The 72,089-nt window shown below is 43.8% G+C and overlaps 3 protein-coding genes across 4 annotated transcripts; 1 reads left to right on the forward strand and 2 right to left on the reverse strand.

Moving 5' to 3' along the window:
• Positions 1–17,862: 17,862 nt before the first annotated feature.
• Positions 17,863–21,764, forward strand: LOC136522708 (CASP-like protein 2C3). Of its 2 annotated transcripts, none has more exons than XM_066516520.1 (3): positions 17,863–18,192; positions 18,311–18,491; positions 21,189–21,764. In XM_066516520.1, the coding sequence occupies exons 1-3, from the start codon at positions 18,026–18,028 to the stop codon at positions 21,450–21,452; spliced, it is 612 nt and encodes a 203-aa protein (XP_066372617.1). In that variant the 5' UTR covers positions 17,863–18,025; the 3' UTR covers positions 21,453–21,764. The 2 variants fall into 2 exon arrangements, with proteins under 2 accessions (XP_066372617.1, XP_066372618.1); XM_066516521.1 differs by having other exon boundaries at positions 18,311–18,455.
• A 334-nt stretch (positions 21,765–22,098) lies between these two features.
• Positions 22,099–28,123, reverse strand: LOC136522707 (4-coumarate--CoA ligase 4-like). The gene is made up of 6 exons (XM_066516519.1): positions 27,342–28,123; positions 26,508–26,861; positions 25,634–25,832; positions 22,905–23,118; positions 22,703–22,805; positions 22,099–22,474 (listed from the first exon to the last, which is right to left on the reverse strand). The coding sequence occupies exons 1-6, from the start codon at positions 27,996–27,998 to the stop codon at positions 22,331–22,333; spliced, it is 1,671 nt and encodes a 556-aa protein (XP_066372616.1). The 5' UTR covers positions 27,999–28,123; the 3' UTR covers positions 22,099–22,330.
• Positions 28,124–42,175: 14,052 nt separating this feature from the next.
• LOC136522895 (fasciclin-like arabinogalactan protein 3) lies at positions 42,176–43,237 on the reverse strand. Its single transcript, XM_066516695.1, has one exon. It carries the CDS (start codon positions 43,212–43,214, stop codon positions 42,375–42,377), a length of 840 nt encoding a protein of 279 aa, XP_066372792.1. The 5' UTR covers positions 43,215–43,237; the 3' UTR covers positions 42,176–42,374.
• Between the last annotated feature and the right edge of the window lie 28,852 nt (positions 43,238–72,089).

Raw genomic sequence — 72,089 nt, forward strand, 5'->3', positions numbered from 1 at the left:
GATTCCTGTCCAAGTTCTCAATCTTTAGGTGCATAAGGATGACGTAGACGAACCGATCTTCTTTGGTGTGACCCCTCTCTGCTGACTTCAAAGGCAACCATTGGTAGGCTTTGACCAAAATTTTTATTATCAAGAGTGAAGAATTGGAACATTTTTAGTGTTGAGGGACAACTGATTTTGAGGGACAACTGATTTGTTACCAGTAGGAAAGTTAGTCTTTAGTTAGGTAATGACTATTTGGTAACTATGAAGGCCAGATCTCACAGAACAATGTTGATCAAGGAAATAGCAAACCTGGCCCCACAATGCAAGTGCTACTTCTTCTCCAAATGTGCTATCAAGTCAATTCCATCTTGGACAATCACGCATATAGTACAAGACGTGGTATCGGCTAGGTAGGAGCTAGCGAAAGCATGTCCCTAGTTTTTAGTCAGCATCTTTGTGCCCCAAGGTGCCACTAACACATGTGTTCGGACTCTATTGGATGAAGTGCCGAAGGATATATAGGAATGGTTCCTTGTCAATGTGGAAATGCCCTCCATGTGGAATAATGTTTTGTGCCCTGCGAAAATAGCCCATAAGTCCAATGCTTGTGCATAGTCAAGTTGGTGTCTAGAACGATGGTTGAAGTATTACCAGAGAAGCATGTAAGGAAAACTCTAGCCTCCATCCTTAGCTAGGGAAAGGCTGCTGCTACTATGAGAAAAGTAGAGAGTGCAAAACACACACCTCAACGTGTGAAGCAAAGAAAAGGGAGAACACGAAATCTGTCCAGATTTTGTGGCACTAAACCGGTTATCTTCCAGCTGGCGATTAGCGACTCAAACGAAGTTGAATTGACCCCAAACTTGGTGATCTCATTCTTTGCTTAGGACCCTTCAATGTCCTAAGTTGGTTTGAGTAAAACATCGGATTTGAGAGATACCTTGTCGGCTCGGTTGCTGCCATTTTAGAACACAACAGTCTTGGTAGATGAATTATTTGGATGGTCAAACGGTGTCCGTTTGAGTTGATTTTTGGTGAGTAGTTAGAAGACCCATGGATCTACAAGCCCACCAAATTTTGTGCATATCAGAGTAGTAGTTTGTGAGATATGAATAGAAAACAAAAGGATATAGAATCTGCAATTTCGCTGTGACTGCGATCATCATTTGCGTTAGACGGTTGTGTTTGTCATTCCTGCCAAGAAATTATAACTTGTAGGTGTATCGCTGTTAGACAACCCTCCATGCCCTAGAGAAGACTCCTTGCCCCCATGTTTGTGTCGTACCTTTGTCCTCTCGTATCGATAATAGTTGAGCAGTCAAGATGTTCTACAAGTCAACTTGTGCCGTTGCAAGTCAAAAATAGATTGGAAGGGTGTCAAACCGCAGATTTTTAGATTATGGGTTTTGAGATATTGATTGGCCTTAGAATGGAAGCCTCGACGGCAAATGTAGTAGGAAAGTTGGTTTTGCTACGATGCAAGTCAACCCAACTTGCTGTGCAACTGCACCACGAAGGCAAATTGTACTCAACCTGCTTGGTAGTGAACTAGTCCCTAGTTTTGTGACTACTTGCAACTTTTGTTATCCTCCAAGCCTCGCTAACATCCTTCTACGTCAATGGTTCTCCAATGTTGACATGCCTTTGGTACCATATATATGTTTTTACCCAAGAGGTTGCATCAGATTCCACCTAGAATCACTGTTGCAACTTGGATCCAAAGGCTCTCTAAGGAATGATCATCAAGAATGTTGAGCCGACAGAGTCAGCTACTATGTTTCCCACTCACTCATTAGACTCAGACCATACAATATTGTTATCAAAGAAAGAGCACTGCGCACATGGAACATTATGTAGCTTTCCATCAGTTGACATTTGAGTGATTGCACCGCTACAACCAGTTTGGATATTGGTTAACTAGCTTCTCATACCCTCAAAGGACGTTTACCCGTCTATGATCACATCCTTTATGAGAAGTTGTGCTCAAGCCACTTTAATAGAGAACTGCTTTTCAAACCTTGGGAGCAAATATAGCACCGTTGCAAGGAATATCCGTCAACCGACTGCGGTCTAGTGCAAAGTCCATAAGGTCTGTGCTATATCCACTAGGGAAGTAGATGCTACAAGTATTTAGTCTACATTTGTATTGCTCTTCGTACATCAAGGACGAAGTACGTAGGACATTGCTATCTTGGATTCCTCCCAAAGTAACAATACTTCATGAAGGCCAACGAAGGAAATTCTTCAGACAAAACTTACTACAAAGGACAAGTATCAGAAAGTGTCTTGACCAACTTAGCCTCTCTTATGCTTGAAGCTATGTAGCCTAAAGCTCTGGCTGATATTAGAAACTGGTAGCATGTCTCTCTTCCATTAAAGTCTTTCGTCCTGAATCTCGGGACGCGATTCTTTTAAGGGGGGAGGGCTGTAACACCCCAGGTGTTTGCCACCAGTTAAGCAATGGGTTTGAGCTAAAATAGGGTATATTAAGTGATGATGAAGATGTCAAGGTCAAACCTATAGAAACGAGCCCCAACCTAAACTTGGATATTGCACCTTTGCTCGCCTATAGACCCCTTTTCAAGATATATGCTTGGGTGGTGTGATTGGGATATCTTCATGTGTCTCACATCAATACCCATCTATATTGGAAACTTGAAAAGTTTCATGAAGTTTGGAATCAAAAAATCACATGAAATGATAAGTTATATCCTTGTTGGAATGATTTTTCTAAGTGCTTGAATTGCACTATTAAGTGAATGAGAACATGAGATGTCAACCAAACCTTGCGACCTTGCCAAAATGACTCTAGATGAACTCTACAACAAAAGTCATGAAAGGTTCATGTTGGGCAAATGCCAAGAAAATGCTCCAATGGATCAAAAAGGATGATTTAAGCTTCATCGTGATCCTACTTTGGTCAAAGTAGAACAGTAGGTTCTATACTAGTTTTGAGGTTGGACCTTAAATGAAAGTTGTAGTCCATATCATGTAGAACAAACTTTGTTTTTGGACTAAGAGCTAGATTATCTTGGAAGTAAGTCAAATCAAGGTCACAAGATCAATTTTTCTGCTGATTTCAGCACTTAGAAATATTCTAAGTCTAGAAATTCATCGACATCGGCATTGACGTCTCGCGTTCTCCGAAATTCATTAAGCAACTCAACTTGGTCCAAAGATAAAAGTTGGAGTGTACATGATGGAGATGAGCATGTATAAAGATGGCACTTGTTGGACTTCGTTTTGACCCTCAATTTGGGGCTTTTGTTCATCGCCGTCAATGCGTTGACACTATTAACTTGGAGCCTAATTACCCGCTGATCCAGAGCTCTAATGACTTGGCTCCTTAAATAAGAAATGTAGAGCAGTCCGAGGTGAACAAACTTCGTTTTTGGCCCAAGGTCTGATTTAGCCCGGAAGCGGCCCAAATCGGCTCCCCACGTCGGTCATACCGTCGCCCGCCACATGCTCGGTAGAATGCCCCAAAGGACGCCACGTGTCCGTGGACGTGGCCACCATTGCTGAGCTTCCTTGCCGCGTGCCCTGCCTCCTCTGCCACGCGCCCTGCCTCCCCTGCGCGGTATAGAGCTGGACGCCGAGCTCCCCACTCCCCAGCGCTCTCCCTCACTTGCTCTTCCTCGCTCTGCTCCACGCCGGGACGCGCGTCCGCCATGGCCGGCGGGCCGAGCTCGCTGCCACCGCGTCCTCGCTGCTCCAAGCCCCCATGGCCGCAGCCACGTGCACCACCGCCTTTGCCTCGTCGTGCTGCACCTCGCGCGCACGCTCGCCCAAGCCATCGGTCGCCGTATCACCGTCGCCACTGGAGGACCGCCACCGCCACCGCTGCATGCCGCCGGCATGCGTGGCCAGGGCACCACGGCCTGTCTCTAGGACATCCGCGGCAGCCTTAGGGTGCGCGTGGACCCGCTGGTGCTCCCCCGCCCCTCAGCCACCGACGGCATGGCCTCCTCCGGCCGGAGCAGCGATTCCCCAGTGATCCTCTGTTCCAAATTCACATCAAGGACCTCGCGCGACAATTCGATGAAAGTCAACGGCCTAGCTGCAATGTCATAGACTCATGTGAATAGTGCCGTAAGGACTGGTTTGTAATTATTTTGTAGGAACTTTGGAAATTCATAGTAAATCGTAGAAAATTTGTAAAATAGTAAATGAGGACTTTTTGGAATCCTTGTGAAATTGTCTATGCAGTGGATCTATAATATAGCATGTTTTAGTTTAAATATTTTGCGGTAAAAATAGATTTGTGCAGTAAGATTGTAATGCTAGTTGAATTTGTTATTTTTCATAACTGTAGATCTAGGGCTCCAAATGAAGTGAAATTTTTGTGGCATGCTACTCATGTGATAGTTGATGTGTGGTAAAAATTTCATGAGTATTGGATGAAGTATGAGTGAGTTATTGGTTTATCTTGCTCTCATATGATTTCTTGCTTTAGCAACTTGTCTTTTGCATAGAGGTTGCTATACATATTCAAATGGAGTGAAATTTGTACAATAGACTATTGAGAAGATATATGAGCCACTGTAATTTTTGTAGAAGTTATTGTGCACTTTTGGTATATGTTCATTAAGTCACCTTGTTATCTAAAATAAATTAAGAAATGCATTAAAAGAATTTATTTGATCATGGACACTAGGTTTTCTGGTGTTCTTTAGTCATGTGTGAAATGTTGGTAAAGTTGGTTTTGCCCAATTATGTATTTGCAACATAAGTTAATAATTATTTTCTTGCCGATGTGGTTTATGGACAGATCTGGGAACTTAGCAAAGTTCTTCATGATAATGTGCTTTGTTGTGAAACTTGTTTATACAAAAGTTGTAGATAATTCATGTATCTAGCTTCTATTAAAATTTGGTGTCATTTGGCCAAGTAGTTTAAGAGTTACAGCTGTTTAAAGTTGGGTTTCAGAAATGGCTGTTTTCTGTCAATTGTGGACCAGTTTCTGTAAATGGATATATTTGACTTAGTTAACTTGAGAATCATGCTAAGATGATTAAAGATGAATTGTAGAAAATTTCATAAGCTTTCCATAATGTCTTCTTTCAAGTCATTTGGATTTGTGTAACTCCAGTTATAGCTAAATCTTGTAGCTGCTGTTTGCATGTCCAGAAATTGGCAGATTCCAATTATAGTGCTTGCTTGTATATTGTTAAGTGTGACGTATGCCTTGAATGATGACTGAGTTAGAGCACTTGAGATCTTGGGAAACTTGTGTCATGATTGGTGTTGTCGTCTTCTTTGCCATCTTAGCATGATAGATTGTGTGATGTTTAAGTTAAGCATCACAAAGTACTTAAGTGTGTTAGTGTAAACTATGCTTGTCTTGCTTGCTATTTTGTGATATGTCTCATGGTACTATTCTTCATATTTATGCACTTGCATATTGCATCTCATCTAGGTATGCTAGATGAACCACGTGAAGGACGTGATGTTGGAGCCAAACCTGAAGACGGTGTTTGATGGAAGGACTAAGCAAGTGCTAGAACCGGAGATGTCACCAGGACGGTGCAAGCTAACTGAACTGACTTGTGTCGGATCCCAGGCAAGCCCCGGAGCATTCTAAGTCTCCTACTTTATAAAAGCAATTCTTTCTATATATATGAGTTTATCTATATTGTTGCATTAAGTTGTAGGAGTTGATTGAAACCGTTGATGCATTTATTACTATCCTTGACTACCTTACTACCTTGTTACCTGTTAGGTTAGGATCGAATAACTGCTTAGCCTTGCTTAGACCAGTAGCGATCGGTGATATCCGGTCACCTACATTTATAGGTGGTTACTGGAAGAATTTAGCTATGGAAAGAATGATATCCTGGAATTAACCATGTGTGATGGATAATTGGAGACCGGACGGAAAAGTTGGAGGCAACCAGACAGGGTTCTGGGGTGCTGTTAGTTTCCGTCTGTGTCGATTAAGGACCGTTCGTTGTTGGGCCTTGAGTCATGTTGAACGCATGCCTTACATTTAGCTGGCCGGATAAAGTACCTTCCAACTGCGAAGCTGGGAGATTTTTCGGGCCGAGTAGATTGCTCGCAGCGTACTGTGCCGGAGCAGGTGTGGTAGGACACGGGGGCGAGATGATAAGACCAAAGTGCAGTCGGTCGGCCCCCGAGTACATGTGGTTCCTGGCAAACTCGAGATTCCTGAAAAGTTGACTCGGTGATCAATATCTCACTTTAGCGGGTGAGTGAGGTTTGTGTAAGGAATAAATCACCAGCTGGTTAGGAATCGATTCGAATCGCCATCGCTCCTGGATAGTGAGCACTTGACTCGAGTTACTGCATCGTAGTAATTATTATGGAACAATGATGGTTATCTGGATGGTATGGGATATGCTAAATCTAAATTGGTAACTGGATGTTATTGGTTAATCAAGTGATTGCTATAGTACAGGTGCTTACCTAGATGGATAGGTTATAATAAAGATGATGCAAAGTACTTAAAATGGTTTTTTCATGATAGCTTATGCTTTTCGCAAATAAGTCAGCTAGCCCACTAAAGAAAGCCTTGCATAATCCTTGGTGTCGCTTTATTTTGGTTTAAGACGGGTAAGTCTGGCTGAGTACATTCGAGTACTCAGGGTTTATCCCACCTTGTTGCAGGTGATGTTCTCGACCTGTTGATGATGGTGGCTAACCACTGGTGGGCTCGGTGATTCTATACTTACTTCTCATCTATATGCTTTTGTCGGATGATGTCACTATGCTAGCAATATATTTGGAACTTATATTAATGTAATCATTTGAAAGCTATGTCGTTTTCACTAAGCGGTTTTGAAACCCAAACTTATACTATTATTAGTTAACCCCTTTGTAATATTATTTCCGCTGCAACCCGATGTATGTGATGTGTATTTACTTAATCACGCGATCTTGGTTGTGATGTTGATTTACCGAGGTCTTTCGGGACACTCGGCGGACTACCGGGTTTATATGAGTGAAAGTATGGGTGTGTCAACGTGTTAGCGGGGACAACCATACTTGATCTTATATAAATTGGGCGGTTCTGTCACAACCTACTCCGTCTGGCCATTGGATTGAGGGTGGTAGGCAGAGCTCATGCATAGCTTAGTACCTGCCAAGCGAAACAGCTCCTTCTAGAAAGGGCTGGTGAAGATGCGGTCGCGGTCGAAGATGATGTGGGTTGGCATGCCATGTAAGCGGTAAATATTGTCAAGGAAGATCTGAGCCACTTGTTGAGCGGAGAATGGGTGAAGTAGAGGCACGAAGTGGGCAAATTTGCTGAACTTGTCGACGACGACCATGACGTAGTTAGCTGCACCCTAGCGTGGGAGCCCCTCGATGAAATCCATTAAGATGACTTGCCATGATTCTATAGGTACAAGCAGCGGAGAAAGTAGTCCTGGGTACTTGGCATGATCGAGCTTGGACTACAAGAAGCAACCAGTTGTTTGATGTCAGACTTCATACCCCTCCAAGCTAACAGCTTCCTGATTTGGCCGTAGCTAACAGGGAACCCAGAGTGGACACCGATAGCGCTGGAATGCAATACTTCAAAAATTCTCAGCTGGAGGGTGTTGTTGTCACCCACCCAAATGCGATCTCCAACTTGAATAATACCATTGATTAGAGAGTAAGGTGAGTGGGAATCACAGTTAAGGGACAAATCCTGCAATAGCTTGCGAGAGGTAGGATCAGAACCATATCCAGCAACCACATCTGACAACCATGTCGGGGATGAAGAGATGGCATTGAGTTGTTCTGGAGGCAAAGGGTGCCAGGAGAGAGCATTCGCTGCCAAATTGGAAGCCCCTGGTTTGTAGACAACCTTGAACTGCAACCCCACAAGCTTGGTGTAAAGCTTCATCTGCCATGGAGTCTGCAATCGCTACTCAGTAATATGCATCAGGCTCCATTGGTCAGTGAAAATAGTGAACTTGCCATGTTATAAGTAGGATCTCCAATGGTCCACAGCCAAAAGAATAGCTAAGTATTCTTTCTCGTAAGTAGATAAGCCATGCAAACAAGGGCCAAGCGACTTACTAACAAAGGCCAAGGGGTGACCATCTTGAAGGAGGACTACGCCGATGCCGACGTCACTTGCATCAGTCTGCAACTGGAAAGGCTTGGCAAAATCGGGTAGGGCTAAAACTGGAGCTTCAGTGAGAGCCTGCTTCAGAGTGTCAAAGGCTACAATGTGGTTGGCAATCCAAATAAAAAGCACACCCTTCTTGAGCAGATCAGTCAAGGGCCTACCAAACACAACATAGTGCTTAACGAACTTCCGGTAATAACCTATGAGTCCGAGGAAGCTGCGGAGCTGCTTGACATCAGATGGTTGCGGCCAGGCTTGCACAGCGGCAACCTTTGATGGATCTATAGAAACTCCCTGTGCACTGATGACATGACCCAAGTAGTTGATAGATTGTTGAGCAAAGTGGCATTTGGACAATTTAACCAGCCACTGGTCCTTGGAAAGCAATTAAAAAACTTGTGCCAGGTGCTTAATATGGTCTTCATAAGAGGCATTGTACATGAGTATGTCATCAAAAAACACCAAGGCACACTTGCAAAGGAGTGGATGTAGTGTATTGTTCATAGCACCTTGAAAGGAATTTAGGGTGCCTGTTAACCCGAAGGACATGACTGTGTACTCGAACTGGCCCTAATGTGTTTGGAAGGCAGTCTTGTGTTCTTCCCCAGGAGCAAGGCAGATCTGGTTGAAACTGGCCTGTAGATCCAAATAAGAGAACCAACTGGCCCTAGAGAGTTCATCCAAAAGTTCATCGATGATCGGAATGGGAAACTTGCTCTTCACAGTGAGTGCGTTGAGTTGGCGGTAATCGACGCAAAAGCACCAGCTGTTGTCCTTCTTCTTGACCAAGAGAACTGGAGAAGAGAAGGTGTTGGTACTAGGGCGAATGAAACCAGACTGTAGCATCTCTATCACCTGAGCCTCAATCTCTACCTTCAAGGCCGGCGAGTAGCGATAAGGACGGGCAGAAATAGGCTGAGCCCCTAGAATGTGGGGAATGGAGTGATCACAGGCCCAATGCGGAGGCAGCTCGGTTGGCAACCTGAATAAGTGTTGATACTAAGACAATGACGCTTGAATCTCTAGCAAATCACTGTGCACTGATGAAGTAAATGCATCCCCTTCAGCAGACAAATGATGGAGCTGAACTACTGAACAATCAAGCTACTCCGATAGACTACCTTGTAACACTATAGTGTGGGGACCATAAGGAATTTGAACCCAACATTGAAGCCAATGAACCTTCATGGGTGAGAATGCCTGTAACCAATCCATCCCTAGAATCATGTCATATGTGCCAATGGGAATGAGCTTGAGGGTAGAGTGGAAAATATATCCTTGAATAAACCACTCTGCATATGGAATTTGAGTAGTGCAAGGTACTGATCTGGCATTGGCAACCTTTACAGAAGTTGGAACTGACAACTGCTGGACCCCCTTCAAGGAAGCTGCAAGTTGGTATCCAAAACGAGTAGGTGCTCCCAGAATCTAACAAGATGTTGATACTCTTGCCTTGGAGCATGCCTTGAAATTGCAGAGTTCTAGGGTGGAATGATGGAGAGACAGTAGCAGCAGACATAAGCATGAAGGAGTGATCGGCCGTAACAGGAGTATCTAGCTCTGAACTTTTTGTCTTGGTGAACAACTCTTCGCAAAGATTTCACACATCCTTTAATGCGTGCAATTGGAGAGCCAGAGAGCATTTGTGACCCTGGTGCCATTTCGCCCCACAACACATACAGAGACCATGGGCTTTCTTGTAAGAATGGAGGGACTGCAACTTGTGATCCACTAAAACGTGGCGGAAGTCACGACGACGGTCGTTAGGATGGTGCTTCGGTTCTGGCGACACGGGAGGAGCTGGAAGAGCCAGTCGTTGGGGAGGAGCAAGAAGTGGCAATGGCCCTCGAGGCGCCACCGGCTTTAGGAATGTGGGAGCATCAATACATCGTAACTCCCGTCGACGGGTCGGCTCGATGGCCTCATCCTGCAAAAGGGCAAGCGAACAAGCAGCGTCGAGATTGGAGGGACGCTGAACAAGAACAACAGAGTGGATATTGTCACAGAGGCCATCGATGAAGCGTGTGGTGTAGGAGAGGGTATCTGGGTTAGGTGTGTAGGCTGAGAGCTGCTCAATAAGATCGACAAATTGATCGACATATTCTTGAACCGAAGCGCTTTGCTTAATGTGGAATAGTTGGCAGATGAGAAGTTCGTGTTGATCGCGACAGAAGCGCTCGCGCACCATTGCACAGAAGTCCTGCCAACCAATGTGTTCAAGGCGATGTGCAATGGATTGAATCTAGCGCTTGGCTACACCGGTGAATTGCATCGTAGCAACGCGAACCCACATGGATTGATCAACAAAGTACATATCAAAGTAGGAATGGGCCTAAGTGATCCAAAGTTGGGGGGTGGTACCATCGAATTGGGGGGAATGCATTTTGGGTAATTGGCCGAGGTGGGAGGATTGAGGTGGATTGGGGAAGGATCTAGTGGTGGGGGAGGAAGGTGGGCATCCGCGATGTTGAAGGTAGGGTTGGGAGTGGGAGGAGGATGGGGATATGGGGCGGATTGAGGAGGGGGATCGGGGAATCAACGCATACCATTGATCGGGGTCGGAGCTATGGTTGTGGCCAACCCATAGCCCCTCTCCCGTGTAGTCGATTCGACGCGGTGCCCACTGGGCCAGTCGGTCGGAGTCCCGACAGATGAGCGCGCGGCGACCAACTCCGGCTGCCGCAGGGTGCCCGATGTGGACAGCTCCACTGTAGTGCGACCTCCACTCGACCGAAGATTCTTCACCTCCAAGCGAAGATCATCGATCAGGCCATCCACCTCCGGCAGCCAACTGACGAGATCCTCCACGGCGGTCTCGACGGCGGCTACCCTGTTGTCACGCTCATCATTGATCTCGTGGATGCGAATCAGCTCGAGATCCACCATCCGCTGCTCGAGGTCGGAGACTCGCTCATCGAAGTGCCCCCCCAGTTGTCGGCAACGATGGTGGCGGTGAACTGTGCTGAGGCATACTCCTCCAGCGACTTGATGCGTCAGTCCACAACCTTGTCCTGCTCCTGGAGCTCTGAAGTCGCCTCCTCGAAGCGGCGCTCCCACCGCTCCCATCGACCGCTAGAATCGGTGCGGAGGTCGTCGATCCGCTTGAGGACTTCGTCAAAGAGTGAGCGCACGTTGGGATCCATGACTCCCTTGGCGCGCTGAAGATGGGTGAAGTGGGAGTGTGGCTCCGGCGGATCCAGCCCTTGGAGGCGTCGGATCGGTGGCTCTGGTACCAGTGTCGACGACGCTCGCTGCGGCGGCGGCAGGAAATTCGGGGAAAGGGAAACGAGGTCCGCCGGACAGGCTGACGACCGATAGAGTGATTAGGTTATGTCTTTACAGAGTCATTGGTTGATCCTCTCCCTCTCTTCCTTCCACTCTTCTACTACTCACTGCTGGTAGAGTGGTGTTACAGTAAACATATATAAAGTATTAAATATAGACTAATTACGAAGCTAATTACATAACTTGCGACTAATTTACGAGGCGAATTTTTTAAGCCTAATTAGTCCATGATTTGGTAGAGTGGTGTTACAGTAAACATATGCTAATGACGGATTAATTAGGCTTAAAATCATCTCATAAATTAATCTCTATTTATGTAATTGGTTTTGTAATTAATCTATATTTAATGCTTCTTATTATTTATCTAAACATGTGACATGAATTTATTCGTGCAGCTAGACCGGCCCAGGACATATAGATAGGGCACTGGACAAGACCACTCTGTTCGTATTAACTATTAAGGCCGACGACCATTCCATCACCAGTTCGCCATTAACGCGGGTGATGGTCTGATGGAGATCGGTGGGACGTACGCATTGAATAGCCACTCCGAGCTCCTTCTCCTTCACTTTCTTCAGAGGTTGAAGATGAGAGCAGGCCACGTCGCTCGCCTCGATCGGGATCGTCTTCTTCGGCTGCGAACTGCCTTGCTCGCATCGCATGCACATTTGTACTGCTTCCAGGCTCCGCCTGCCAACCACCCTGCTGCTCTGCTCATCCGACTTTGCGCCGTCACAGAGTGAGGACAGGCAGCGTGTTCAATTCAGTTTGTTCGTGTGCTAGTACCCTACTCCCTCTGTCTATACGAGCGAATGAATTTCTATTAACTTTAGGACACATAAGTAACAAAGATAAAAGACCATGTTGCCACTCGTTAAACTGCTAATTCTTAATAGCTCTTTAGTTATCGAGAAGTCTAATTAAGTAGTATCGTTTAGAGTATCCAACAGTAACACAGGATAGAGAGGTTGTGTTAAATACGACCCCGACTACGAGAGAAATTAATGCAGATCTGTGGACCTTTCACCTCTAGAAATCGATTTTTTGAGACATATTTTAGGCTAGAAATTAATTCTTTCAGGGATAGAGGGAGTAGTATATAAAAATACCACCAGAAACTATACCTATCGGCAACAACAAAGATACAAAATTATTGTTCATAGACAAGGCATTCAATTATAAGCGACAATTATTTTATGAGTGAGATATCAGATAAAGCAAAATGCATAATATATATAAAAAGAGTCGCTATGAGATTTGTGCTAGTGAAACTTTCTTAAGTTTGACTAAATTTATAGCAAATATTAGCAATATTTATATCTCTAAATAAGTTTATTATAAAATATAGTCAACGATCTATCTAATAATACTAATTATGTATAATAAATATTAATATTTTTAATATATTTAGTTAAAATTAAAAGTGTTTGAGTTCTCGTAAAGTGATAATGACATTTTTTATGGGACGGAGAAAGTATGACTTAGTGTGTCCATGGTGGAGAGACGTGCCGGGGAGAAAATGGATGAGAGCCGGGGAGAAAATGGATGGTAGGGCTAAACAAGGAGAGAGAGAGTTCAGGCTTTTAGCCCGGTTGTCTGCTGCTGCGTTCATATGTCCACAAGATAGTATGTTCCTAGCGGTTTGAAGTTTTTCTAGGAAAATTATCCAACTTTGTTTACATGGCACTTTCGTCCGTGAGCAAACAGCGAGAATTCCTAAGGAAAGATAACGATTTTCAAATATTGACCTAGGGAAACATAGTTCTCCTAGGGTTCCTTCAGTTTTTCTAGGGAAAACGATGTAAAAAACTCTAGGGAAATTGGTGAATATTGATAGTGCTTTTGGTTCTTGAAGGTGTATATATACTTTTGGGAGATAGGTAGATAGGGACAAAAATCCCTTTTCTTTTGTCTGTGATATATAGAAACACATGCAACATATTTGTGTCATTCACATGCAACATATTTGTGTCATTCACATGCAACATATTTGTGTCATTCACAAGGATGTGAAAAACAACATTCAACATGTTTGTCCATTGTCATTAGTGAATCGTGACTATGCATAACAGCATGAAAGATGTTCTTTTGATATAAATTAATTCAAGTTCTTATCGTTTTGTGGCAGCTCGCAAGTTAGTAGATAGATTGAGACACATTGAAATGAACTAGATCCAAAGTTCTCGGTGATCAAAACAAATAAGTGAAGCACAAGCGACCTCTTTGCATTTAGTTCTTCATAATCAAGATAAACAAGTTAATCAGAAGCACAAAGAAGATACAAGAACTAGCAACTTCTCTAACTAGTTCTACTAGTAGTCTTTCTTCCCAATCCCTAAAATATTGTTGCATCCCTCAAATTCAAAATTGTGGTGTCAGTGAGACCTACTCCTTTCTTGGAGCCCAATGGCAAGTCGATATATTCATCCTCCCATTAGAAAAAGGGACATCCTTCCCCATTGCACTAAAAAAGAAACCAAAGCAGGCTCACGTCAAAATCCAAAATACTAAACAAAATCTAAGTCTTCCTGACCCACCTTGTGCACGGGACAATAGTAGAGGACTCGGCCTTCACTCCATTGTTGCTTCAATTTGCACCGCACAACCCACCACTTCCCACATTCACCACAGATAATCAATGGGAGACCATCATACCTACCTAGACCTATTACCAACACACTTGAGTCAATGGGCATGGTGTCGACGACGCTCGCTACGGCGGCGCCGGGAAATTCAGGGAAAGGGAAACGAGGTCCGCCGGACAGGCTGATGACCGATAGAGTGATTAGGTTATGTCTTTACAGAGTCATTGGTTGATCCTCTCCCTCTCTTCCTTCCACTCTTCTACTACTCACTGCTGGGCTTGGGCTCACAGATATTACAAATCAATTCTGGGCCGGTCACTCTCTTGTTCTTGGGCCTGATGCAAATACTCCTCTTGGGCTCAATGTTTACCGGGTGCGGCATCGTGACACATGGCCATGGATTTGGAGCACTAGTGGCGACCATAGTCATACTGTTCTTGGGACAATTGGATCGTGGAACATAGTACGCTTCTTAATAAATGTTTTTCCACTATAGAAAACCTGGGACGGGATTGTTCCCACTTTCCTGGAACAGTAATGATGTTCCCAGGACATGGAACATGGTATTGTACCAAGTTCCCGGTGATACTGGCAGCGGCACCCTAAGCAAGAACTAGAGAAGGGGGGGGGGGGGTGCGAGATTGATTTAGGAAGGGGATGAGTTGAGGAGAGGGATGTGTTCTTTTATTTAACACAGGTTAAGTGACTCAATGCAAAATTTTCGGCACCTTAACCGGTTCAATACACAGGGAAGCCACCACCCACCATGAATTTATTCGTCTCTTGAACCGATATGAATTTACAGTACACAATATAAAAAGTCTAACAATCTAAAATTGCACTTTGAAAGTCAATGGGTCTAAGGAGAAAAAAAAAGATGGGGACGGCCCCCATGGAGCAACCATGGGCATCCATTGTGTATTTGCGACATGTGTCTAAGTTTATGCATCTAACGCAGGAGAGATATGTAGTTTTTCTTTATAATTATTTCTCCTAAATTTAAAAAGTAAATCTACGGTGGGTGCGCATGGTTGCTCTACGGAGACCGTCCCACTCAATTTTTTTTCCCGGATCCAAGTGATGCATGCGGATAAGTTAAGAGACATTTGTTGCATTTTGCTCTCTCGGAGTGGTAAATGTGTATTATTCTTTTCACGGTCAGAGCTAAGCCATCGTTTCACTCATTTTCTCCCTTGCCCCAGCCAACTCAACTGCTGACCGTGATTAATACCCCGAGATGCACATGCACGCGCGGCGCAGCCACATGGACACACGACACGACGACACACCTTCGGCCTATCGCGTTTGCGGCAGCGGCGGCAAAGATTGCGGGCTCCATTGTTCGTGTCAGTGCCCAATCGAGCTTCAATACCCTACAGGGACAGTACTAGCTACCTGACTGTTAAGTGCCTTTAATTCCAATGGAAAATGACAGGGTGTTATGGGTTGAAGACTTGAAGTACAGTAATAATTAGCCACCGAGCTCAGTCAACCATTCTGATAGCGTAGCTAACATCAAAGGAGACACTGACCCTGAAATCCTGATCGAGCTAGTGCAAACGTGCAACCATGGCATGAGCTGATCAAGTAGTAGCTGGACCTGGATACACGTACGCAATTGCAGCTACTAGCATGGTCGATTAGCTAGGTCGTGGAAGTGCTTCCTTCTTACTAGCAATAGCATTTTCCGTTGAGGCCAGGGGCATCAATATTCAAGCACCAACCACCAAGAATTTTGACCGCTACCACTTTGCACTAGTACTCCCTCCGTCCTAAAATAGCTATAATTCTCGTTTTTTTGAGAAATAACTTTAACTAATTTTATATAAAAATATATTAATATTTATGTTACACAATTAGTATCATTAGATAGATATTTGAATCTTTTTTTTATAATAAACTTATTTGGAGATTCCAAATGTTACACGTATTTTATATAAATCTAGTCAAACTTAGATCATGAAAACTCAAAACGACAGTTAATTTGGGACAGAGGGAGTACTTACAAAGGATTCCACCTATAAACTTGTTAGGTGGCTCTTTTCAGTAGTCTCCGTGGCTATATGGTAAATGTGTTGCGGTGGCATTTCCTGTATATATTTTTTTATTTATACTCTTCTAATAAAAATTCGCGAGAAATCCACTTCCCCTCTCCCCCTAAGTTTAGCATGTGCCCAGAATCCAGATAACTCCCTAAGACCTTGTTTGGCTGTTGTCGGATTCGCTTTAATCCACATATGTTGGGGTGTATTGAGATAAAATTACACCCCAATACACGTGAATTGATGAGAATCTGAATACATCCAAGCAAGGCCTAAACTAACATTTAGTTTAATTTACTCCCTCCAACTATTTTAGTTGCTCTAGTTACCCTTTAATAGGATTTATTATTTTTATTTCTTCATGTGTAAGTTTAGTTTTAGACCCCATTTGGTAGAGCTCCTACCGGCTTTAGCTTTTCTGACGTATTCAAAGCTCAAACACTATTCATAGGAGCTCTTTTTATCTTTTCTATCTCTTTCTCTCACAAAGCCAGCGGAAGCAGGTGAACCCAGTTTTTTTTAGCTTCACCTGCTCCCAGGAGAGAGGAGAGATAAAAAAAGTCCTGTAAAGGGTGCAAGAACAGTAAATGTGTCGGGGAAGCCGGGGCCAAGAGCTCTACCAAATGTGAACTTAGGGGGTGTTTGGTTTCTACATGTTCTCCTAAAATTCCTGTCACGTCGAATGTTTATACACATGCGTGGAGTATTAAATATAGACTAATTACGAAACTAATTACACAACTGGCGACTAATTTGCGAGACGAATCTTTTAAGCCTAATTAGTCCATGATTTGACGACATGGTACTATAGTAAACATGTGCTAATGACATATTAATTAGGCTTAAAAAATCGTCTCGCAAATTAGCCTCTATTTATGTAATTGGTTTTGTAATTAATCTATATTTAATGCTCTTTATTAGTATCTAAACATTCGATGTGACATAAATTTTAGGAGCGACTAGAAAACCAAACACCCCTTAATATCAAAATTTATGAGGCGACAGACGAAATTGTCACGATATAGAGTACTGTTCTAGGCAGCGTAGTAGCACGCCAACCAATGATCCGGTGAAGTGACGGACAATGTGGACGGCTGCATTCCGCGCCAAAAATACTAGGCAGCGGATTTGGACCTCTCTCCGTCAGCTGTCCGAGAATGAAATGTCCCTGTGCCAATGGCAAAGCACGCGACGACGTGCAGCTGGTTGGAAACGGAACAGTTGCGCTATCCTTGAGGCTACAGCAATACGTTGTGCTCCGGGCAGTTGTGCTGCTGCATGCACTGCGTTGTGCGTTGGAGCGGCTTTGCATTGGTAGCTAGCCTCCGATTCCGATCCGTCTCTTAACACGCTAGCTGCCTGAGTGTCTCCACCGTTGCAACTGATGACTACTGATGATTCCATCCGTTCGTACGTTTGATGAGTGAGAGAGCTGGCACGTTTCCTAGCTAGTACACCACTACACTGCACGTGAAACTCTGTACTGGTACGTGTGGTCGGTTCGAGTGCCCCTCTAGAGCATGGCAGTACTCCATATGACAACGCGACACGGCTAATCCCCCTGCCGTAAAACCGTGTGAAAGCCCCCGAGTACTAGCCGTGTCTTCCTGGGATCCCATATTTCCATCCCATGACTAAACTATCCCTCGGCGGCGTGTCCTTTGGATCCCATCAACTGTGCGACGCCGTCCGGCTCCGGCCGGCCGGGCACCATGCACAGGTTTGTTCGGTAGCCTGGCGCGGTACAAGCACGATGCCCCGGTACGTGTCGTGCAGCGACTCCATGCCGTGGAGCACCCGTGACCCGAGACGGCCGACGCACAAGGCACAAGCCGTGCGCGCGCCTATAAGACCCGGCTGACCCGTGTCGCGTGGTGGAAACGATCGAAACCACTAGGCGCTCGCGCTCGCTCTCGGTCTCGCTCGACTGGTCAGAAGCCCCCGCGCGAGCGAGAGCGAGCGTTCGGTTGGCGGAGAGTTCACGCGCCTCGCGCCTGCAGGGGAATCGATTGTGGCAAGAGCTACTACTACAAGTAGCAGATTAAGCGATGGTGGCCGCGGCGAGGGTGTGGGAGGTGAAGGCGGAGGGCCTCCTGCGGGGCGCGTGCGCGGCGCTGGCCGCGGCGGCCGCGCTGCTGGTGGGGCTCAGCACGCAGACGGAGACGGTGCTGCTCGTCACCAAGAAGGCCACCGTCAAGGACGTCCAGGCACTCTGGTAATTAAGCAGCCTTCCGAAGCTCCGCTTCGTTCTATTCCATTCCATTCCATGCGCACGCACGGGTCGGGTGCTGATGAGTTGTACGTGCGCGTCTTGTGTCTCTGCCCTGCCGCAGGGTGCTGGCGATGGCGGCCGCGGCGGCGGCGGTGTACCACCTGCTGCAGCTACTCAAGTGCTTCTACCTCGGCCGCGTCGGCGGCGCGAGCCCCTGCCGCCGGAGCAGCAGGGCTCTGGCCTGGACATGCCTCCTGCTCGACAAGGTCAGGCGCAACAACTCCCTCCGTCTCCGTGCCCTCGTACGTACAGCCGTACTCCTCTGCGTTCAAAGGAGGAAGGGTTGCATCCCGCCTTTCCTTGGAAGAATCTTCAAGCTTCCGATTGGGGGAAATGTCTTTTTTGCTCACTATCGCAATTAAATTACTACGTAAATAAAACCAATCAAATGAAATCCTGGGAATCATAGTGAAAAACACACACATACGTAGATGAGCCGGAACTGCTGAAATTAGTGGAAACTCAAAGGACTAAGGGGGTGTTTGTTTGCCCCTCCTAAATTTTAGTCGCTGTCCTATCGGATGTTTGGACACATGCATAAAGTATTAAATATAGACTAATTACGAAACTAATTACATAGTTTGCGAGACGAATCTTTTGAGTCTAATTAGTCCATGATTCGACAATAGTTTGCTACAGTAAATATGTGCTAATGACGGATTAATTAGGCTTAAAAAATTCGTCTCGTGGAGTACTGACAGATTATATAATTTATTTTTTTATTAGTATTCGAACACCCATGCAATATACTCTCAACACACCTCCTAAATTTTAGTAGCTAGATCCAAACACTGTCTGACCTTGGGTTACAAAATTAACCAGAAACAACAAGCAAGGGCTACAGTGGAGTATCCAATCCAACGCTTCGCATGACAAGCCTGGGCATTCATTCGTAGTAGCAGTACGTTGTATCGACAACACGGTCTAGCCAGAGTACTGTTCTGCCTTTTGTCACTTTACTTGAACAACCTCGACCGTACTCAGTATGCTCTGAAAGGAACATCACCATCACTTAAAACTATCAAACGATTTTGACTGGTGATAGTACCGAGCTCGCGGAGGATGCTATTGATAGACTTATCTGAAATAAAAACTTTTTAAATTTCAATCAAATTTATAGAAAAAAAACTATATACAAATATTAAAGACCCTAACTGGGTACTCTATACAAATATAGTTTATTCTTGGTGCATCTGTTGATACTAATTTGATGTCATAAATCTTAATACTTTTTTAAAAATTTGCTCAAGCCTAAAAAGTTTTTTTTTGAAGATAGCTTTAAAAGTTAATTTATTCTTGTGAGGAAGTACTGGTTCATTTTGGAATTAGTGATTAGCACCTTTCATTCGACAGTTGTGTTACCTATAGCACACGGCAGAATGCATGGCACCATACTCTATTCCAATCGTACACTTGTGAGGCCCCCTACATGCAGATGCAGCTGCATTGAAATGTTAAATAAATACCGGTACTGCAATTACCAAACATCCAAAAAGTGCTCATCAGCCCTTCTTTTACAGACAATGATTTTTTTCTAAAGGAAACTCAATAAATAAAGGTGCTCATCCCTACACAAGGACCAGGCAAACATGATTGAGATTTAATTAAGATAGCGTTTGCTGCACCTCTCCGTCCTATTTGTTTGAGCTTGTTTAGCTTATAAGCCATGGCTGAAAGTATCGTTGGCTGGTTTGGTGTGAGAGAAAAATATTATTCGTTGGCTGATAAGCCATGACTTATAAGCCAAATACGACCCAGCGAACAGGCTGCTCATCTGCATCACTGTAGTCTCATTAAGCGCACCAAGATCGCTATCAATGGAGGAAGGCTGGAATTATGCAACCTTTTTGCCATTCGGTTGGGCTTGTTTGACTGATAAGACATGGCTGAAAGTACTGTTGACTGATTTGGTGTGAGAGAAAAATACTATTCGTTGGCTAAAAAAGTACGACTTATAAACCAAAAGCCTAAACGAATAGGGCTGTGGTTGTCACGCGGATATGGTGGACTACGACTACGACATCGTCTTGTGTGAGTGAATAGTGATCGCAGTTGGTTAGCCGTTTCAATAGAGTTTATTTGTTTGCAGCTTCAGCCGTGTTCCAAGAAATTATCTTATAATAAATAAATAAAAACGTGAGGTCCATACCTGGTTCAGTGGCTCCGATGCTCCAGCTAATTTCTCGTTTGTGAAGTCTGAAGTGTGAATTTGCTTGAGCCCACTCCCAAATCCAAAGCGGTAGTGAAGTCTGAAGTGTGAGCCATTGAACGTAGCAGGAGTGTAGGACACAGCCATTGATTGCTAAGGACGCCGCCGCGCCGGAGAAGGACGGACGGACCCGCATGCACTGCCGCCCCGTGTTGCCAACAACCGCAGATTCACAGAGAAAACTCAAACAGTACGGCTACTAACCACAAGGACACGCAGGACATGTTTAGTTTCAAAAACTTTTCCCAAAAAGTGCTACGGTAATCATCACATTGAATCTTACGATATGTGCATGAAGCATTAAATATAGACGAAAAAAACTAATTGCACAATTTGATTGAAAATCACGAGACGAACGTTTTGAGCCTAATTAGTCCATGATTGAATATTAATTACTAAATAAAAACGAAAGTGCTACCGTAGCCAAAATCCCAAACTTCACCAAACTAGCAAGTCAGCAAAAAAAAATTAAGTCACCATAAATAGCGCCATACTCATATGTCTCCAAAATTAAGTCACCATAAATAGCGCCATACTCATATGTCTCCTTCTGCCACAGTGCCACAGTGCCACACTACCGCTGCACGCTGTGTCTGTTTGCTCGTCATCTATCATGTCGACCTGTTATGGTTTGGTTTCGCTGTGCTGCGAGCACGGCACGGCGCAGCAGCGTCTCGCACACGCAAGCTAACTCTGGCATGCGCCGCTCGCTCTGTGCCTGTGGCCGCAGGCGTGCGCGTACACGACGTTCGCGACGACGGTGGAGGCGGCGCAGGCGTGCGTGATCGCGCTGGACGGCGCGCACGCGCTGCAGTGGACCAAGCTCTGCAACATCTACACCCGCTTCTGCGAGCAGATCGCCGGCAGCCTCGTGCTCGGGATGCTGGCCGCCGTGGGAACCGCCGTCCTCTCCGCCGCCTCCGCGCGCAACGTCTTCCGCCACTACTCGCCGTCGTCGTCGCCGCCGCCGGGGACCTACGCCGCCGCGCACTAGCTCTCCGGGCCCAAGGAGTCAGCTGGGCCGGGTGTGCTTCTACGAAGAATCTGACACTGGGCTGTGACGAATTGCAGGCCCAGATGAAGGGTGACCTGGGCTATGAAGATGGAGAGAATAGAGTTCTACTCTAGAGTGTGCTCCAGTAGTCCTACTCTTGTTTTCCCTCCTCCTCGTCCTCTCTCTCTCTAAGAAGAGGTGTGTACTTCGATTTTCTTTTGCTTTTGTTGCATTTGATACATTAGTGGACACATGAGTATGCATGTTCGTCAGTGTATTTCGCAGATAATAAAATGTTGCCTCTTACTTGTAGATTGTAGTGCAGCTAAAGAATAAAAAAACAGCAATTACTGCGCGCTAAGGGCTTACAGTATGCTGTTGTGTGACTTCAGTATTATACACCTGGACTTCGACAAGTCCAATTCATCCCCCAGTTTTGGAAACCACGTTCCAGTTGAAAAATGGGATACAATTACAAAATTCCAAATAAATTCTTCCTCCAAAATCACCAGACTTTTATCTTCCAGATTTCAATATCAACCCAACATGGCTCAGTTTTGTAGGTACCCAATACGAGAGATCAGTCTGAATTTAGATCAGTCTGCATTTCACCAAAGCGATATGCTGGGGTTGACTTTTATGAACAATAGATTAACCCAGACATGGTATACATTATAATCAGCATTTGTTGTCAAAACGATATCTATACATGATACAAATACATATGTCGGACACAAACAAACAAAGCATACCTTACCCATCTAAAAGAATCAATATAGACCTCTTGGCCTTTTTATATATACCATTGCCATCTCATGAGTAGTAAAGCATGATTTTTGACAAAGGTGTCGAAACTAGAAAAAAATAGTAACAAAATATCAACTTTTGGCCTGTGTGTTGTCACTGCTCGGAATGCCCGCAGCAAGCCGTGCTCTCAGGTCCTTCCTAAGAATCTTGCCGGAGGGATTCTTCGGAATGGAATCCGTGAAGAAAACTCTGTTGATCCTCTTGTAGAACACGACCTATAACACAGTACAAACTGTAATAAGGTATGGACTCTTTGGATAGTTTGGATTATAGTAGTTTGCTTTCAAGTGCATAGGCACATGAACTGATGCAAGCATTTCTTATGTTTTTACATGATGCAACCTTAGTTGAAGAGTCCTTCCAATATATACGGTTTCTGGACATGCACTGTACATAACAATTGTGTTGATTATTTATTTCAGAAAGTCAAGATTTGGTATTACCTCCTTTGCAACAAACTGTTTGATCTCGTTCTCACTAATCTCAGAGCCTTCACTTCGTATAATGAATGCAACAGGGACTTCGCCAGCAAGTTCATCTTTCATTCTGCAATTGATCCAAAAGAATTATTTCCTTGACACCAAAGTGATATGGACCATGTGACCTAATGTCATTTCAGGATTTAAGTGTGTGGGATCAACTTACGAGACAACAGCAGCATCCTTAATTTCAGGATGTGTGATGAGAAGGGCTTCAAGTTCCGCAGGAGGTACTTGGAAGCCTTTGTATTTGATTATCTCCTTCAGCCTGTCAACAATGAAGATCTCATCGTCATCGTCCACATAACCAATGTCCCCAGTGTGCAGCCATCCATCCTTATCAATGGTGTTCTTTGTCGCTTCTGGATCATTCAGATAACCTGCACATCATAGGTTTCCGTAATTTGCATGAAAACAGTTACTTGCAAACATTCTGGTGCAATTTATAATTTAATCTGATAACTAATAGCAGAAAAATATGTTTAGTGCTGACAAAAAAAATCAGATGGTCCAAGCATACGATATTCAAAAAGAATGTGAAAGAATGTGATAGGATAGTTGCTAGAGACAACTTCAGGTTTAAAGTCACAATAGTGATAGCTTAGGTGGTGAAAGATTGCCATCAATTATACTTGCTACCTACAGTAAACCCTTATACTGATACCACAATTTCTTCTCATTCCCAAAAAAGATATTTCTACAAGGTCTTAGTCCTTGAGGCTTGAGGTGGTGGCATGTGGCAATTACTGCCGAAAGCAGCATTGATCATATCCAAACTCACATATATCTTCTATGGAGTAGTTTTTATTTGGAACATATATATTGTGTGGTTGAAAAATGGAAGGGCAGACCATTGCTCTCTTTGTTTATCGAAGGGACAATCATATCTAAATGCATAGAAAAATAAATAAATACACCAAAAGTTCAATATTCAAGGGCAGTGAAGGAGAAAGAAAAGGACACAAATTTTGGAATATCCCAATCAACATGCACATGGGTATCCACAGAGGCACAGACCAGCCTATCGCTATCATGGATTCATGGATACAATGTAAGCACACTCTAAGGCGCACCAAAGGGATATTTCACCTTATTGCATCTACAGCAGTTTGCAGAAGGCAAGAGAACCCTCAACAAATCGAGTCCAGAGCTGAAAGGTAAAAATAAAAAATAAAAAAAACTGATGGAAGGATACACCTACAGAAGCCAGCTGTCTGGTCCTACCTAACATCTACCTTGATGATAAACAAAGATTACAGCAGAACTGGCTATTAGCTGCTAAACTTAATGCTTGAACTTTTCATTTTAAAGAATTTGTGATTTTAAAGCAATTATGATATCTAGTACTCTTATAAAGCTAAACCCCACCAGATGATTTTTCTCTTCATGCTCAAGTCAGGAAATGCAGCCATTTTGGCTATGACACGAACAGGTCCACACAGACACAGCTGCCTAAGAGTCGATGGATTTTCAGGTCTGGGCAGGTGGGAAACAAGCAAAGGGTTTGTCGGTTTGGTCTGAATTTCACACTTCTGGAAGCTTACTTTCACTAGGTGCATGCAAGCATATGCAATTATCCATACAGCATAACTAGCGCATGTCTTCATTTTCTCATTTTCTAGCATAACTTAATAACCGAAATCATCTTAGGCCTGAGTAACCGATGCTGAGCTGCTCCCACTGCTACATGTACTCACAGTGATAATGGCAATGGACAAGATGTGCTGCCAATAAGGAAAAATATGGCTTCTAGAGCTATGAACAGATCAAGAACAAGTTTTTGTATTTCTGGTCTCAGGTAGTCAGGTTCTTCTCCTCGCATTGCACAGGCGAGGGTAAGGCTTACCACTAACACCCTTCCCCAGACCCCGCACAGAGCGGGAGCTCTCTGCACTGGGTACGCCCCTTTAGGTAGTCAGGTTCTTATCAGAACCATCAACCATGTTGTCATGACGAACTGATTGGCAATCCATGGACGATTGGTTACCAACGTGCCTGCCTCCGTGGCAGTCGGATGCAACAACTGCTGGAGACGATTATTGGCAGAGTGATAATGAGCCGTGTGCTATAAGGAAATCATCAGTCTCTCTGGTGCTTAGGTTCGAACAACCGAACAAGTAGGCAACCAGCAATGATGTAGCGAAACTGGAAGTGCACCGAACACGAACTTTTGGTGTGCCAAAGGAGAAGCTTTAATTTGGTACAACAACTACACCTACTTAGACTAGTCAACTTTTCCATAGATACCAAACAGAACCAGTAGACTGCTGTTCCAGCATGCATGATAGGAGCGCATGCACACCCATGAGCCATGAAGCAGCTGAGAATGCTACTTTTTATTTCCTCAGATTTCTTGAGTTTATAATCCTACAAGTTCGAAATATTTGATAGACGAACAGCTGACATGGGAAAGGGTCAATTGTTTTATTCCTGATGACAAAATCAATTTACTGAAATACCTATGTGTATAGGAGCAAACAGTGTTTTGATGCTACCTAGGCATTCATGCCTGATGGGCGATGGCAAAGCAGAAGCAAATTAGTTTACGTGCTAGTGGGCTCTACCTTAACTTTAGAAAAACTTATCAAGTTGTCCATGCTAGCCATCAGTCGTGACAGCTTTCATCCCGTGAGTTGAGAGCAACGGCAACGTTGGCAAGGGGATCACTGTGATAGGCCAACCAAACTCACATTCGGAGATTTTATACTCGGCTAGTGATGGGCTGACGGCTGCACATCCACGGGGGCCTAAACTAACCTGATCGTACTCACCAATGATTCAGCGCTGTCAGTACTTACTTGCACCACGTGACGATAATACACCACCAACATGTCAACATGTTGTTACAGTATAAGTTCGCGTGTCAGGGAAGAGAGTAAGAGGATTGGACAGTACCTTTCATGATTTGTTCGCCGCGGATGCATATCTCGCCTGGCTGGTTCCGTCCCAGCAACGCGCTGGTGTCCGGGTCGATGATCTTCAGCTCCGCGTTCCTGACGACGGTGCCGCAGGAGCCGGACTTCACCTCGAACGGTTCCTTGGCGAAGGCCAGGCACATGGCCAGCACGGGCCCTGCCTCGGTCATCCCATACCCCTGGTGGAAACGAACAGAGATTTTTCAGTCCAAAGTATCCCATTTCTCTACTTCGAAATCAAATCATATCACATTCACATTTCAGCAAACAAAACCCATTTTTTGCACAAGTACAAGCGTGACGCTGTGGTGCAGCGGCATCCGTGGTGGGATTCGCCCACCCAGAGTTTGCCAGTTTGGGAGGGAGGAAAGACCGGAAGAGTAGTTGAACGAAATGCTTTCTTAGCGAGACGGCAACCCAAATCATGGGGTTGGCGTGTGCCCCCGACCTTTCACCACACTAGGCCCCTGCAGGCAGGCAGGCACCCTGCACCTACGTCCTACGCCTCCACTCCATCAAGAGCGAACAGAGCACCGGCGCCTCGACCGCTCGACGCAGGCGTAAAGTCGTTGGGCGTGGTTGAGATGTCGCCTTGGCATGAGGCACAGGCAAACCCGAGCGGTCCTGCCTGCCCCGCGGGCCTCTCGCGGCCCGCAGCCAAAAAGACGGCAAAAGAGCGACGTACGCTAAAGGCTACCACCCACCAACTCTCCTACTACTAAACACAAACACATCCACGATAGTACTACTGGCACTGTGGACAATGGGCATGCATTCAATCATGAAAGCGGCATATTCGTTCGGCATGTGATGAAGCGTGGTTACGAGGTGGGGGTGGGGTGACGCGAACAGACCTGGCCGAGCACGGCGTTGGGGATCTTGGCCATGAACGCGTCCTGGAGGTCCTTCCCCATGGGCGCGGCGCCGGACATGACCATGCGGATGGAGGCGAGGTCGTGGGCGCCCACGCGGGGGCTCTTGGCGATCTCCACCACGATGGGCGGCACGAAGGGCGCCACGGTCACGCCGTGCGCGCGCACCAGCTCCACCAGAGCGCCGATCTCGAACTTGCGCATGATCACGATGGCGCAGCCGGCGCGCAGCCCCGCCAGGAGCACCGAGTTGAGCGAGTAGATGTGGAACAGCGGCAGCACGCACAGCACCACGTCGTCCTTGCTGAAGTAGAGGTTCGGGTTCTCGCCGTCCACCTGAAAATTTGCACAAACGGACCATCAGTCAAAACGAGTCCAACGAGGATTTGAACACTGAACGCTGGCTGGCGCCATTAAATCCTACTCCTGTATATCGGCACGGATCTCGGGCCGTATCATGAGATTGTCAAACAGCTGGCTATGGCTGCCTAGAATTACTTCTGCTGACAGGCGGGACCCACGTGAGGCCGGCTGTCCCATTAACGGCTGATGACGCGCGGTGGTAAATGATCACTGTATTCGCGCCGACAAAAAAGCGCGTGAGAAAAAAAAAAATCCTCCCGAGCTGGAAAGCGGGGGCCGCGCCATCACGCCACTTCCAATCGAAGAAGCACAGAAAGGGGAAGGAAATCCCCAAAAAATTCGACGCCCCAATAGAAAAATTTTCCTCCTCGTGCTCCTAGAGCTAACGGGATGGAAATGGAATGGAGCAGGGCCAGTGGTGGCAGGAGGAGGAGCTCTGCTCTGTGCTCTCACCTGCTGCGCGACGCTGGTGACGAGGCTGCGGTGCGTGAGCATGACGCCCTTGGGCAACCCGGTGGTGCCGGAGGAGTAAGGCAGCGCGACGACGTCGTCGGGGTCCACCTCCTTGTCGGCGTCGAGCGGCTCCGCGGCGTCCATCAGGGCCCCGAGCTCGAGGCAGCCCTCGAAGGCGCCGTCGACGGCGACCACGGGCACGCCGCGCTCGGCGGCGAACCCGCGCACCTTCTCCACGGCGCAGGCCTCGGTGACGATCACCTTGGCCCCCGCCGCGGCCGCCTGGCGGTGGATCTCGTGCGGGGTGTAGAACGGGTTGGCCGTGGTGGTGGCGGCGCCCAGCCGCGCGGCGCCCAGGAAGACGAAGGCGAACTCGGGGCAGTTGCGGAGCAGGTTCATCACCACGTCGCCCTTCCCGACCCCGATCCCGCGCAGCGCCGCGGCGGCGGTCCGCGAGAGGCGCTCCACGTCGGCGTAGGTGTGGACGGCGCCCGTCTGCCCGTCGATGAGGCACGGGCGGGAGCACACCTCGGGGAGCCGCTCGAAGCAGTAGGCCTGCAGCGAGAGGTGGCGCGGGATCTCGATGTCCGGTAGCTTCGAGCGGAACACTACCGACGCCGCCGCTGTTGCGGCGGAGTCCTCCGCGACGGAACCCATCGTCCTCGCCGCCGGTGAAGCGATCTACTCCGCGTGGGCCGGAGGGCAAATGGTGGTCGGGATTTCGAGGGCTCTGCTCGTATCCGCTGCTCACCTGAGCTGAGGAATGGCGGAATTTGGGGGAAGGCCGGGTTATTATACGCTGCGTGGCTCGAGGAGATGCTGGAGCAGACTGAGAAAGCGTCCGCGTCAGACCCGGACGAGAGAATCTATTTTAGATTTTTATATTAACTCTCAGGTAAAAAATGAACAGAACACTGATACAATAGTTTAAAAAATAAGAAAGTTTAGAACGATAATACTTGTATGGTCAATTTTTTTAATAATTTATATATAATTATAAATTTTTTTAATGACATACATATAAAAGCATCAAAAAAATAAAAAAGTCGATTGGGGAGGGGGGGCCAGATCACAAAGGAGGACCGGTGGGACCGCAGTGTCGGTGGGGGAACGCGTAACGAATTCGAGGGTGTCCATGCCACCCGACACGGACACCGCGTTGGTGAGATGGCACGGGTCGGTCGATAGAGTTGACTGTAGTGATTTGTAGCACGTCAGAATCTCAGAGGTCATTTTGACTTTTGTTTTTCACTTTTCACCGAACCAGCTTGCCAGGGCAGTTACTAGGAGTATTCGTCTGCCATTATAAGCCAATTTATAAATTATGATATAATATTTATAAATTAGTATAAGCAGCTTTACGAGTAGCTGAACATTGCATTGCAAGCAGGGTGAGCTCGATACGTGTTTCCTCTTCCGGGTTGGTGTTAACCATCCTTTCGAACATAATGTCGCCGGTTTTTGTCAGCGTGCACATCTGAGTCACAACTCACATGGCTACACCGCCCGGACCGGAAACGTTAACTAACAATGACACATGTGTTGTGTATTTATTAAGGCCTTGTTGGGATGTATATGTATTCATTCCAATTCACATATGTGAATTTAGTTTAATTCTATTCTAATATACTTCAACACATGTGGATTAAGATGAATACATGCGCATCCAAACAAGACTTAAGTCTATAAAAGAGTACAATTGTCACTTCAAAACAATTCAAATGGTTGGTAAAGTTATATAAAAAATATGGACATTGATTATTTTTTTTAACTCCACCTATGGTGGGGCGTCTTTGGTGTCCCAGCATAGCAGGTCCCAAGCGCTGGTAAAGGGAGAGTGTTGTGTTAGGCGCGACGAGCCAATGTAAAAACTTAGCCACTTTAATGGAGATGAAACCAAAAAAAAAAAAACCGTAACTCGGGGCTCTTGGTGAGTTTCAACTCTAGCCTATCCCAACTTGCTTGGGACTGAAAGGCTATGTCGTTGTTGTTGTTGTTGATGAGACAAAATAAATAGCATTAAATTAGTTATTATGAAATATATTTTCGTAGTAAATCTAGTTGGTAACGTAAATATTAATACTACTCACTATAGATTACGTGTTTTTATTTTTTTTTCCTTATGCTTTGCTCTAGATTTTATTATTATTTATTTCTATTATGTATTTTTATGTATATTATAATACCAATTTCATGAACCTAAAACTTGAGTACTGTTCTTTTAAATAGAGAATATTTTTCTAACGAATACAGAATATTATTCTCTGAATCTAGAACATCGTCTTTGCTCAATAAAAAAAATGTTATATCTTTATGAAATTAATGTTTGTTTATGAAACTTTATCTAAATATATCCATGTGGGATCTTGTTTTAAAGTATTTATTATAAGAAACATAATGGTACAATCAGAATTTAATTTTGATACACAGTTCAGTAGTTATGACTTTTTTAAAAATTTGTACCGCACACAAATCAATAAAATAGAAAAAAGAATCTGTACTGGCTCGTTCCCACACTTCCTCCGCGGCCGGATGTACTTCCCGCGCAGCGCGCGTTGCGGCGCTAGACTGGGAACGGCGGGAGTAATTATTTGGGCGGGAAACTGCTGGACAGCCCGTTCGGTCCGAACGGGCGAACTGTGGCACGCCCCGAGAGTACGAAGATAGATGAGGGAGAAAGACATGTATCTTTCTCTTTGTGTTGTCGTATTTTTACTGCATCTAAATAATATTTTATACGAACTAATATAATTATCAAGATTAAACTATTCAAGACTAAACTCTTATCAACACAACTGGGCTACATCAGTTCAAGATCTTTTCGTCATAGGAAGATCTCGAAGATAAAAATTCCTCTAAAAAATAAAATCTTTCTTTGGTTGTTGCAAAGGGGTGTCGTCTTACCAAAGACAACCTCGCTAGGAAAAATTGGAAGGGGAGTTAGAAGTGCATCTGCTGTAATGGGAATGAAACTATCCAACACTTGTTCCTAGACTGTCCCCTTACCAAAATGATATGAAGGATTATCTTTTTTGCTACTAGTCTGACCCAACCAAGATCAATCAGCCACATGTTTGGTAATTGGCTAACTAATCAAAATAAAAGGATTAGAAATTTGATTTGGGTGGGGTGGCTGCCATGTTTTGGGCTATTTGGAGATGCCGTAATGATGTTGTTTTTAATCAAATGAGATCTAACTCTATGATGCAGGTAATTTTCAGAGGAGCGTACTGGTTACGCTCTTGGGCCCAGCTGCAGCGTGATGAGATAGCCAAGGACGCGCTCTCTACGATGAGCAAGAAATTGAAAATAATTGCTTTAGAGATATCCAATAAAGGATGGAAACATTTATACTATTTGAATTAGCGTCCGGGTCGATCTATAAGACTGACTTTCTTTTTTTTTCCTCCAAAACTTTGTAATAATGGGCTGTGTACATCTATGGATGTAGAGGCCGGATATTGTTTTATCCATTATCTAAAAAAAATCAGTTCAAGATTAAAATACATAATTTCTCTAAACATCAGGGATAATTCCTCTAAACATCAAGGCTATGTAATCAATCATAAACTGAGAAGGAATAAAAAAAAGGTGGCTGCACAAAAAAACTCGTTGAGCTGGCTTGGTACAAAAGTACTTTGATTTGACTCGTTTTTCTTTTAAAATAAAAATGACTTGATTTGGAATAACTTTCGACTTCAGCTCGGCTCATTAAGCTCAGCATGAAGTTGATGTTAAACCATTCAGGAGACTATGATAAATAAGATTATGCCAATTTCCAAAAAAAACTCAAAAAAATTGTAGATGGCTCGATATCCAGCCCTTGAGAACGTGAGGACCCAGAAGAGATATATACAGATAGAGAAACAAGAGATAGAGAAACCAAATTAAAAGTTAAAACAAAGAGAGGAAACTTGATTGTACCACGAATACCATCCACAGGGGCTTGGGGGTGCCGGTTACCACCACCGTACCACCACGGGCTCGGTTAGCTACTGGTGGGAGCGAGCCTCGACGTCATCTTCCACCTCCTAGATCTCCCGTACCTGTCGGGGCGGGGCGACGGTGGGCGAGGCAACTAGCGAAGCGAGCACCTTTGCTTGCGAGGCAGCCGCCACCTCACGGGATTTCTCGTACCTCGCCATATCAACTTTCTCTATGCAGGCGTCATCCGGAGCCCTCACCAGCCAAGACGCGCCCAGTACTGCGTTGATCAAGGATGGATCAGCGGTGGGGGGGGCTCGTGCCCCATAAGGCCATTGGACCCATGGAGTCCCTGAAAATGCAATCAAGCCCTAATTGTGGGTTTTGGTGATAATGACCACACAATTAGAGAACTAATGAGATTTATCGAGATGACAAGTAGGGAATTTATATTCGAGGATACTACACGAAACAGAGAAGCCCCCAATTATAAATGTAGATAGCTTCAAACTCAAAGGATGTTTAAATTTTTTTATATTTTGAATTTGAGTATAGGAAAAGCCGTACTATAAAGAGAGACACAATGCTTAAGCTAATATGTATTACCAAGTGCTCAAATAACCACATGCATCCTCAAATTCACAGCCAATATAGTCTACACTTCACTATTACCCTTGCTGTCTTACGTGATGCATCACTGCCCCACTTGAGTCGCGGCACAAGGAAGTTAGTGCCCACACTGACTTTCTCGTATGGCTCGAGATGTTTTAAAAGGTCTCGCCTGACCTCGAGGCCGCGGGCTCTGTCTCGCCCGACCCCAAGGACGTGGGTTGCGTCTTGCCTGACCCTAAGGACATGGGTTCTATCTCGCCCAAAGTCACGGGCTCCGTCTCGCCTGACCTCGAGGCCACGGGCTCCGTCTCGCCCGACCTCGAGGCCACGGTCTCTATCTCGCCTGACCCCTTGTGTGTGGTGACCGTTGGGGGCTGGAGGGTATATATACCTTTCCCCTTCCTCCCCAACGGCTCTCTGCCTCTTTTTCCTCACTTCAGCACGCCTAAAATAGAGCATGGGCTCTCTCTCTCTCTCTCCTTCCATTGTTGACCTCAAGCCCCCAAGCAAATCCATTGATTTTTCCATCAATCCTTGAGTGAAAAAGGGTCCAAAACTCTATTAGAGAGCAGCTCCATTGATTCCCCAACTCTAAAGAGCACTTGGTTCATATTTTGGCCGACGGTTGTGTTTGTTACTCTTAGAGCTTGGCTCCTAGCCGGCTAGAGCATCGCCCATGAAGCTTGCCAACTTGTGTGGCAACCTAGGGAGGTTTGTAACCATCTCTTGAAGTTAGTAAACTCACTCCTCATCTCAAGAGTTAAGTCTCTTGATTTGATAATGAGGAAGAGTTGGAAAGCTCTAAGCCTTAGTGGCTAACCTCAACAACATGGAGGTAGGCAAGCCTTGGTATCTAGCCAAACCACGAGATAAATCATTGTGTCACTTGTGCTTGATTTATATTACTTGCGTGACATATTGTGGTTGAGGTGATTTCTAGGGTTTCTAGACGATCTACTTGTGTGTGGTGTTCCTACCACTTCTATCTCTTGATCTGTGATTGTCATACCTGTAGTAAGCTAGGAAATTTCTCCGATCTAAGTTTTCGTTCATAGATTTGGAACTATGATTCGAAGTTGTTTGTAGGTGCGGCAGTGTCGCTGTTCTGGCCCGGCAGTGCCGTAGTCCAGTAGTGCCACCCTCCAGAGCGGTAGTGCCGTAGGGTGAATTTGATAAAAGTTTGAGTGTTTGTTTTGACAGGCCTATTCACCCCCTCTAGGCCAATCAGAGATCCTATAGTCCCCCTAGAAATTTTTGCCATGGATGCACCTTGAGGAGAGGCTAAAGCTGATTGGAGGTTGAGAAAGCCCTCCGAGCATCTAGCTGCCAGCTAGGCTCATGCCGAGTACGCCAGCCGCCATCCTAACAACACAGTTCCCATGGTAGTGTGAGTGCTCTCTTTTTCGTGAGATGAGATGGTTGGGTTGAGGGGGAAAGCTCCTACTTGTGAGGTGCATGTTGATATCATCTCGCCATTGCTATTCCAGGGAAGAAGCTTTGGGTGCCGGCCTTTTCCATTGTCCGGCCCTGATTGACGTAAGGTCGAGAGCTTCATCAGAAAGATAAATACTATGGAGCAAAGTAATAAAGGGATAAAGAGAAAGGATCCAGAGTGGCGGAGACAAAGGATGGAGGTGGCAGCCCGTTGGCGGTATGGGGGGCCGCCCAAACCATCCATAATCACATCACATTCACAGCTGAGTAACAACCAGTGGCGAAGCAAGAGCAAATTAGAGAGAGGTGCATTTACCTTATGGGTGCTTAGACGTGTCTCATAAGAGGTGCATATATGGTGGAATTCTAACCAAACTCACTGTTTTTGCAATTTTTGGGGTGCATGTGCACCCCCTATATAAAGGCATCTTTCGCCCCCTGGTAACAACAAGAATCCGATGGATCCAGAGTGGTGAAGAGCATGGGGATGGGGTGGAGGACCTGGCCCCCGGTGACCATGTGGTCCCCATCTTCAGCGGGGAGTGCAGAGCATGCGCCTACTGTAAGTCCCACAAGACGGATACATCATGAACTATGAAAGCTGGCTTTTAAAAGGTAGATTGCTACAAGGTGGATTATAATAAAAGTGGAATTAGTAGGTTGTTTGGATCCATAGCTTGTAAAAGTTGAGATAAGCTACTTTATAGAGAAAAATTACCATAATGCCCTTGGTCCTTGTTTTCTAACATAATGGAGAGAGAAATAGTGAGGAGTAGAATTGTCTTTTGATGTCTAGAAGCTAAAAAAAAGCTAGGTTTGCTCAGCTTCCTAGATTATGGAATCAAGGGTGCTCTAGATTATAAAAGCTGGACAAAAGCTATGGCTGTTTAGAACTCTTTGTAGATTCTAGAAGCTAGCTCCTATAATCCACTAGAATCCAAACATGCCCTAACCTATGCAGGACTTACAGCGTCAGCCAATTGAATAGCAGTAGAGCACCATGGGTCCATGGCCTCTGACGGCGGCACCAGGTTCTCCATGGTGGACCGGCAGTCAGGCGTGCAGCAGCCGATGAATTTCAATACAGATACAACTAAAAAATTTGGAGGGGACTTGCAACCTGTTCATAGGAGTACGTACTCGTGATTGAAGGGCACCCCCATCCCAGACCTAGCATGCAATAGCAGGGCCTGATAGCTAGCCATCCAGGCCGGTGATCGAGCTCTGCATGACTCCATGCCAATGCAAAACATTGAAGGTGTTGGTCCGTCCTATATATTCTAGTAAATCATCATACAGGGAAACACTATTCTACAGGGGGCAAAAAATCATTCATGTTGGCTTTGACTCAATTACTCTTTTTTTAGGAATTGACTCAATAACTCAAACAACCGACTAACTTGTCTTCGATAAAGGCCCTAGAGTGTGACAAAAGCCCACGTTCGTGCAAGCCTAGCCCAAATTGAACCCAACACCTAGCGCTTGAACCAGAACTACATACACTGCCAAACATCGCCAGCGAGCTCCATGCACAAATCGCCTTCTTTTCAACCCATTTCACTCGTTCCAAGCATGAGAAGCATCTGGAGTTTTGGACAAAGAGCCCCCCCCAAACACCCCTCCCTCAGCAGTCACTATACTTCGGTTATTACTATAAATTTGTTATGGTTATTATGTTATGAACTTATGGTTCAATACAATACATATTTATATTAAAAAGATTTTGTACGTGGAATATCCTCCTCCAAAATTCTGGGTCCGTCATGGGAGCCAAGGCAGGGTGCGTGTTGTCGCCGGATATGGATGCACTACACCATGACACACATTTGCCTACACTTATGTGTTGGCAAAAGGCAGGTTTCGACGACATATTATGTGTTGGCAATTGTATATCATTTTAATATCTAATCATCTGTCGGCAATAAGACTGTAAGACTACAAATTATCTGTTGGCATTTCTCTGCTGGCAGAAAAAGTGTCGGCAAAAATTAGAAGACTTAGAAAGTGTCGGCATAGCCTATACAGGGCAACTGTGCAAGTGTCGGCCAAGGAGTACCCGCACTGGGTAAAAATATCTCCTCACCTCCTCTCTCTCCCTCTTTCCGTCTCTTCCTTTCCCGTAGCGCTCTCCCTCCCTCCCTAGCTCTCTCGACGCGGCCACGGCGGTGCCACCGCACCTCGGCAGCGCCGACCCTCAACACGGCGCAGCTGCCCTCCTCCTCCTCCACACCCTCCTCATGCCTCGTGGCCACGCAGGCCAATGGCGCCCCCATCGGGTGTTGCGCCGGTGCGGAGGGTGGCCGCCCCGGCCATGGCCGACAGCGCCCCCTCCTCGGTGACGTGCCTAGGGCTCGCCGGTGGCTGCCGGCATGGATGCCACCCGACGCTGCCTTCTTCCACCGATCCGCCTACGCTACTGTGGTCAACGAAACCCTAGCTGCCTCATCTCAATGACGCTGGATGCATTGCGAGCCACGACCGGCGCAGGCCGGTCGACCAAGCCTGTGTGTGGCCTCGTCATCACCGGCGGCGGTGGCGCCTTACCTCGCCCGCTGAATCTGGCGGTACGTCACCCTCTTCCTCTCCTCCTCGGTCTCCTAACTCCTCTCCCAAATCCTCTCTCCCTCCACCTTTCCCCTTTGTGCAGGTGATTGGGCAGCGTTGGCTAGCATAGCTACTCTCTCAGAGTAGAAGTGGGGATGAGAGGGCGTAGCAAAAGGAAAAGGATAAATGATGAGACTGTTTTCCACCCTCCCACTTCCATTATATTGTGTAATTCAATTATGCCCCTAATGTTGAACCATGCTGAACATATGTAAATCAGGTGTGCCTGGTTCTAATATTTTTAGCTTTGGTATTACATGCCAGAACAAGGTTGTGAGATACGTCCTCAGATTTGTGCTAAAGCTACAGACAAATTGTGGTGTGGTGTGCTTACCAGTTCTATAGGAACATTTGAGCAGTAGTCAGAAGTCCCATCAGATGCTGTACCAAAACCCAATTTTGAAGTTGACCTCAGCTTACATGCTACGCCAAGTGACCCTTAAACATTCCTCCTACGACGCTGTAGCTTGCCAACAATTGATTTATTTGCTCTACATTCTTAGCTAAGTATTGCTCTAGTTTTATGACCTTGGGAATGAACCGTGAACCAATTTTTATATATTGTTGCCATCTATAGTCTTGGGTTCCATCAAGAACACCATGCAGTTCTAAGTTATTTTTAAATGCTCTATTGTTATACGTTTTTTCCCTAAAAAAGTGTTATCATGAAATGCTTGTTCCGTTAAAATCTTGCTTAGGCGCTACTAACCGTTGCTTGCTTCTTACCAGATATGGTGCAGGAGAATGACCCGTTTTACGTCGGAGATCACTTAGTGGTCAGAAAATATGGTTGATCTTCAACCTTAGCCTATCAAAGACTTGTGGTTTAGGTGAGAGTATAAACGATTTGATGTGTGCCTCTTCTTTTATTCATGGTAATTCTTCGGTTTATTGCCTGCTGATCATGTGCTTTCCTAACTTCAGTTAGGTTTCGATTTGCCCTAACCTGAGCCTTCATGTTGCAGCTCCAGTTCAAACAACTATGCACTACTATGAATGTGCACTCCATTTTTCTGCAATGTAGAGTCTAGATTGCCTGAAATGTTATGCTAGTAATTTCAATTCCTCTATATTTTTTTTTGTCGATCTGGATCCAAATTTTGGATTCTCACTTATTTATACTTACTATGCTGTTTGCTTCTATATAAGTTTCAGCGTCGGTTTATTGCCTGCTGATCATGTGTTTTCCTAACTTCAGTTAGGTTTCGGTTTTCCCTAACTTGAGCCTTCACATTGCAGCTCCAGTTCAAACAACTATGCTCATACTGCTACGAATGTGCACTCTATTTTGCTGCAATGTAGAATCTAGATCGCCTAAAATGTTATGTTGGTAATTCCAATTCCTCTGCAAATTTTTTTAGAGACCTGATTTACTATGTATGTGCCGTCTTCGCATGTCCATCTAGATCCAAATTAACTTGGCTCCAAATGGAGGATGGAGAGAGTTAGCTTTCCCTTTAATATAATGCTTATTTACCCTTGTGTTATGTATCATGTTTTCCATAGCAAAACTGAGTTGCTTATCATTTAGCGTTTCATCCTCATAGTCAAATTTGAATATATTTGTGTTTGTTGCAGGCACTCCCATTTGTTCTCAGGATGCTAGGTATTTCAGTTCTTTGGTCCAAGTCCCTAAGCAGCTTCATCATGTGTCCTGATTATTTATCATACAGTTTTAAATACAAGTATCATACAGTTCTAATTATGTGCACTAGAATACATATTTTCTGATTATTTGTCATACTGTATCATTCAGCTGCTCACTTGTTAGTGGTGTTTAAACAAGTGTTGTCAAAATTTCGGCATACTGAGCTTAAGGAGATAGCAAGCTTAACTATACAAGATGCTCTTATTGACCTTTGTTATGTTATTAGCTACTCGCACTATGATCATTTCTGATTGCTAGGTAATGGAACTTAGAGAATTGGTCTGTTTATTTCTTATTAGTGTTATTGGAACTGAATGCTCACACCATGTTTTTTCAGGTTTCAGCAGGCTTTCTAAATCCATCAGGAAGTACACTGTATATCAACAAGGCCATGTAGCTATGTCTTCAAAAATCTGGATTACCAGGTGATGACAGATGCTTGTAATTCAATATTTAGTGTAACCTGGATTAGCTTCTGTGTTGAAGCATCTCTTAGCTTTTTAATTTCTTTGGTTAAATGATAACTGGTGCTTGTAATTACACATGTAATCACCTGTATGAATTTATGAACCATGCATTTATCTTTACAACTCAAATGCATGCTACAAAAGGTAGGGAACACTTAAAGCCTGTTTGGATTGCTGGTGGTAGCAGAATGCCTATGAAATTTCCTTGCAAATTATTGTTTCTTTGGCATTGAACCCTTGATTGATTGGATGTAACAATATATTTTTCATGCCTTCCTCACCTGGTTGAAGTGACACCTATTTGGACATGATCCTACATAATACAAGACTTACTAAGTTACAAGAAAATCATGGTCAGCCATGCTACTATTTTATTCTGGAGATTTTCTTCATTGCACATGAATTCAAGGTTTGAGATATCTAATCAATTAAAATGAAATGAAATACTTTTATTCTTTGCTTTCCTCCTAAAATACAGGAAAAAAAACATTAGAACCTTTTGTTTCCTGTTGTGATTGGCATCCTAGGCTGCTATGTGCTATCATTCTCAGCATTGTTTCTATTATAATTAGTTCCACACAACCTTCATGTTTTAACTTGGATGGTTGTGTTGAAGGTTTTGAGGGTGCCCTTGTGCAATTGTTAGCTGTTCTACCAGAGTTGTAACTTTGCTGATCATTTTGGGGGAAAAAATAAATTATCTGTTTTAATGGAAATTCAGTCATGCCTGGTTTAGTTCCTTCTGGCCGGTAATTCATTTCTCTACTTGCTTCTTGATGGTGGTACTGTTTCTGGAAACCATTTCCACAGAGTGCGTTATGTGGATATGAAGCATGAGTTTGCGTTTGTTGTCCAACAGAAGCCGATTGATTGTTGAGTTTGCAAAAGGGTAAGCTACAAGACTGCAAGAGCCCTCTGTACTATATAATTTATTTCTTTTCCTGCCTTATGTTTTTCCTTTTCTTGTACCACACTACCGCTGCTACAAGCTAAGCAAGGCTATCTTTTCCTTTCCCAGATTCTTGAAACTCCTAAGGGAGAAATGGTTTCCCTAGAAATTTTTGGGTGAGTTTATTGTCCAAAAGATGCACTAATTATGTCGCTATGTTTTTCACAATCAAAGCAATTTTCATCTTAGTTTTCATTTCAAGTGGAATGTCTAAGTACACTAAGAAATTACTCTGAGCTTGAATAATTAAACTCTCTCATGCAGTTTCCATATTATAAAGATATAATTAAATGCAATACAGTTTTCATATTATATTTAGCTAGCAGCAATACTTATATTCACTTTCAGATTAGACCAAACATGTGCTATTATTCTTTTGACCACTAAATTAGGAGATTGTTGTGATAGCTAGATCCATCGGCGCAATCCAATGAAGCAGAGGAAGCCATAACTATTTGTTAATTGCATTGGTTGGTGTGAATTCTGAGTTTTTAGATAAGTGAAAACTCTGCAGTAATTGTAGTTCCTCTGCTATCCTCGTCCATATCTTTTTGCATAGGGTAACCGTGATTCTGCAAATTGCATTGGGTTCATTGTTTACTGTTGATGATGTGTGAGAAAATCTCCTAGTGCTCTAGTCTCCAATCCCATATTAATGATTGATGAATCCTATTCCCTGGAGATCATATCATGTGGGTGGATTAACATAAAATTTTACTCTACCATATTTTAGTCTTCCATAGAACATACGGTCCCTATCATGTGTGCTTTTGGGTAGATCATGACGAATGCTTTACTTCAAGTTAAAATAGCGCATCAGATTACTTGGTTCATAGGAGATGCATGCTGGCTTAGTAATATTCCAAAATTGCTGCAGAACACAGCTGAGCGGAAAGACTGTCGACTTGCACTACCAAGCTGCTGAAAAACTTAAGTCTGGGCACCTTTGCCTTGCAGGAGTCATTACATCCAAATTCGAGTTTGGGTGTGATGTGTGAAGGGGTTAATTAGCTGCAACGTGACTTGCTAGACAAAAATCATTAAATCCGGTTCTGTCATTGCCAGTGCAGAATCTTGCATCTCGTAGCAATCTAGTTCATGACATCATGCATAGACGATTGTATCTTGTAGTGATGCTCGATTGCAATGAGCCACAATTGTTTTCTGCTTCCTTTCCTTACTGTAACATGCATATCTGATTTCTGTTCTATCAAAACCGAACAAAACATATGACCTTTGGACTCTGACATCGAGGCTAAAAGGACTTAATGCTGTCATTTTTCATTCAGGTGAAGTTGACTTTACGAAGTACATGCCACGGTAGGACAAAATTTCATAATGCTTTGGCAAACGAGTTGTAGGCTATGGCAACCTGCATCCTGTCGCGTCAAAATCTGAGAAGGTGGCTTCATTCACTCTCCAGAATATATCCCAGAGGCAACTAATTTCACCTTACCCTCCAGCTCTAAGGTAATGAAACAGTTCAATTCTTACCGATTTTGAGTCCTCAGTTGTATGCATATACGCCAAAGGAGAAAGAGAAACACCACATAAGCAAAATTTATGCCTAATTGCATGATCCCAACGTCCTGGGGCTTTTCAGGCCGCAACATGTTTTTACCCTTTTCGATTAGACATAGAGGTTGCAATTGATTTTTGCAATATGAAACCACAAAGCTATTACTCCAGTTATTCTGTAAGTAGCAAGTAGTCTCTTCTGCTGAGTTCTGGAACATATATCACGAGAGTTCACTGATTAAGTGTTACTCACCTAGTCAATCAAATTATTGTCTAAAGCTTACTAATCTAAGATGTGAGCAAGGGTGTCATAATGGTTTTGATTCCTTTTTCATGCATGACGGTTTCATTTAGTTCTCCTTGTAATTTCCTTCTGTTTATTACAGATCTACTATTGCTTCTCCCAGCAAATTCCTCACCCCCTTCATAGCTGGTGTGTATTTTGGAGTGGCAGCAACCATATGTGCACGAAGCTGGTGTTCAAGTATTTTGGAGTGGCAACAAGTGTCCGAGAATGGCTGCAGGACGACATGAATTACAGTTTTGTTCTTTTGTTTGCACCTACTATCGTGTAGGACAAAGACATGGAACTGTTGAATGCCACTTTTGTGCCAAGTCCTGCTCTATTGATCTCTTAGCTTTAGTCATAACCAATTAATACAAGACTTGTAGTATGTCTATACATGTCTGTAACTGACTAATCTATATCTTGGACTTATATGGCTCTATGTACTATGATCATCACTTGACCTGCTATATAATTTGACAAATCCACTTTTGCTCATATAAAAGGCATCACATTGAACAAATTCACTTGATTTTTGTATAAATAATATATTAGATCTTACATACATACACCAACTCCGTGCATGTATGGAAGATCTAATATATTATTTATACAAAAATCAAGTGAATTTGTTCAATGTGATGCCTTCTATATGAGCAAAAGTGGATTTGTCAAATTATTTTAATTATAATTATATCTATGCAGTTTTGTCGACAGTTTTTTTTGGGCAGGGTATGGTTTGTAAAATACCTTGGAAATGGTTTGGCCAACATACAAATTGTCGGGAAAGGTCTTAACTGTCGGCAAAGGGTTAACTGTCGGCAAAGATTTCAACTGTCGACGTAGGTAGACCGTTTGCCTACACATAAAGTGTCGGGGATTATGTTAACTGTCGGTAAAAGTTTCACCGACGGCTTCTAGCGCAACTGTTTCTAAACTACCGGCAAAACTTTTCGCGAGAGGTTATCTGTCGGCAAAGGTGCCCTTTGCCTACAATAGAAAGTGTCGGCAAAAGTATGTTGTGTTATAGTGATGGGGCGTGAACACTGTGGAGGGAGGATAACAGATGGCGTGAACGAGGTGACTAAACACTGAAGGCCGGGAGCAGTAAATTTGGATTGGATGCACGAGAAAATTGGGAACCAGCTTGTGTTGGAGCGTGAGTTTTCTTATTCATCTCCAAAACGAGGTTTTCGGAACTTGTTTTGGATATTGTGTTGAAGATGTTTTATATGATAGTCAAAATGCAAAAAATAAAAGATCTTTGGCGCTCAACAATAGTATGGGCGACAGAATAGTTTTAGAACGTAACTTCGATACTACTATAACTAGTCGTGTGTTGGTGTGATAGGGAATAATCCATGGATCAGAAATGACATATAGTCGGAGTCCTTCTGTTGAAAATAGTCAACTTGTTTTTTTCTGGCCTTTGTAATCCTATACTCTCTAATTTCAAGAAACGTGACAACAATATAAGAAAACAAAAATATATAGGTAGATAATCGACTAAACAAAAGGGTGCGCAAAATGACCTATAGGATATGATGCATCTGACGATTCCCTCCCGATCAGTTGCAAATGGGGTAATAATCTACAAGTACCCGAGCATGCATGCCATCCCCACGGCCGAACCAATCCACCAACTCGTTGCTCGCACCGCATGGCCACGCGACGGCGCCGGCGCTTCAGCAGTGTCGGGAGCCTCCGCGGTATCGCCCTCCGAGGTCGGAATCGTCTTCGGAGATAGCAGCGGCAAAGTTGACGTCGGCGCAGGCGCAGGGCTCGGCGCGATCGCCATCTGCCTCATCCTCGGCGCGGGCGGCGACGGCGACGGCGGCGGCAGCGGCAGCCGCGGCCTGGTGATGATGCGCGGCGGCACGACGAAGTTGCTGATCTGGAGCACGGATATGTTGTACGGCCTCGCGGTGACCGCCCTCTTGAACGTGGCGTTGATCAGCGACCCCGGCGCGGCCGACATGAAGACGGCGCCGCCGCGGCCCGTGGCGGTGACGTTGAGAAACCCCGTGCGGTTGCGCGCGGTCCCCGTGGTCTGGAACAGCGTGGTGACCACGGTGGGCTGGCCGCCCCGGGGCAGCGCCGCCAGCTTGGCGGCGTCGATGTAGTCGAGCGCGACGTGGACGGAGATGAGCTCCACGAGCGCGGCGCGCGGCAGCCTGGCGCTGCGGCGGAGCAGCCAGTCCACGGCGGAGTTGTCCGGGACGAGCACGGTGACGGAGTTCCGGCTGTTGACCTCGCGCGCCACGCGGGTCTTGCTGAGGAGGAAGTTGAAGAGCTTGAACTCCGGGTACCGGCTCAGGATCTCCGTGACGTTGAAGGCGGCGGCGGCGTTGCCGCCGGTAGCTGGTGGGGCGGCGACGGCGGTGGCGGGCAGGAGGAAGAAGAACACGAACAAGAAGGTGTTAGGAGCCATGCGTGCGCCGATGCACGAACACGCACAAGCACCGATAGCGCACGGCGTGTGGCACGTAGAGTGCTATATATAGAGGGATGGGCGGCAGGTCATGAACTCGACAGCCGGAGAGAAATTAGAGGACAGGAGGGGTTTAAGGTCTGAGCAGTTAGAGTGGAGACTGATCTCACTCTCAGAGTCTGACCAGTTCTTGAGGCGCTGGCATGATGCATGTTCCCTGAAATACAGGGGCAGGTTTGATCATGCTAATGGCCAGGAATAATTGTCATGATCATGACCATACTAGTTAAGTTCCTCAGGTAAAACTTGTCATGACCAGGATTCCCATGTTTTCATTTTTACTTTCACTTCCGTAGAGTGAGAGAGGGTAGGGATTTATGAATTATCATCAGTATTTTTTTTTTTTTGAGAAACAATCATCAGTAGTTAAGTTCCTGGTCTAAGAATGGAAATGGGCCTGTCTGGGCCGGTGCGGAACCTGGCCCACTTCTGGATGGGCTCATCTGAAGCCCAACTAAATCAGCCCAACATCTCAAAGTAGTAGCAACGTGAGCCTTCTTATTTCATTTCCTTTCCTTTTTTTTAAAAAAAAGGAAAATGCTTTTTTTTTGTGACTAAAAAAAAGAAAAATGCTGAGAGACAAGGCAACAAGGTAGTCGAGTCGTATGCAGTGGCGAAGCTACCGTTCATCCATTGGGGTCGGCCGACACCGATGGTTTCCAGCCGGCTACTTGTATGTAGTAAATTTTTACCACCGTAGACCCCAGTAAAAAAAAATTGCGACCCCGGCAGCCTGCTAGTCCAGCGTGGTAGCTCCGTCCGGCCCATTGACCAAGTCTACACGCACATGCAACAATTATACAAGGAGCTTGCACGTGCAGGCTAATAAGCCCACCCTGAAGGCCTATTTACCACTTCATGAACCCTACGTCCGAGTCTACAGGCATCAACCTAAAAGTCAAAACGTCGCCTCCGAGTCTCCGATGGTAACTCACCCTTTCCCATCTCAAATCCACCTGCATCTGGTGGCCACGACGATCCACAGGTCGCGACTCGCTAGGGTCAGCGCCCGGTTGATGCCGGTGATACTGCGATATGCTCTCTGATCCTTACTCTAAAGCACCTGGAGGAGGTACATCAAATAACTTGATTCTACAATTGATAACTATAATGATCTATTTTCTTGATTTATCACATTGATGTTGATTGTCTGCACTTTATTGATTTATCAAGTCTAAATTGTAAGGTCTTTGGGTAATTGGGTTTTCTTTTATCTTTCAGGTATATAATCTAAAGTTCTAAAATCTTAATTCAGAGATATAGGATTCTATTGTTTGTGTTGTAGCAAAGAAACGTGCTTTTTCATTCTACATTCTATCAAGATGCACATTTGGAACGATTCTTGAAAAGAAAATTACCCCCACCCAATAATAACTAAAAAATGATGGAGATATTTCAAGAGCAAGAAGAGATGGCACCGCATCAAATACAAATCATACTTTCTAGCCACAATTCCAATCGATGATTGGGATTATTTTGCTATAATGCTATTTTACATTTGTTGATATTATGTATGGTATTGTATTATCGCAACCTTAATGTTAGCACTATGGGTTTGTGCTGACCCCGGCGACGATTAATCCTGGCTTCGCCCCTGGTCGTATGACATCAGAAACCAGACATCTGGCATTCAGCTCACCTCACAGGTCGCCCATTGTTTCGCTGTAATATGTTCCCTAAAACATCAGATCATCGACATGACGTCGTATCGTATACACAGACCTCTGGGGGCCTGTTCGTTTAAACTTATCAGCCAGTTTATCAGCCAGAATCTATAGTATTTTTCTCTTACAACAAATCAGTCAAGGCCAACTTATCAGCCGGCTTTAATACCAGCCGAACAGACCCTCTCTCTCTCTCTCTCTCTCTCTCTCTCTCTCTCTCTCTCTCCATGGAATCTGGTGGATGGCACGCGTTGTATCCACATGCAGCGCGACGAAGCCTTGGCCACACGATTTATAACTTCATCGAAGAGAAGAATCTTCCAATCATGTGAAATGATATCACACACCACACGTAGACGTAGTTGGGCACGCATGCACCAGGTCACCAAACCCAGCCAGCTCTGAGCTCTACACCACCATGTCCAAGACCAAGCCGGGCGACATGCATGGATGGGTAGTACGTCGCGTGGGAGGAGCCTCTGGACGACATGTCCTTAAAACCTCGCACGTGTCCCGCCTCTCGGTCCAAGGGGACTGTAGCTTGCACATGCTATCCGTTTTGTCCGTCGCGCCCGCCATCGATTCATTCAGTCATGTCATGTCACGTTGCATGGAACATGCACGCACGCATATGAGAGAGAGTCGTCTAGCTAGCGAGAAGACATGTATGCGTTTTCTCAGGATAGGAATGAAGCTAGTAGGTAGATAACGTAGTTTATGCGAGGTGAAGGAGAAGGAATTATGACGTCAACCATTTGGCATTAGGGTTGGGAAGCACAGGTCGGTAGGCGTGGCAGATTGTGCTCCACGGGTTATATTACTTGTATATTCAACTCTCTCATCAGCAGTGTAACGTAATAATTGGGCATCAGATAAATTAAAAAGGATCGGTATGTGTACCGTACGACGCTGCTAGCTACGTGAATAATGGCGACACCAGGCCAACACCTATCGCTTTGTTGTTGGTGTACGTGCTGCTACTGCTGAACGTACATGTATGCATGTGTACGTCCCAGCCCAGGAGATCGATTGATCGAGAGCGTGGCTAGCGAAGTCGTTCTCTGACACACGTACGCTAGCGTTGACGAAATTGATTTGCTGTCCGCGCTATACGTCTGAGCTTACGTTGCATATATATACAGCCTGTTTGGCGGGGCTGATACGATCGTAGATTATTACTGCTGGCTGGTTTGGTATGAGAGAAAAATATTGTTCTGGCTAAAAATTTACGATCGTTTACGACCAAGCGAACAGACCGATATATGTTTATTACATGCGGGTCAGTTGTTTCTTGCATCACGCATGTAATAAACATATATATATATATATATATATATATATATATATATATATATATATATATATATATATATATATATATATATATATGTGAAAGATCGAGAAGACTGGTGTACCCTACAAATTGCCTTTTCTGTCACTAAACGCAATAGTCATCGTCAGCTTCTTCTGATGAGCCACTATTTCGTTCCTTGCTCCTATAGAGAAACATATATGCATATGTAGATGTTCTGCATCACTGCAAAGAAGAGCCGTGGGCATGCATCGTATGCGCACGCCGACATCACGTGAATATTCCTTTGTCGCGTGTGCCTATATATGTTGCATTGATAGTTTATATCCACGTCGTACGCAACCTGATGACGCTCGTAAGTTCTTCAAATCTATGCATGCACCCAGAATTTAGGATGTGTAGTGTTGTGTCCATGGATCACGAAACATTTGATATATGTGTTCCCTGCTGCCCCCATCATGTTTCCCTTCACCGTCCCATTATATTATATATATAGGGATCTGCTATATTTCAAATGCCTGAAATATAACATTTTTTCAGGCGACATTGGCAGCCGTTAGATTGAGATCTAGCAGTCAAAACTGTGAGTAGTGTCCGCAACCGCAAATTAGATGTTCCTATACACAGGTAATCATTCCGCGCTCAGCCAGGCCATCACTATCGGACAGAGCATCTTTGCCGAGGGCCTGACCCTCGGCAAAGACAAACACACGGCCGGCCCTCGGCAACACCGCCTGACACGACGTCCATCCCCTGCCGTCGATCTTTGCCGAGGGCATCACCGTTAGGCCCTCGGCAAAGACTTTTTAACCGTTTTTGAATTTTTTTTTAAAAAAATTCTTTGCCGAGTGCCAAGCTGGCACTCGGCAAATTTTTAATTTTTTTTTGTTTTTTTGACCCCAAATTTTTTGTTGGGCCCGCCTACATTGTTTACAACTTCATGTTCAAATTTGGTGCTTTTTCTATTTTTTTGTTATATTTGGTTGATTAATTTGATTATGTTGAATTTTTATATATAATTCAAATTTGAACTAAGTGCATGGAATATTGTAATCTAGTACTTCAAAAAATATTATTCATGGTATTTGGTGTATGTTGAGTCTCTATCCACGAACTCGCATCAAATTTCGCGCATCTTCTTCATGTAACATGACGAGCCACTTGCCGGGAAAGTGTTTTAAAATTATATGAAGTCTATACGAAGTCCGAAAATCACAAAACTTGTCGAGGTGTCATGTTATCGCATGTGTAGGCTGTGGTAAAAAATTGAGAATGTTTCGAGCAAGTTGCGACGTCAGATGCATAAAACTCAGACATCTCCACATTAACATCTCCTCCCCCCGCGCCGGCCACCACCGGCGGCCCCCTACGCCCGGCCGCCCCGGCTCCTCCGGCGGCCGCCCGATCGTGTTGTGATCTTCACAAGGTGAGGAGATAATGCATTTTCCTAGAAGACAAATAGGTGTATAAAATTCAGTTCTCATGCATAGATTTAGGAGTTAGAACTGTCATTGTCAGGCCCTGTAATAAACGATTACTCACTACTAGAGAACAGACTTTAGAACGATGTCTCAATTTGGCATTAGCCTCGGCATTTTTTTGTCCCCGGGACTAAAGGACCCTTTAGTCCCGGTTGATAATACCAACCGGGACTAAAGGTCCCTGCCCAACGGTCGTCCGCGGGGCAGGGATCTTTAGTCCCGGCTGGTATTACCAACCGGGACTAAAGCTTTTAGTCCCGGTTTGGGTGATGCCCCAGGAATAAAGATTAATCTTTAGTCCCGGTTTGGCCCCATAACCGGGACTAACTATCCCGGCCTATAATTCAGCTTATTTCTTCCTCCCCGAGCCCAAGCCATTCCATTCAAACTCACTGCCTCTGTTCTTCAGCTTGCTGTTGTTCTTGCTCTCTCCCCCTCCATTGGTGTTGCTCTTCGATTTTGGAGGTAACAAACTTAATCCTCTTATGTTTTATCAGTAGCTTATCTCATTTTGCGATGTAGATGCATGTGTAACTTTATATGTTGGACTTTATTATGATTTTATATGTCATTTTTAGCTCAAAATTACATGATGATTAGCATATATGTTTGGATAAACAAAAGTTAAATTAGTTCATCAAAATCACGCCTCGCTCATCCTCGCTGGAGCACGCGCCATCCTCGTCCCCGGTGGCTTACGTGATCTTAGAATTAATTTTTTCATGAAATGAAAAACTTAGAAAATTGTTAGAAAATTGTATAAAATCCGTACTAGTAAAATTTGCGGACCGTGTTCAGCTCGGCAAGCATGTTCTCTGCCGAGCGGTAACGGACGTCAAGGAGGAGCTTTGATTCTACGAGAGAGAGCGGCAACAGTCGTGGAAGACCGTGTTCCCTTTCTCGTAGAATCGGAGCTCTTCCTTGGCCAAGTACGGTGTCGTCCGGTGGAGAAATGCTCACCGAGATGATCACGTAAGCAAGGTCAACTAGTACGGATGGTTATTTATTGAAACATGTTTTTGAGCTATAATTTGATGGATATTTGATAACTTCAGACCTACAAATGTCATGTACAAATGTTACTATCCTCGGCAACCTAAACGCCCGCGAGCTCGCCGATATCGAGCAGGTCACTTAGAATTATTTTTTCCATAAAATGAAATACTTAGAAATCATGCCTTTTATTTTTTAGAATTAAAATTTCCATGAAATGAAAAACTTAGAAAATAGTTAGAAAATTGTAGAAAATCCATACTAGTTGAACTTGCGGACCGTGTTCAGGTCGACGAGCATGTTCTCTGCCGAGCGGTAACGGACGTCAAGGAGGAGCTTTGATTCTATGAGGGAGAGCGGCAACGGTCGTGGAAGATCGTGTTCCCTTTCTCGTAGAATCGGAGCTCTTCCTTGGCCAAGTACGGTGCCGTCCGGTGGAGAAATGCTCGCTGAGATGATCACGTAAGCAAGGTCAACTAGTACGGATGGTTATTTATTGAAACATATTTTTGAGCTATAATTTGATGGATATTTGATAACTTCAGACCTACAAATGTCATCTACAAATATTACTATCCTCGGCAACCTAAACGTCCGCGAGCTCGCCGATATCGAGCAGGTCACTTAGAATTATTTTTTCCATGAAATGAAATACTTAGAAATCATGCCTTTTATTTTTTAGAATTAAATTTTCCATGAAATGAAAAACTTAGTAAATAGTTAGAAAATTATAGAAAATCCGTACTAGTTGAACTTGCGGACCGTGTTCAGCTCGGCCAACATGTTCTCTGCCGAGCGGTAACGGACGTCAAGGAGGAACTTTGATTCTACGAGGGAGAGCGGCAACGGTCATGGAAGACCGTGTTCCCTTTCTCGTAGAATCGGAGCTCTTCCTTGGCCAAGTATGGTACCGTCCGATGGAGAAATGCTGGCCGAGATGATCACGTAAGCAAGGTCAACTAGTACGGATGGTTATTTATTGAAACATGTGAAATCCGTACTAGTTTTGTTTAAATATATCATTTTAGAAAATATGAAATTTACACTAGTTTGCAAAAATAAGTATAGAAAATAGATGACAACTGGTACCGGATCCTCGGCCTCTCGTTCGGTTGCGAAACGACTGAGGCCAGAACTCCCTCTCATTATCTGCGGCAAGTGTAAGCAGAAGATTGTGATGGAGTACCGAGTCAAGAGACAGGGACCCAACAAGGGTCGTGTTTTCTACAAGTGCCCGGATCGCGATGTGAGTTTCTTACGCATTTTATAATTATGGCTAATTGACCTGATTTTCTTGAATATTTTTGACTAAATATTTTTTGGTTTTAATTTTAGTGGGAGGGCAATGGATGCGATGGTTGGTACTGGGAGGAAGATTATGCTACATACGTACATAATTTGGGTGCGCTTGAGGTAGCGGCTGCTGATGATAAGGCAGTGAGCCAGCAGGAGAAGCTTATTGATATTCAACAGAAGAATGATTTGTCTGTTTTAGTTGCGTACGATCACGAAATAATTATGTTACTGAAGTGCATTGTAGTTTTTGTTTGTTTAGTGATAGTTGGGATTGCTTACGTTGTAGACAGGCTTAGTTAATTAATCAACCGTGTGTGTGTCATCTATGTTGTGTAATAAAATACTTAATTATGTTCAAGGTTTTCATAATTTGTCGTGTAATGCAGATTATATCACGTCATTGGATGTATAATGCCGATCGCCACTCCCAAGACTTTATTGAGGGCATGCACTATTTCTTAGGTGTGGCCGAGGCAAATAAGCGGGATGGTTTCATGTGCTGTCCATGTGCCATATGTAAGAATTTAAAGGAATATTCAAGCTCAATGAGTCTTCATTCACATTTGCTTAAGTCAGGTTTCATGTCAAACTATATATATTGGACTAAGCATGGAGAAAGCGGGGTCATGATGGAAGAAGGTGAAGGAGAAGATCTAGACATTGATGACATTATTGCTCAGTATGCTGCCTTTGATGATACTACAATGGGGAGAGATGAAGAAGAGGTAGCGGCAGAAAATGATCTCGGTGATGCTCTTGGCGATGCCATTCGTGATGCACAACAAGAATGTGAAAGTGAAAAAGAGAAAGTTAAGTTCGAGTGCATGCTTGAGGATCATAGGAAGTTGCTATACCCGACGGTCGAAGAGGGGCAAAAAAAACTAGGTACAACACTGGAATTGGTACAGTGGAAGGCAAAGAATGGTATATCCGATAAGGCATTTAGGAATTTATTGAACCTTATAAAGAATATGCTTCCAAAGCCACATGAATTGCCCACCACTACGTACGAAGCAAAAAAGGTTGTCTGACCTTTGGGATTAAAAATCCAGAAGATACATGCATGTCCTAATGACTGCATCATCTACCATGGCAATGAATACAAGAATTTGGATGAATGCCTGGTATGTAAAGCAGCGCGGTATAAGATCAGGCGCGATGATCCTGGTGACGTCGAGGGTGAACAACGTCCTAGAAAGAAAATCCCTGCCAAGGTTATATGGTATGCTCCTATAATACCACACTTAAAACGTTTGTTTAGAAATAAAGACCATGCAAAATTGTTGTGGTGGCATAAAGAAGACCGTAAGGTAGACAATATGCTGAGACACCCAGCTGATGGGTTCCAGTGGAGAGCGATAGACAGGGAATTTCTAGAGTTTGCAAATGAGGCTAGAAACTTAAGGTTCGCCTTAAGTACAGATGGTATGAATCCTTTTGAGGAGCAGAGCACTAGTCATAGCACTTGGCCAGTTACTCTATGTATCTACAACCTTCCTCCATGGTTATGCATGAAGCGGAAGTTCATTATGATGCCGATCCTCATCCAAGGTCCGAGGCAACCTGGCAACGACATTGATGTCTATCGGAAGCCATTAGTTGAAGAACTTCTAGTTTTATGGAACAAACCAGGCGTACGTGTCTAGGATGAGTACAAACAAGAACACTTTGACCTATGAGCAATATTGTTCGTAACAATCAATGATTGGCCTACTTTAAGTAATCTTTCAGGTCAGACAAACAAAGGATATAATGCATGCACACATTGTTTTGATGACCTTGACAGTATATATTTGAAAAGATGTCAAAAGGTCATGTACCTTGGCCATCGTCGATTCCTTCCTTTGAATCACCAAGTAAGAAAGAAAGGTAAGCATTTTAAAGGTAAGCCAGACCACCGGAAGAAGCCTCATAACCGAACCGAAGAAGATGTACTCGCAATGGTCAAGGATGTGAAAGTAGTATTTGGAAAGGGACAAGGCAGCGAATCTGTTCCCAAAGATGCTAAGGGACACGCACCCATGTGGAAGAAGAAGTCCGTCTTTTGGGAGCTACCCTATTGGCAAGTCCTAGAGGTCCGCAACGCAATCGACGTGATGCACCTGACAAAGAATCTTTGTGTGAACATGTTAGGATTCATGGGTATGTACGGAAAGCCAAAGGATTCACTTGAAGCACACCAGGACTTGCAGGGCATGAAAGAATGAGACAACCTTCATCTAGAGAAGACAGATGATGGTCATCATTACTTAAGTCCTGCTAGCTACATGCTTAGCAAAGAAGAGAGGGACAACATGTTCGAATGTCTAAGCAGCATCAAGGTCCCATCAGGATTCTCCTCCAATATAAAGGGTATAATAAATGTGCCAAAGAAGAAATTCCTAAACTTAAAGTCCCACGACTGCCACGTGCTTATGACGCAATTGCTTCTAGTTGCTTTAAGAGGAATTCTACCTCCACATGTACGTCTAGCCACCGTGAAGCTATGTGCATTCCTCAATGCAATTTCTCAGAAGGCAATCAATCCAGTAGAACTAACTACTCTACAGAATGATGTGGTTTAATGTCTTGTCAGCTTTGAGTTGGTGTTCCCTCCATCCTTCTTTAATATCATGACACACTTCCTAGTTCATTTGGTGAAGGAGATTAGTATTCTTGGTCCTGTGTTCTTACATAACATGTTCCCCTTCGAGAGGTTTATGGGAGTCTTGAAGAAATATGTGAAAGTCCGTTCTAAGCCTGAAGGAAGCATCGCCCAGGGCTATGGAACAGAGGAGGTCATTGAGTTCTGTGTTGACTTTATTCCTGACCTTACTCCGATTGGCGTTCCTGAATTGCGACACGAGGGGAGACTCAGTGGTAAAGGAACTTTAGGGAAGAAAACATATATTGGCATGGAAGATGATTATTTCAATAAAGCACACTACATAGTTCTTCAGAACTCGTCATTGGTGCATCCGTACATCAAGATACATAAGGAGTTCTTACGATTCAAGTTTCCAGGGAAGACTGAAGCTTGGATTAGGCGTCAGCACATGGAAAGTTTCAGTGGTTGGTTGCGAAAAGAATGTCAAGGCGATGACAATATTGATGAGTAACTATATTTGTTGGCTAGGCAACCATCATGGCATATCCTCACGTACCAAGGGTATGAGATAAATGGGAATACATTTTACACAGTTGCCCAAGATAAAAGGAGCACCAATCAAAATAGTGGTGTTCGTATAGATGGCACAGATCCAAATAGGAATATACAAACATATTATGGTCGCATAGAAGATATATGGGAACTAGACTACGCACCTAATTTTGAAGTCTCTTTGTTCCGGTGCCAATGGGTGAAGCTGACCGGAGGAGGGGTAACAGTCGACAAAGAGTATGGAATGATAACAGTGGACCTCAACAATATTGGGTACAAGAAGAACCATTCGTCCTTGCTGCCGATGTGAGTCAGATGTTCTATGTGAAAGACATGTCTACAAAATCAAAGAGAGGAAAAAACGAAGACATCAACTCAATGATCAATGAGCCTAAGCACCACATAGTTCTTTCTGGGAAAATAAACATAGTGGGAATTGAAGATAAGTCAGACATGTCAGAAGATTATGAAAGAAATGTCCGAATTCCACCCTTCATAGTGAAGAAATATCCAAGCATCATGTTAAATGATGAAGACACTCCATGGTTACGACAAGATCATAACCAAGGGTCATACATCAAGAAAAAATTCACTGTTGTGCCCGCATGATACAACGATGCAAATCCTAGATTGTCTCCAATTGAAAAGTTTTGAATACCAAGTTTGTTCATCTCATCAAGATATACAATCCTTATATAGGCCATTTTTTCATCTGAGAAAGTTTGAACAAAATGTAGTTCAAATTTCACAAGTGTGTGACATAGTTTTAGAAAGTCTATATGAGAATCAAGGATTTGTGACTAGTGTTTGATAAAACTTTCTCAAATGGAAAAATGAGCTATGTAACAATTGTAGATCTTGCTGAGATGATCAAACTTGGTATTCAGAGATTTTTCATCTAAGGTCATTTAGTGTCTCATTTGAGCAAGTTTGACCAAGTCAAATTTGGTCAAATGAAAAAACAACACTTTGACTCTAGTATTCTGAACTCTAAATGACTTTAAATTGAAAAGTTTTGAGTACCAAGTTTGTTAAAATCATCAAGATCTACAATTGTTGTTTTGGTCAACTTTCCATTTGAGATAGTTTGGACGCTTCAAATTTGTGATTTTTAAATTTCGACACCTACAAACTAGTTTTTGGAACCCTAGATTGTCTCCAATTGAAAAGTTTTGAATACCAAGTTTGTTCATCTCATCAAGATATACAATCCTTATATAGGACATTTTTTCATTTGAGAAAGTTTGAACAAAATGTAGTTCAAATTTCACAAGTATGTGACATAGTTTTAGAAAGTCTATATGAGAATCAAGGATTTGTGACTAGTGTTTGATAAAACTTTCTCAAATAGAAAAATAAGCTATGTAACAATTGTAGATATTGCTGAGATGATCAAACTTGGTATTCAGAGATTTTTCATCTGAGGTCATTTAGTGTCTCATTTGAGCAAGTTTGACCAAGTCAAATTTGGTCAAATGAAAAAACAACACTTTGACTCTAGTATTCTGAACTCTAAATGACTTCAAATTGAAAAGTTTTGAGTACCAAGTTTGTTAAAATCATCAAGATCTACAATTGTTGTTTTGGTCAACTTTCCATTTGAGATAGTTTGGATGGTTCAAATTTGTGATTTTTAAATTTCAACGCCTACAAACTAGTTTTCGGAACCCTAGATTGTCTCCAATTGAAAAGTTTTGAATACCAAGTTTGTTCATCTCATCAAGATATACAATCCTTATATAGGACATTTTTTCATTTGAGAAAGTTTGAATAAAATGTAGTTCAAATTTCACAAGTGTGTGACGTAGTTTTAGAAAGTCTATATGAGAATCAAGGATTTGTGACTAGTGTTTGATAAAACTTTCTCAAATGAAAAAATGAGCTATGTAACAATTGTAAATCTTGCTGAGATGATCAAACTTAGTATTCAGAGATTTTTCATCTGAGGTCATTTAGTGTCTCATTTGAGCAAGTTTGACCAAGTCAAATTTGGTCAAATGAAAAAACAACACTTTGACTCTAGTATTCTGAACTCTAAATGACTTCAAATTGAAAAGTTTTGAGTACCAAGTTTGTTAAAATCATCAAGATCTACAATTGTTGTTTTGGTCAACTTTCCATTTGAGATAGTTTGGATGGTTCAAATTTGTGATTTTTAAATTTCGATGCCTACAAACTAGTTTTCGGAACCCTAGATTGTCTCCAATTGAAAAGTTTTGAATACCAAGTTTGTTCATATCATCAAGATATACAATCCTTATATGGGCCATTTTTTCATTTGAGAAAGTTTGAACAAAATGTAGTTCAAATTTCACAAGTGTGTGACATAGTTTTAGAAAGTCTATATGAGAATCAAGGATTTGTGACTAGTGTTTGATAAAACTTTCTCAAATGAAAAAATGAGCTATGTAATAATTGTAGATCTTGCTGAGATGATCAAACTTGGTATTCAGAGATTTTTCATCTGAGGTCATATAGTGTCTCATTTGAGCAGCTCATCAAGATCTACAATCCTTAATGAAAAAACAACACTTTGGCGGGCTGCAAAAATTTTAGGCCTTCAGTCCCGGCCCAGGCCAGGAACCGGGACTAAAGGGTGGGCGGAATTGCCTGCCCAAAAATACATTTAGTCTCGGCTAGTAACACCAACCGGGACTAAAGATCCTTTAGTCCCGGCTGGTAAGCCGAGCCGGGACTAAAGGGTTGGACCTTTAGTCCCGATTCGGCTTACCAGCCGAGACTAAAGGATCTTTAGTCCCGGTTGGTGTTACCAGCCGAGACTAAAGGGTCCCGGCCTATATATATCGACCGGTTCATCTTCTACTTTTCGATCTAGAATCGATCTCGTCGTCTCTGCAGCACCCGCGCGCGCCGCCGTCGTCGTCTACCTCCGCCCGACCTCGATCGTCGTCTCTGCCGTGCCCGCGCCGCCGTCGTCGTCGAGCCCCGCCCGACGGCCGTTGATTCTCCACCATACGTCGTCCTCGCGCGGCTCTGCTCGGCCCCGTGGCCTGCCAGCACGCCCAGCCGCCATGCATGCATGGGCATGCATGCATGGCTATGCATGCATCCATAGCCTGTTTTATTTAGATAGTTTTTTTAGATAGTTTTTAGATAGTTTTTTAGGTAGTGTTTGATATATATGTTAGATTTAAATGTATTAAAATTTAATTAGTAGTTTGTTCTTAGTTTTTAGATAGTTTTTGATATATGTTAATTAGATTTAAATGTATTAAAATTTAATTATTACTTTATTTAGATAGTTTTTTTAGATAGTTTTTATTATAGTTTTTGATATATTTAGTAATTATTATTCTATCTCTCTCTTTATATGTGTTAGATTTAATTTTGATTTACTAAAATTCTATCTATGTATATATGTTAGGTTTAATTAGATTTAGTAATTAATTCTATCTAGAGATTCTATATGTATACATATATATATGTACTTAATTATTTCTATGTGTATATATACATGTACTTAATTATTTCCATGTGTTGAGAGAGAGAGAGAAAATTGTATCTAGAGAGACATTCTATGTGTTATCACATGCATATCTAGAGATATATACATATGCACTTATTCTATGTGTTGAGAGAGATAGAGAAAATTGTATCATTCTATATGTATATATACATGTACTTATTTTCATGTTTTTTGGATCGAAAGTGTTTTTTATTCAATTCCAAAGCCTATACCTTATTATTGTTTATCCTTATGAAATATTATGTGTTATTATATTTAATTGGATTTAGTAATTCTATATATGTTATCACATGTACTTATGTTATGTGCCATAGTAATTCTATATATCTATGTGTTATCTTGAAGATACAAATGGCTGCTCTGGATGATAACTTGAATGATGACATAATGGCGAATATTATCAACGCCGGCACCAATGTGGATGACACGAGTCAGTACTTTGCTGATTATGATGATATCCTGAATATGCCGGTGGTTGAAGATCAACAAATTGTCGTGCAAGAAAATACTGGCGAGGTATATTCGATTATCTATTATCTCTTATAGATGCATGCGTACGTATATTTGTTGTTAATCATTGTGTTTCTACTCATGTAGCCGGTCTCTAGATCTACATCAACCACCGGTAAGAGTAGGAAAGTCCGAGGGCCAAAAAAGCCATTAGAGGGCCGTTTCATAATATCAGAATTCGACACCGACACCGGCAAACCATTAGGACCACATGCTCAGACATATGTCAATCAATGTGGGTTCATTGTAAGGGATAGGATCCCAGTTAGTGCTCGTGAATGGAAGCAGAAGATATCCGCTCCTAATGTTAGTTTTGTATCTGATCATAACAAGAACCTAGCTTGGAGAGATATCACTCAACATTTCACATTACAAGTAGATGATGCTTTGAAGGAGCTAGTGAGGGATTGGACAATGAAGAAGATGGCAACATTGTTCCAGAGTTGGAAGAAGACATTGTATAAAAAGTTTATCTTGAAGAATGAAACACCGAATTTCAATGCTAAGGCATTTGTCAAGTTGGAGTCCCATTGGGATGACTTTGTACAATACAAGACATCTCAAGAGAGTGAGGAACATGTGATGAGGAATCAGCAGAATGCCCGACAGAAGCAATACCATCATCGCATGGGATCAGGTGGTTATAGGAGTGCTATTCCCAAGTGGCAGAACCTAGAAGCAGAGATTACTGCCAAGGGAATCATACCTGAAACAATAGAGAAGAACTGGCCTCAACACGCGAAGAATTGGTTCTACGCTCATGGGGGAAGCCTAGACCCAGACACTGGCAAGCTAATTTTTGGCCAAAAAATTGAGAGAGCAACACAGAGACTAGCTCGTGCTAGGGAAGAAGCTGATAGTGGTGTTTTCAAGCCCAACAGAGAAAAGGATGACTTGACATATGCCCTAGAGAATCCCGAACACGGTGGTCGAACAAGAGGCTATGGGGCGGTTCCGTGGCTACAAGCATTTCCAGCAGACAGGGATACCTATAGAAGCCGCCAGAGAAAGAAGGATGAGGAGGCAGACCGAATCCGTGTATTGGAGCAATTTGTTAATGAGTCACGACAAGCATTGCTTGAATCACATGAATGAGAAAAATCTCTTGAGGCAAGAATGCAGGAGGAGATCAAGAGGCAAGTGTAGCTAGCAATGAGTCAAATGCAATCGACGCCAGGAGTCACCATTAGCCCTGTTGGTCAGATGAAAAGCAATTGTGCTTCCACGGAGCTGCCAGTTATTCAAGGTGATGCTGGGTTGCGCTTCCCTGTTGATGACATTACCGAGCCTCTAACAACATGTAAGCTGCACATTCCAGATGGTAATAATGCATCAATCATGGTGGCTGTCGGGGTTGTATCTCCAATAGACCGAACAAAGACACCAAGAATCCATGGGTCAGTTATTCAACCTAGATATGCTAGCGTCTCGGTCGATAGAGTGCTCAAAGGTTACAGCAATGTTCCTCTTGGCATTGAAGGCGGTGATGGGGAGAAGACACTAGGAGAAGCAGAGAAGACATTTATTCAATGGCACAAATGCTTCATCATCATTCCTGGGGCGCCACCGCTTCCCCTACCTCACCCTAGGTACGAATGATAGTGAATGAAATATTATTTTCCCATTAATTTTATATTAGCTTCAAAAATAATTGACCACAACTTGTTTTTGTAGTAGGGTCTCCCCCCAGCCTAGCCCAATCATTCATTCCCCATCTCATCACAGCGTCGCAGGGGGCAAGACGACTTCATCCCCATGGCGATCTCCAACTCCTACACCGGCCCCATCGTCTCCACAACGATCTCCAACTCCTGCACCGGCCCCACCGCCTCCACAACGATCTCCAACGCCTCCACGCCGGACTCCAACACTGGCCTCATCGCCTCCACACCGGTCTCCAACACCGCCCCCACCACCTCCACAGCGACGCACTACAAAGACGTATAAGGTCCCGGCGGCAAAGAAGACCCAAAAAAGAGAGTTATTTCTCAAGAAATACTTCCTGAAAAGACTGATAAGCAAATAGCAGCTGAAGAAGGCAAAAAAGTGAAAGATTTTTTTATAGATATTCAAAAGCAGAGACAAGCAAAGCTTAAGGAGAAGTCGTACTTTTACATACCACGAGATCAGCTGAGGCAGAAGGTCGAAGCTCACAAGAAAAAGATGCTTCAAGTTCGTAAGCCACCGCCACTATCAGACTATGACCGCTCCCTCGTGAAGTCACATGATGCACATAAGAAAAGGAAAAGAGCATCAGGGAAGGATGTCCCATAGCTCGGACAACAGAAGCAACCAATGCAAAATCTTGTTGTTGCTAATGAATATGGTTCCAACATAGAAGTCTATCGACCAGACAACTCTGGAGAAGTGTCGGTTCAAGACCTTAATGATTTTTTGAACAAACTGGTTTAACCTTGGATCAAGTGACGGGCAAAGCTCTAATCCAGAACCTAGAAGTTGATACCTGGAAGACTTATAAATTTGGCAAAAGTCTGTACAACCCTGCGGCTCTGAATGAATTGGGTATTACTTGCTCAACAAGTGGTACATGCAGGCGTGTGGTAGGGGTGAGCAGTGGTTCTTTGTCAAATTTAGAGACCATCATTGCTTCCGTGGAGATGACATCTTACATATTAGTTTCGAAGAATTGCATCAACTATTCCACTTGGATGCTCTGGACAAATCAATCATTAGCTCCTTTTGTTTGTAAGTGATTCTTACTTTTATTTAATAAACTCACTTCCATGCGTACGTGTATATAATTATCCTCACATGTAACTTATATTTATATACAGATTCCAGATGTCAGAGCTCCAAAGAATACAAGACACCAGTGTTGGCTTTATTGATCCTTATATCGTATTCAAAACCGATATTATTGTCAAGGACCACTGGGTATCTGAAGCACAGACGAATATCATGAAGTTCTTCGTGAAGCAGCACGACAAGATAACAATACTTTTCCCATACAACTTTGAGTAAGTGTTAATAATAATGTAGTCTACACATTTTATGTAATATCAATACAACTTATATGCATGTACGTGTGTGTATAAACCAATGCAGGTTTCACTGGATACTCATTGTCATTGAGTTAAACTCAAGTCAGTTAGTAATCTTGGACTCATTGAGAAAAGAGCGAGCACAATACCAAGATATGATAGACATTATCCAGGGGTAATTTTGATCTCTCGCGCACAACTATTATTGAATAGACTTTGCCATAATTTATTAACGATCGTACATTATTGGTCGCACAGGGTTTGTAAAGAGTTTATTCGGCAACACCGCAAGGATTGCAAGGCACCACTTAATGTAGTTGAAATACCAGTAAGTAGTACTATATATACTTCCCCATGTGTTTCATTACTATATCGTACTTCAATTTACGTGTGAGATGATGAGAATAATCTTCTTCTCGTACAGTGATATTTGCGGCAGGAACTAGGTAATAACTTGTCTGGATACTACGTTTGTGAATTTATCACTGCATACGTAAGAAGAACTCCTGAAGATGTCCTCAGAGTACGTATATATCAATTTTTATTTATTTTTAAATGAATATATATATATATATATATATATATATATATATATATGTATGTATGTATTAATACTTTTCCTTTTATTTCAAATGCAAGACTGAATGGTTGAAACGAAGGGTCATGCAAAAAGATCATCTGAAAGCAGTTCAAGAGTCAATAGCAGGATATATTCTAGAAAAAGTGCTAAATCTCAACGGCGAGTTCTACTTTGATCTAAGGAACTAATGATGTAAATTAAATGTTTATTGATATCGTTATTTTTGAGAACAAGATTATGAAAGTGTTGTATATATATATATATCTATAATATATATAGTTTCATACTTTATTCGAATATAATAATGCTCGAGATGAGAATTAGATGTAATTATATATGTGCGTGTATTTATATTAGCAGCGTAGAATACATACATAAAAACATATTATATATTAAACAAATATGTGTAACTGAACTGAAAACAAATTAAACAAAAAAAAAAAAGAAAAAGAAAAGGAACCTTTAGTCCCGGTTGGGATTACCAACCGGGACTAAAGGGTGCGGCCAGGTTTGCTCGGCTGGAGGACCTTTAGTCTCGGTTGGTAACACCAACTGGGACTAAAGGTCCCTCTTTAGTCCTGGCTCGATGACCCGGGACTGAAGGTTCCACCTTTAGTCCCGGGATCGTTGTCCCGGCGCGGTAACCGGGACTAAAGGCCGTTACCGCCCGGGACAACAAGTCCATTCTGTAGTAGTGACTGTAAAAAATAGCAAAGTTTACTGTGCCAAGTCACTAGTAGAGAAGTGTAAACTTGTTACAGGATAGCATTATAAATTTATACCAGGAACAGTTTAACCCTTAAAACTTGAATCAAAGATGAAAAGGGGAATATTTTACCTCCATACTGAGCTTATTTGTTTGCAAGCGGTCGTTGGCAAGGGACAAGGTTTGTTCCTCCAGGGCACTGACTTCAGACTGCAATGACCCTAACATTGTGAAATCACCATTTAGGTCGACCTTCAGTCTTCTGTTCTCAATCTCAACAGCATTTAGTTTGTCCTTTAGCTCATCTACATACGAATTTCTTTGTATGATTTCTTCCTTCAGAACCTCCTTCTGTACCATGGCACTTATCTCAAAACTCTCGCATGTTATGATGAGCTCAAGGACCTTTTCCTTGAACAGAGCTGCATTCATGATAGCCATTTGCATGTTAATAAAAATGGGCTGATAGTTTTCTAGATCTGATAAATAAATGGGGCCTTATTGAGCTTAAAAACTCAAATAGGTCTTATACTTGGACAAATAACCAAGACCAGCCTATTTTGCCAGCCTTGGATAAGATTTTTTGTACTGTTAACTTTCAACAAAAAATCCCACTAGCCTTTATGACAGCCAAAGCTAGGGTAGGAAGTGACCATGTTCCTTTGGTTTTGAACCTTGGAGTGACTGAATCCAAAAAATCAAGTTTGTTCACATTTGAGAAATGGTGGCTTGAGCAACCAGATTTCAAAAACCTAGTTAAAAATGTGTGCTCCTTGTGCCTATGGTGATCCTATGGACATCTTGCAGTTCAAAATCAGACTACTTAGGAAAAATATTAAAGGTTGGGCCATCAATATCAATGTCAATATTAGGAAACAAAAACTGGAACTCCTTAAGGAGTTTGATATATCAGGAAGAGAGATGGCTAGAGTTAAGAGAGAAAGAGAGGATGAAGACCATTGATGGTTAGTTAGATCCCATTTGGAGGATGGAGGAGATGAAAGCTAAGCAAAGATCTAGAGATAGGAATATTAGAGAGGGAGATAAGAATACCGTCTACTTTCAGGTTGTAGCTAATTAACGCAATAGGAAGAAGAGGATCATAGGCCTGGAAGGCCCAGATGGCTGGATTGAAGATAATGACAATATGTTGGACCATGCAGTAGATTTTTACAAATCTCTGTTTGGGCAGGAAGAGGATACTGGTGTTAGATTAGATGATGATTTTTGGGGGGAGGAAGAAAAGGACTACTGAGGTTGATTTCACAGAATGAAGCTAAGGAGGCTGTTTTTTGGCTCTTGTGCAGAAAGGGCCCCTGTCCCATATTGTTTTTCTTTTCTCTTTTACGAGACCTTTTGGGAAGTGATAAAAAAGGAGCTGATGCAGCTGGTTAACAGCTTTAGTAGAGAGCATCTAAATTTGGATAGGCTTAACTATGCCATGATTGCCCTTATACCAAAAGAATCAGAGGCCAAAACTCTTAAGAAATTTAGACCTATTAGTTTGATTAATTGTAGCTTTAAGATTTTTAGATTTTTGCTAAAATGCTTAATAATAGGTTGGTGGGGGTAGTTGATAGATTGATAGCTTCATACCAAACAGTCTTTATTAAAGGCAGATATATCTTGGAGAGTGTGGTAGCTACACATGAAATTATTCATGAGGTCCATAATAATAAAGAAGAGAGGGTCATGCTTAAGCTTGACTATGAGAAGGCCTATGATAGGTTAATTGACACTTTCTAGAGGATATGCTTAGATCTAGAGGTTTTGGTGAAAAGTGGATCAGCTGGATTAGAAAATTTGTTAGGGGGGCGGCTCTATATGTATTAGGATGAATGATGAGAATAGTAGTTTCTTTAAACCTAGAAAAGTTTTAAGATAGGGGATCCTTTATCTCCCCTCCTGTTTGACTTGGTTGCTGATGTCTTTTCAATAATGCTTATGAAAGCAGCCAAACAAAATTGATCATTGGGCTTGTCCCTCAAGTTATAGATGGAGGTATTATCAGCTTACAGTATCTGATGATACTCTACTATTTTTAGAAAATAATCTTGAAAAAGCCAGCACATTGAAGTGGTTACTAGTTTGTTTTGAACAAATGTCGGGCATGAAAATTAACTATGACAAAAGTGACCTGCTAACTATTGGCCTAGATGAGGATGATGCAAATTGCTTTGCCAAAATTTTCTGCTGTAAAAGAAGTGAGTTTCCAATAAAATACTTGGGGTGCCTTTACACTACATCAAGCTTAGGAGAAATTATTTGCAACCAATTATTGATAAAATCATGAAGAGAATAGCTAGTTGGAGAGGCAAACTCCTGTCTTATGCAAGAAGGCTAACCTTGCTCAAAGCTTGCTTAGCAAGCATTCCCATTTATTTGCTATCTGTTATTAAATTTCCAAGGTAGGCCATTGACATGATTAACTCTCACATGGGTCATTTCTTGTGGAATGACTTGGTGGATCATCACAAATACCATCTGGCCAATTGGCAATTAGTTTAACAAAAGAGATTGGTGGACTAGGTAATCCCAGATATGAGGAGCCTCAACACGGCACTGTTATATGCCTGGATATTTAGATATCAGCTAAATTCAAATCCAATTTGGAAAAGAATCGTTGATTACAAATATAAAACAGATAAACCTCATATTCTGTGCTGTCCCAATGTGGGAGCCTCACCTTTTTGGAAGAAGGGAGTGCTTTGGGCCATGCAAGTAGCTCATATGGGCATCAAATGGTTAATAGGCAATGGTAGAAAGATCAGATTTTGGAAAGATCATTGGATATGCAATAATAGCCTAGCTATTGCTTACTGGCCCTTGTATGTAATTAGTGAACAGCAAGGTAAAATTGTTTATGATGTTTGGGATGGTGAGAATCTCATGTTAACCTTAAGAAGAAGTATGTCTAGTAGTACTATGAACTTATGGTTGGAATTACTTAGCCTAATGGCCCTCTCTGAAGAGGAAGACCAAATATTGTGGAACTTTACTTCTTCTGGTAAGTACACAGTACAGTCTTTATATACTGTGATTAATCATAGAAGGGTCACCCCACAGTTTGTTATTTCAATTTGGCAGAATATGATTCCTCCAAGAGTGCAGTTCTTTCTGTGGCTTTTGTCCAATAATTGTTAACAAGAGATAATTTAGCCAAATGAAGAGATGTTAGTGACCCAACGTGTATCTTCTGTAATGAAAGGGAGCCAATTGTTATGAGAGCAGGAAAATAGTATCTTTTTAGCCTACTAAAAGGCTTTGTTGCTGTTAGGAAAATAGTAATTTTTGAGTCATACCTGGTGGACAAGAGTTCTCTTCTCAGATTGAAGCATAGAATTCTGATTTTGGAGTGCCTCTGAAGATTCTTTCAGTTCTTTCAACTTCATCCTTAAACTCTCAACTACATAACTGCAGCTACTTGCATACCATTTCTGAAAAAGAAAAATTGATCGGCGTACAAGAGATCTACCTGGCACCTGCAAAAATAGTACACTGCTGAGAAAATGGTTTTCTACCACTTACCTTACCTAGCTACTCCTATACAGAGTACAAAACATACATAGCAAGCATATCCATGTAACAAAATGTGCTTTATTGGCACAGTGAGGCACATTTTGATGGAGCATAAAAAAATCCAAGGAATAAGCATAAACACATCTAAGCAGTTAATATAAAACTTCCTTCCTGACATTTGCAACATGGAGTAGTAGAGTATACTACTGTCATGCTGATGCCTGAGCTAGCTGTGCAATGGAAAGAAATTTAATGGCGTTGGAAAATGCGACTTTTTCCCCTGCAGAAGCAAAAGGAGGCCTTGGCTGGCAAGCTCGCGCTGTGGCCCAGACAAGTGGAGGTCTGGTTCTAGAACCGCAGGGCTAGGTACATAGTATAGTATGCAGGACTGTTGGCTGGCTGGCTGCTACATATAATAGATAGTTTGAATAGATGAACGATAGGTTCAAATTGACTACGATATCCCTGTTTTTTTTCCTATCTGCGTCCTTTTTGTGCTAAGGCACTGTGAGTGCTACTGTGCTCCTGCTGCTAGTGCGAGTGCTACAGCTGCCCATCATTATCGGCCTTCGTGCTGTTGTGAATGTCGGCCTTCGTGCCATTCTTTTTTGCAGGTTATGGAAACCTCACCGTGCAGGGGAGGTGCTGCCGAATTTTTTAACAAATACTAACCTGTTGCCTTTTTATATTGCAGAGGATCCATCGGAGGGGACCAGAGGACCCCGATCGTCTTCATGGGCGTTGTGGGTCTGCCTGCACCGCGTCGCCTCGCCACTGCACCGACTCGACACTGCCCCGCTAGCCTGACCTCACCGGCACCTTAGGTATAACCCCTCTATCCGTATCATGGTCGTAGGTCACGTAACCCAGTTAGGCGTCTCCTATCCGAAACAGATACGGTCGGAGGTATGCGAATCTTTGCATATCTGCGACCGTATCTGTTTCAGATTGTCCACATTTTTTGGACAGCCCACGGATGCGTAGATGAGGTTAGTTTCCATGGTCCGCTCCAGTCTGAGGCAGACTTTTAGCATCACCTCCTTGTTGTTCTTTGGATACACACTCTCCCTTGCAGGACGTGTATCGGGAGAACGGCGGGGAGGTGATGCCAAAATTCTATCTCAGATAGGGAGCGGAGCATGGAAACTAACCTCATCTACGCATCCGTGGGTGGGATGAGGACCTATCCTCACCTATTAGAGAGTAGGAACACCACATAGATGCAATTGATGGTTACATTACTATGTGCTGTATATATGGAAGGATGGAAGACCGTCAGTGGATGTACACGGGCCAAAGAAGCAGGAGTGACTTTGACATTGAGTGGGTGAATGGGACAGATGCTTTCTTGGAACATGCATGGAGCTCGGGTGTAGCTAAAGGACATTCTAAACTTTGGTGTCCCTATAGCAAATGTGACAACAACAGAAGGGTAGACAAGGTGACCATAGGTAAACATCTTGTGTACAATGGTTATACGGCTGGCTACCACCGGTGGATCCACCATGGTGAAGCAAATCGTATAAGAGCGGAGGTGGTGAGACCACGCCTCGAGGCTTTTGATGATGATGTCGGAGTAGCAGACATGCTAGATGACACTCACCAAGCTCACTTCACAGAAGGACATGAGAAGGAGGAGATGGAGGAAGCTGCTAAGGCCTTCTACGAAATGTTGGACTCGGCACAGAAACCCCTTCATGAGAGTACAACGGTTTCTCAGCTGGATGCCATTGGACGTGTTATGGGGTTGAAGGCCGAGTTAAATCTAAGTCACGAAGGCTTTGATAAGATGTTGGCCGTGTTTGGCAGCATGCTACCGGAGAAGCACATTCTGCCGAAGAACTTGCACGAGTCACAGAAACTACTTCGTATGCTTAAGATGCCATATGACAAGATACATGTTTGTCCAAAGGGGTGCGTCTTATTTAGGAAAGATCACAAGGATGCAAAGTACTGTCCGAAGTGTAAATCCTCAAGGTACCTGGAGGTAGACTCTAGAGATGGCCAGAAGAGGTAGCTTATGATCCCCACGAAAGTCCTACGGCACCTTCCGTTTGTGCCGAGGATCCAGTGGCTTTTCATGACCGAGGAATCCGCGAAACAGATGATATGGCATAAAGAAGGTGTACGGTACAAGCCATGGACAATGGTGCATCCGTCCGATGCCAAAGCATGGACGTACTTTAATGACAAACATCCTGACAAAGCAGCTGAGGCTCGTAATGTACATGTCGCACTGGCAACAGATGGGTTCAATCCTTATGGACAGTTGTCTGCCCCATACACATGTTGGCCCGTGTTTGTTATCCCCCTGAATCTCCCCCCGGCATCTCCTTTCAACGGCATAATGTCTTCTTGTCGTTGATAATTCCTGGACACCCGGAGAGTAATATGGGTGTGTACATGGAGCTTATGATTGATGAATTGATCGACGCTTGGGAGAAGGGGGTATGGACATATGACTGAGCTACAAAATCATCCTTCAAGATGCATGTTTGGTACCACTACTCCCTGCATGACTTCCTAGCGTATGGGTTATTCACCGCCTGGCGTGTCCACAGGAAGTTCCCGTGCCCAATATGCAAGGAAGCTGTGAGGTTCATTTGGTTGAAGAAGGGTGGCAAGTATTCGTCGTTCGACAAGCATCATCAATTCCTCCCTTCTAACCATCCATTTAGACAAGACATCAAGAACTTTATGAAAGGTACTGCAGTGATAGACCCTAAACCGTGCATGAATAGTGGTGCTGAGGTGCGTGCTCAGATAGATGCTCTCGTGCCTAATGAAGGAGGTGGTTTTGTGGGATATGGTGAGGAACATATGTGGACTCATAAGTCCAGCTTGACGAGGCTCCCCTATTTCGATGACCTTCTTCTACCACATAACATTGATGTAATGCACACCGAAAAGAATATTGTCGAGGCACTTTGGGGAACTCTCATGAACACTGACAAGTCTAAGGACAATGTTAAGGCTAGAGTGGACCTAGCGACGTTGTGTGATAGACCAAAGCAAGAGATGCGGCCTCCTAGTGGCCGAAACAAACAATGGAAAAGACCTAAGGTTGATTTCATCTTGGAACCCGATCAAAGGAGGGAAGTACTAAAATGAATCAAGACGTTAATGTTCCTAGATAGATATACATCGAATCTGAGTAGGGGAGTGAACTTAGGCACTTTACGAGTCAACGGGATGAAGAGTCATGAGTACCACATATGGATTGAGCGGCTTCTTCTAGCGATGGTCCGAGGCTATGTCCCTGACCATGTTTGGCAAGTGCTGGCAGAGTTGAACTTTTTCTTCCGTCAGCTTTGTGCCAAGGAGATATCTCGGACCGTCGCTCAGGACTTGGAAAAAGCGGCACCTGTGTTGCTCTGTAAGCTAGAGAAGATCTTTCCACCTGGCTTCTTCTTGCCCATACAGCATCTGATTATGCACCTCCCGTTCGAGGCATGTTTGGGGGGGGGGCGTGCAAGCCCGGTGGTGCTATCCAATCGAGAGATGTCTAAAGACTCTTTGCAAGAAATGTACAAATAAAGCTAGAATTGAGGCTTCCATTGCAGAGGCAAGTCTAAGGGAGGAGGTGGCAAACTTCACAACACTATACTACAAGCCGAAACTTCCTAGCAATCATAATCCACTCCCTCGTTACAATGTTGGCAAAAATGAATGGATCCACAGCCTGTTCCAAGGCCAACTCGGCAGCGCAAGTGGATCGGCCAATAAGATATTGGGAAATGAAGAGTGGCGAAGTGTCATGCTATATGTGTTGACCAACCTTCCCGAGGTGTAGCCATTCGTCGAGTAAGTTCTCAACGAACTTGTTTCAATACGCCCTGAATATTCTTCATGCAACCCCATTGATTCTCGTTCAGACAAGGAATTTGTTCGTGAGTCCTGGCATCAATCAAGGGATCCTACCTCGCAGGAACATGACACCCTTCTTTCTCGGGGTGCGGGTGCGGGGAGGCCTGATTTCATTTCTTGGTTCAAACAAAAGGTAATGTCCAATTTAGCTCCTACGTTCCATATTCCAAGTTTCTTGTTCATTCGATTAATATAACGACCTATCATGCTTGAGCTTGTAGGCCCAGACTGACTCGTCCATGAGTGAGGAGTTGAGACAGGTTGTAGGCGGCTATGACGTTAGGGTGCAGTCATTTACTGGTTATGACGTGAACAGATATCGCTTCCACACAACAAGATATGAGCAGACTTGGCCCAAACGGAAAACCACAAATGGCGAAGTTTGCATGCCCAGCACTAATGGCCTCGACTATCATGGTAGAGTTGAGGAAATCTATGAACTCTCATTTCATGGTCACAAACATAAACCTGTCATGTTCAAATGCCACTGGTTTAATCCTCGAGAAACGAGACGGACCCCTTATCTTGGGCTAGTCGAGATTCGAGAAGATTTCGTCTATCCAGGAAAAGATGTCTACATTGTGGCTCAACAGGCCGTGCAGGTGTACTATACATGATATGCCAACCCAGACAAAGCGGATCTTAAGGATTGGGCTGTTGTGCACCAGGTGTCTCCACATAGTAAAGTACCTGCCCCAAACGATGACGATTACAACTTCAACGCAAACACATATGATGGACAGTTCTATCAAGAAGATGGGCTACCAGGCACGTTTGAGATAGTCTTACCCAAAGCGATCGAAATGGAAGTAGACAACGAAACAGAGGATGACGAGGTTGATGGAGATGTGGTGCAAAATGCCAAGGACATAGAAATGCTTGACCGATTAAGGCTAGTCAATGACGACGAAGACAACATAGAACCTTCAGATAGTGTTGCCCATTTGGACAATTTTGACAGTGATGACGACACCTATGATCCTAATCATGAAGATTATTCCTAATACATGTAATACTACGTTTGTTTTAGTTTGTGTTTTCTTTATTTATTTTGAATCTATTTCTAATATATATACTAATAAGTCTTGTTCATTCTTTGTGATTGCAGGTGATGGCGAGCAGCCGTCCACGACGTGAGACGACCTCCCTTTACGGGAGACCACACCCTCCCATTTTAGACGAGGGGTCGGGGTTAGGGGTAGCGTCCATAGGAGGTCAGAGGAGGAGGACCAGGGTCAGGAGGAGGAAGCAGACTCCTTCCTCGCCACCTTCAGATGAGGTAATGGAGGAGGAGCACGTGATGGCCACGCCCGAGGATGAGGTCGAGGATGAGGACGTCTGATAGAATGAGGACGAGGCGGCCGAGGTCGAGACAACTGAGGGCGAGGCCGTCGAGGGCGACAGTTCCGCTACCCCGACTGTCTACCAGCGAGGTCCCGCGAGCCTCCCTCAGCCTCCGCTTCCTCGCAACCGGGCACTGATTCGCCCTATGGCAAAGAGGTAAGTAACTATAGATGTTATCACAACTACTTCATATGATAATGTTGGAAATCAAAAGAGGAACTGATAAATTTTCTTAATCACTTGTGCAGGGCCTGGTTGGTTTTGTCGGGTACTTCTGCACGCTCCCCCGCGAGCATCCTTGGTGTTTTGTGTAGGAAATGGTACCCCGGCCTTGTGAACGTGTCCGAGGACGTGCGGGAGCCGACCTACACGTGGGACAGGTATCAGTTGGCCCCTGACGATAGGTACCGCAACAAGCAGGAGTGGGTACTGGTAGAGTTTTGGGTAAGTCTCTCTCGCACAACATTTTCATTGGGCAAGTCTTTTATTGAAATAATGAATGGATACATCGGTTTTGTATGCAGAGGTATTTCAAGCTGGAAGAAGGACTTGAGGCCCGGGTGGATCAGGCGGCTGCCGCCGCCTGTAGGAAGTACGTCACCGACATACACCACGAGGCGTGCATGCAGGCCCACAGAGACTACTACGCCGTGGTGTTGAAGCAGTCCATCAGCAAGCCTGATGCAAGACAAGTGGAGCTGTCTTGGGCCCAGTACCTTGAGGTAGACAAAAAATATTAATAATGATTCATTTTGAGATTAAGTCGGTTTAATTTTATCTTTTTCTATGTCAAATAATCGATGATTTATAGGTGATTCTGTAGTGGTGCCGATCCCACTCCGTGTGCTGGGAGATGATCGTGGACAGGTGGTTGTCCAACGACTTCGCTCAGAACCACGCGAGGCAGCGGGACCAGCGTCTGCTGAGGCGAGGTGCTACACACCATCAAGGCAGCCGCAGCCTCCCCGCCTATAAACAAGCATATGTAAGTGATTTCTTTTATCTTATTTGACGCTGAGTTCTGCCTTATTTCTCACCATCTTGCCGTCTTACTCGCAGGAGGCTGCACACCCGGGCATGGAGGTCTCGGAGTTCTCTACGTGGGCTATGTCCCACATGGGCAGGGCGTCTTCCTCTGTCTCCTTCGACCCGTCTGCCCCGCGCAAGGTGTACTCCGACCCGACCGTGCACACTAAGGTCCAAGAGTACACCTCAAAGGTGAGGGAGGTCCATGGGGAAGATTATGATGTGCGCACTGAGCCCATTGATGCAGAGACCATCATGAGGTTAGGAGGAGGCAAGAAGCATGGGCGACTATGGATTGCAGACGGCGCCATCGACTCAACCACTGTTCCTTCTCTCGTCGTGCTCTGAGCATAGAGCACGAGCTCCAGCCAGCCCATACGCCCACGGCCTACTCCGTCACTGCAGCGGGTCGACGCTCTCGAGGTACGTCCTGTTTTACTCATCGTACGTTCATCTTTGCACACCTAAGTTACATTTGCATTACTGAAACATTGAAGTTTGTATTGTAGGCCAAGCTGCAAGCCCAGAAGCTCGTGGTCGAGGCTCAGAGCGCACAGCTGCAGGCCTAGAGGGAAGCGTTCGCGGCCCAGGAAAGGAGGATGCAAGAAGTGGAGGCCTTCATGCGGAGTGTCCAGCAAGGGGGTGTACGTTTTCCATTGGCAGCTCCTCCACCGCCTACTTCTACAGCCACTCCTGTAAGTATGAAAGTTCACTCTTACTAGATGCTTCCTTGACATACAACCATGGTTGACATACAAACTTACTAGATGCTTGACATAGAGACTTACTAGATGCTTGACATAGAAACTTACTAGATGCTTGCACTAGCTATGATATACAACCATGCTTGACATTCTCAATTTACTAGATGCTTGACATAGAAACTTAC

The sequence above is a fragment of the Miscanthus floridulus genome, chromosome 18, assembly GCF_019320115.1.
Source record: "Miscanthus floridulus cultivar M001 chromosome 18, ASM1932011v1, whole genome shotgun sequence".
Classification (NCBI taxonomy): domain Eukaryota; kingdom Viridiplantae; phylum Streptophyta; class Magnoliopsida; order Poales; family Poaceae; genus Miscanthus; species Miscanthus floridulus.

Coding starts and splice junctions, on each gene's coding strand:
- LOC136522895 (XM_066516695.1), bottom strand. CDS start 43,214: ATGGCTCCTAACACCTTCTTGTTCGTGTTCTTCTTCCTCCTGCCCGCC.
- LOC136522707 (XM_066516519.1), bottom strand. CDS start 27,998: ATGGGTTCCGTCGCGGAGGACTCCGCCGCAACAGCGGCGGCGTCGGTA. Junction 26,862..27,341: donor TCACCAGCGTCGCGCAGCAG/GTGAGAGCACAG, acceptor GCAAATTTTCAG/GTGGACGGCGAGAACCCGAA. Junction 22,475..22,702: donor AACAGTTTGTTGCAAAGGAG/GTAATACCAAAT, acceptor ACTGTGTTATAG/GTCGTGTTCTACAAGAGGAT.
- LOC136522708 (XM_066516520.1), top strand. CDS start 18,026: ATGGTGGCCGCGGCGAGGGTGTGGGAGGTGAAGGCGGAGGGCCTCCTG. Junction 18,193..18,310: donor AAGGACGTCCAGGCACTCTG/GTAATTAAGCAG, acceptor GCCCTGCCGCAG/GGTGCTGGCGATGGCGGCCG. Junction 18,492..21,188: donor CCCTCCGTCTCCGTGCCCTC/GTACGTACAGCC, acceptor CTGTGGCCGCAG/GCGTGCGCGTACACGACGTT.